The sequence below is a fragment of the Aquarana catesbeiana genome, linkage group LG10, assembly GCF_042186555.1.
Source record: "Aquarana catesbeiana isolate 2022-GZ linkage group LG10, ASM4218655v1, whole genome shotgun sequence".
Classification (NCBI taxonomy): domain Eukaryota; kingdom Metazoa; phylum Chordata; class Amphibia; order Anura; family Ranidae; genus Aquarana; species Aquarana catesbeiana.
The window spans coordinates 19,550,330-19,622,418 of record NC_133333.1 but is presented as its reverse complement, the minus strand read 5'-3'; the positions used below and the strand labels follow the sequence as shown (position 1 = coordinate 19,622,418).

General features: G+C 44.6%; 2 protein-coding genes across 2 annotated transcripts; one reads left to right on the top strand and one right to left on the bottom strand.

The window, feature by feature from the left end:
- Window positions 1–25,999: 25,999 nt before the first annotated feature.
- On the top strand, window positions 26,000–33,762 carry LOC141110416 (uncharacterized). The gene is made up of 2 exons (XM_073601754.1): window positions 26,000–26,169; window positions 27,016–33,762. Exons 1-2 carry the CDS (start codon window positions 26,086–26,088, stop codon window positions 28,822–28,824), a joined length of 1,893 nt encoding a protein of 630 aa, XP_073457855.1. The 5' UTR covers window positions 26,000–26,085; the 3' UTR covers window positions 28,825–33,762.
- A 5,038-nt stretch (window positions 33,763–38,800) lies between these two features.
- Window positions 38,801–52,735, bottom strand: LOC141110415 (uncharacterized). Its single transcript, XM_073601753.1, has 2 exons — window positions 51,889–52,735; window positions 38,801–39,240 (listed from the first exon to the last, which is right to left on the bottom strand). The coding sequence occupies exons 1-2, from the start codon at window positions 52,717–52,719 to the stop codon at window positions 38,914–38,916; spliced, it is 1,158 nt and encodes a 385-aa protein (XP_073457854.1). The 5' UTR covers window positions 52,720–52,735; the 3' UTR covers window positions 38,801–38,913.
- Between the last annotated feature and the right edge of the window lie 19,354 nt (window positions 52,736–72,089).

Here is a 72,089-nt window from a genome sequence, read left to right as displayed (position 1 = left end):
GTGCTGCAGAAGTAGTGGGTACCCAATTCGGATTGGCAAATGCAGTAGGAAGGGCACTATGGGTACGACGGTCCTGTGTTCGTCTTCTTGGTGGCAGCGGGACACTACTTGTGCTTGCCACCTCGCCAGCTTGAACTGCACGTATGGAACTCGCCACGTCACCAAGTGTTACTACAGTGCTGGATGTACGACCAGGGTGTACTAGGCCGCTGGTGCTTGCCAGTTCACCAGAAGGAATAGCGGCACTAGTACTTCTCTGCTCCATACGAGAGCCCTGCGGTTCTTGCACTTCAAGGACAGAAGAAGAAGTTTGGGGTCTGGTACGCCTGACCTTAGCAGGGACCACAACTCCGTCGTCAGAGCTATCTGTCATGGAGCCGCTGTCCTCTACAGGATCGTATTCTGAGCCTGAATCTGACAGATTCCTCTTCACTACCTGTCATGCTCAGAAACTTGTAGGCCTCTTCACTAGTGTACCTTCGATTTGCCATTTTGGGCTCTAAATTTAAGGGTACACTAGTGAGACTCACAGGTAAAAAAGCTCCTGACTGTTAGTGACTGATTCAAAACGCTACCAAAAAACTGTGATTGCGATCGCAGGGATCAGGCCTGACTCTACGAATGCTGCAGTTATGTGTGCTTAGTGTTTTGTAAGTGACAGTTATCGATCGATACTGCACTTAGGTGGGCTGGACTGGGCCGGGCCGAGGGGCAAAAGGCAGGTGCTAGCAGGTATCTGGGCTGATCCCGCTAACACTGTGTTTTTGGGAACCCTAAACTACTGGGGATGCTAGTATAGATCTGTTAGGATCAGATATCGATCCGTTCAGATACTATACCACTAAGGGAGGTGTACGGTGCGTGGGTGGGTGTTAGCAGTACTGGGGCGGCGCAGACCTTATCTGATCCTAAAAACGTAACTTATATCACCACCAGGTAATTAGGGGGTTAAACCTTTATAAGGTAATAAACGGCGGGTGCCCTAAAACTATAATAAACTATAATAAACTATAAAAAAAAAAAAACTAACCAGCGTCACCCGTAACACTTATACGGTGATCGCTGGTGAAAGGGTTAACTAGGGGGCAATCAGGGGGTTAAAACCTTTAGTAGGTAGTATATGGGGGTCCCTGTCGCTATAAAACACTGACAGCGAACCTATATACTTACCTCCCTAACTAACGTCACCTGTGTCACTAATACAGCGATCAGAAAAACGATTGCTAACGACACTGGCGACGGGGGGTGATCAAGGGGTTAACCTTTATTAGGGGGGGTTAGGGGGGTACCGTAGACCTAAAGGGGGGTACCCCAGACCTAAAGGGGGCTAACCTAACTGCCCTAACACTTATAACTGTCACAAACTGACACCAATGCAAAAAAAAAAAAAAAAACTGCTATTGGTGTCAGTGTGACAGGGGGTACAGGGGGGTGATCGGGGGTGAAGGGGGGTGAAAAGTGTGCCTAGTGTGTTCTACTGAACGTGTAGTGTTGGTGCACTTACTTGATGTCTTCTCTCCTCGGCACCGGAATGAAAAGACCGGCTCGAGGAGGGATGACATCACTTCCTCTCCCTCTGTTTACATTACAGAGGGAGAGGAAGGATTTTCATTCGCCGGGAGCGATCGGGAGGGGGTGGCCACGAATGGATGGCCTCAACCTCACCTCTAATCGCCCGCGAACTAAAGCCGACCGCCTCTGGCACCGGGGGGGTCCAATCGGACCCCCCGCCCGCGGGAAGGCAATCACGTACCAGGTACGTGATTTTGCCTGCCAGTGCCATTCTGCCACAGTATATCTGCGTGAGGCGGTCGGCAAGTGGTTAATGATGCTTAAAGTAAAAAAAAAAAAAAATGAAATATTCCTTTAAATATTGTACCTGGGGGGTGTCTATAGTATGCCTGTAAAGTGGCACGTGTTTCCCGTGCTTAGAACAGTCCCTGCACAAAATGTCATTTTTAAAGGAAAAAAGTCATTGAAAACTGCTTGCAGCTTTAATGTAATGTCGGGTCCTGGCAATATGGATGAAAATCAGTGAGACAAACGACATGGGTACCCCCCAGTCCATTACCAGGCCCTTTGGGTCTTGTATGGATATTAAGGGGAATCCCGCACCCAAATTAAAAAAGGAAACAGCAGTATACAGGCTCTGTACTCTGAATAGGGTTGCCACCTGTACGGGATTCACCCGGACAGTCCGGGTTCTGAATCATCTGTCCGGTTTTCAGACTGCCTGAAACCCGGACAGACTATTCTGGCAGAGGGGGAGCTTCATTAGCACACTTGCCACTGTTGAGACAGTCACAGTGGCAGTGTCATTTCTTCTCGCTAAATACACACACTGTTCTGATGTGTGTGTTGGGAATCTGAAGCTCCCTTCTATCTCCCCCCTCCAGGCTCCCGCAGTCTCTGTTATCTCTGATCCCCCCTCTCCAATCACTAGTGCCGTGTTCTGAGAGAAGTGGGGGGCGGAGCTGAGGAGATCACTGGAGCTGCTGTCGGGCTGGTCGCTGCTCCCTAGGAGGTGAGCTGACGTTTTTTGTTTAGTAAGGAAAGTTTCCTAGGGTGCAAAGTTCCAGGAGGATTTCTTTTGCATTGAAGATATAAAAAGATACTGAGAATCTGAAGAGACAGTGAGTGAGTGGGGGGGGGGGGGGGGGGTCTGCAGCCCGATGATCACAGCCCAGCCAACTCACAGTATCTCCCAAGCAGCAAACTTATCTATGTATACAAACTTCCCCCATCCTCTGTCCAGATTATGTGATGTCATTTAGTCACTTAACCCTGTGTGTATGTGGTGAGTCTACACCTCTGATTGTCCAGACTCAGAGTCTGGGTAATACGAGGTTATATGAATGGTCATCAATTACCTTTTCATCATCTGGACATGCAGAGTGCTAGGGGGGAGCATCTTATAACAGATTGTTTTCATTGAGTATTATTGTTGTATATTTTAGTAGATGACCACAATAGCTATTTTTATTATATACATTACTATCTGACCACTTCTCAGCCTCCAACTCCCCCCAGATTGTATCACCCCCAGACCACTTTATACAGACATCACTCAGAGCTGCTTCTTACAAACCCAGCTGAGGGACATCATTCCCTGGTCACCCCACAGACACTGCAAGTAATCCCTCCCCATACTGCCCCTGTCATACCCTCCGCACTCCTCTCCTGTACATCCTGCCCCTGTCATACCCTCCGCACTCCTCTCCTGTACATACTGCCCCTGTCATACCCTCCGCACTCCTCTCCTGTACATCCTGCCCCCGTCATACCCTCCGCACTCCTCTCCTGTACATACTGCCCCTGTCATACCTTCCGCACTCCTCTCCTGTACATACTGCCCCCGTCATACCCTCCGCACTCCTCTCCTGTACATACTGCCCCTGTCATACCCTCCGCACTCCTCTCCTGTACATACTGCCCCTGTCTTACCCTCCGCACTCCTCTCCTGTACATACTGCCCCTGTCATACCCTCCGCACTCCTCTCCTGTACATACTGCCCCTGTCATGCCCTCTGCACTCCTCTCCTGTACATACTGCCCCCGTCATACCCTCCGCACTCCTCTCCTGTATATACTGCCCCCATCATACCCTCCGCACTCCTCTCCCGTACATACTGCCCCATCATCCCCTCTGCACTCCTCTCCTGTACATACTGCCCCCGTCATACCCTCCGCACTCCTCTCCTGTACACACTGCCCCCGTCATACCCTCCGCACTCCTCTCCCATACATACTGCCCCATCATCCCCTCCGCACTCCTCTCCTGTACACACTGCCCCCGTCATACCCTCCGCACTCCTCTCCCGTACATACTGCCCCATCATCCCCTCCGCACTCCTCTCCTGTACATACTGCCCCCGTCATACCCTCCGCACTCCTCTCCTGTACACACTGCCCCCGTCATACCCTCCGCACTCCTCTCCCATACATACTGCCCCATCATCCCCTCCGCACTCCTCTCCCATACATACTGCCCCATCATCCCCTCCGCACTCCTCTCCTGTACATACTGCCCCATCATCACCTCCGCACTCCTCTCCTGTACATACTGCCCCATCATCCCCTCCGCACTCCTCTCCTGTACATACTGCCCTATCATACCCTCCGCACTCCTCTCCTGTACATACTGCCCCATCATCCCCTCCGCACTCCTCTCCTGTACATACTGCCCCATCATCCCCTCCACACTCCTCTCCTGTACATACTACCCCCATCATCCCCTCCACACTCCTCTCCTGTACATACTACCCCCATCATACCCACCACACTCCTCTCCTGTACATACTGCCCCCGTCATACCCTCCGCACTCCTCTCCTGTACACACTGCCCCCGTCATACCCTCCGCACTCCTCTCCCATACATACTGCCCCATCATCCCCTCTGCACTCCTCTCCTGTACATACTGCCCCCGTCATACCCTCCGCACTCCTCTCCTGTACATACTGCCCCATCATCCCCTCCGCACTCCTCTCCTGTACATACTGCCCCATCATCCCCTCCGCACTCCTCTCCTGTACATACTGCCCCATCATCCCCTCCGCACTCCTCTCCCGTACATACTGCCCCATCATCCCCTCTGCACTCCTCTCCCGTACACACTGCCCCATCATACCCTCCGCACTCCTCTCCCGTACACACTGCCCCATCATCCTCTCCGCACTCCTCTCCCGTACACACTGCCTATCATACCCTCCGCACTCCTCTCCTGTACATACTACCCCCATCATACCCTCCGCACTCCTCTCCTGTACATACTGCCCCATCATACCCTCCACACTCCTCTCCTGTACATACTACCCCCATCATACCCTCCAGAAATGTTATTTAATCACAAAACTATATGTATACGACATAAAAAAATGCCGTTCATTACATTGTACAGAGGTAATGAATTTAATGTACTACAAAAATTTTTTTTTTTTACCATGTGCTGCTAAAGTGTTCGGGTTTGGCAACCCTAAAAGGTGGCAACCCTAATGCCGCGTACACACGGTCGGACTTTCCGGCATACTTGGTCCGGCGGACCAGAGTGTGCCGGACAATCCGCCCGTGTGTGGGCGGCGGCGGACTTTTCCGGCGGGCTTCTTCCCAAAAGCCCGCCGGACCTAGATTTGAAACAAGTTTTAAATCTTTCCGTAGGACTCAGTTTCGGGCGGAAAGTCCGCTCGTGTGTGTGCTGGTCCGACGGAAAGCCCGCTCGTGTGTAGGCTGGTCCGACGGACCAGATACGACGCGAGGGCAGGGTATTGCATCTCGCGCTCTCTGCGATAGGAAAAACAAATCTTCCTATTGCGGTGAGCGCGGTGCATACCAGGCCCTTAGGTCTGGTATGGATTATAAAGGGAACCCCGCTACGCCGAAAAAACGGCGTGGGGTCCCCCCTAAAATCCATACCAGACCTAAGGGCCTGGTATGACCTGCGACGGGGCTCGCAAGGTGTCAATCTCGCCGATAAAAGCGGCAAGATTGACATCCTTTGCTAGTCCCGTCGCACCTGAGTCACGTTCAAAATGAACGGACTTGTCCGTGTGTGGGCAAGTCCGTTCATTCTGAAAGTCCGCCGGAACTCCGGCGAAAGTCCGTCGGAAAGACGGGCGGACTTAGCCCGCCGAAAAGTCCGGTCATGTGTGGGCAAGTCCGTCCGTTTTAAAGTCCGGCACACCTGGTGGACAAAGTCCGTCGGAAAGTGTGCCGGACCAAGTAGGATAGAAAGTCCGACCGTGTGTACGCGGCATAACTCTGAACAGCAGTATACAGGCGGTAAAAACAAGACAGGGACTGTAGGTTTGCTGTTAAGTAGAATCTGTTTGTAATTTTGAACTGGTACATTTTTAACGTGTTTAGCTCCAGCCAAAAAATCTATTTTAAGCTTTTTGGAAAACATAGGGAAGGGTTATCACCCCTGTGACATTTGTTTTGCTGTCTTTCCTCCTCTTCAGAAGATTTCACCTCACTTTTTGTCCCAATGACAAATGTTTTTTGAAAATTTGGGTTTTTTGTGAAACAAGGATTGGTGATAAAGCATCAGTGGAAAGGAGAAATGTTTTTCCCATATTAACTCTTACAGGAGAGAATTTCCCTTCCTAGGGGTAGATTTCATCTCACTTCCTGTTGTCTCCTTCCGTTTGCAAGTAGGAGTCGTTTGTAAGTTGGATGTTTGAAAGTAGGGGCCTGCCCTATATACTCAGCAGAAATTTGGGCCTTAGGTGTTGTTGTGGCCACAACACTGTAAGCCCTCACAGGGCCCTGCTGTGAAAATATTAGATCAAGAATTGTAATTACATGCCCCTGTTGAACAGGGTCAGAAAAATTGGGCTTTAGGCACTGGTGCCACAACACTGCAACCCCTCACAGATACTCTAGTTGGAACGCAGGAACGAGCCCTGATGCAAAGAATTGCATCAAAAATTGTAATTACACGCCAGGGGCTGAAAAATTAGGCCTTAGGCACTCCAACTTAGGAACTCTAGTTGGAATGCAGGAAAGAATTGCATCAAAAATTGTAATTACACGCCGCAGTTAAATAGGGGCTGAAAAGTTGGGCCTTAGGCAGGCCTTTCCTGGAACTTATTGTTCATGTTTAAATCTCTCTCTCTCTCTCTCTCTCTCTCTCTCTCTCTCTCATTTATTTACATCCTGTCACATAGCCAAACAGGAAGTGAGGGTAAAACCCTACCAATGTCTTTCCTTGGGGACACACAGGTCAAGCTAAATAGCTTCACCATTACGTAAATTGCACTCTAGCATTTTGCTGTGTACACCCCAAATTATTAGGTATCTTTGGGGTTTATTTACTAAAGGCAAATCCACTTTCCACTACAAGTGCACTTGCTGGAGATCCAAGAGGGACATGCAAGGAAAAGAAAAAAAACCACCATCTTTGCTTCTACATGATTGGATGTTAAAATTACCAGTGCTTCCCCTCAGATTCAGCGACTACACTTGTATTGCAGAGCGGATTTTCCTTTACTAAACCCCAAACTGCCTAATCATTTGGGGTGTACACAACAAAGTGCTAGAGTGCAATTTGCTTAATTAAGACACTAGTTAGATTGATCTGTGTGTATGCGAGAAAAGACATTGGTAGACATTGGACCTTCACTTCCTGTTTAGCTATGTGACAGAAAGTGAAGCCAATTTTAAGAAAAGGGACACAAAGCCCAACCTATAAAAAAGCAGGGGTTCTAACACTCACTTGGTTTCCCTCAAATGCCCACAATTAAAATAGGATTGCCTTGAGCTAGAGTTTAGTGCAGTGCTCTAAATCAGTGCTTATCAAGCCTGTCCTCAAGTACCCCCAACAGGCCATGTTTGCAGCTTTTCCTTCATCTTGCACAGATGCTTTAAATCACAGTCAATGGCTTGGTATTTTGGACAGCTATTCTAGAGAAGATAAATTCACAAAACATGTCCTGTTGGGGGTACTTGAGGACTGAGGCAGAGAACCACTGCAGTAAAAAGGAAAATTTAATACTTACCGCTCTATAATTTTCCTTTCCTGGTGACTATCCATGGCAGCATGCACACAATCCATACATATGCTACCATGAAGGCACCAGGAAAGTAACTTAGACAAATCACACCTGTTTTGTTTTGACATGCCAATCAGCCTAGTTAAGCTGCAGCTGTGAAATCTGTTGCATGAAAAACAAAAATCAAAATTTGCATCAAATTTTATTGGTCAACAAAACAGGACTTGGAGAAAAGAAAGCAAAAAGCAAAAAAAAAAAACGAAAAAACACACACGTATGTTAATTTGGGACACTAACAGAAAATGGTTTTTGAGGTGTGATCATTTTGCATTGGAAATTAACAGGAGATAAAAGGACATCTATTAATGATTTAAACATTAGTCATAACATCTTGAGAATGATTTTGCTAAATAATTCAGCACAGACAATTAAATCAAAGTGAACAACGTAGAAACGACACACATTTTCATCAAAAATATTTCATGGAGGGGGGGCGTGACCGGAAGCCGCTCTGCATGGACGCCTAACCTGTTAGCTCTCCTCCAGCCCGCAGCTTAAAGGCCTGAAAAGGGGGATTTTCAGCTCCAATATATGAGAGGAAACAGACGGACCAGATCCTCCAGGACCCGGGGTTCGTCCCAGCCACCATCCGGCTCCGCTGCGACCATCCGGACATATTTTAACCAGCCCTCCATGTCAGAGGACGAACGGGACAAGATGGCGCCGACAGCCTCCTCCTCCGCCACGAGACCGCAACGACAACAGCCCTCGGCGGCTCCATCCACACTCCACAACAATGAGGAACAGACTCGGGGGATAGATGGACTGTCCGGTCAAGGGACCACAGCGGTGAGTCCCCCCCCACCTCTCCCTGCACATGAGACGCCCCGGAGCACACCGCGGGACACCTTACCAGGCCGCCCTGCACCTTCCTATACACAGTGCTCAGAGGCCTTCCCGCAATTGCTGCGCTCATTGTCAGACCCCTACCTCCCTCAGGGAGGTACGATCTCCCCCACTCCCTCACTCCAACCAAGTGACTTTCCCCCGCTACCGGACCCGGAGGGTGACTGGAGCAGTGATCGGGGACAGGGAACTCATCATGGGAGATTTACCCCCCAACAAGTCCACGGCCCCCCCCCGAGCACCCCCCAGCCACAGAGGCGCGGACACCAAGGCGCCTCCAGATCAATGGGACAGGGGACAGACCACACTAAATCATACGCCCAGGTGGCCCGCTCACCAAATGGGACCCCCTTGGACAACCCGGTGGGAGCCCACCCCTCCTCTCCTAAGCAGAGGCCTACATGGGAAGACCCACGAGCACTTAAAATACCACATCAGCTGCCATCACAAGATCCATATGATCCCATGCTCCCCCCAGCATTACACAGGGAATCCTCCCCTCCAAGCTACCCCCAATCTCATATGGGCCACAGCTCACGTTTGCAGCAGCCCACTTCCTGGCAGGACTGTTTCCAAGCCATACCCACAAAAGAGGACTTCAAACTCCTCATCGAAGAGGTTAAATCCGCATGTCGGGCGGAAATCCAGATTATCCACACCAATCTCAAACATCTATCTGAGAGGATGGAAATGGCGGAGGAGGAAATCCAAGAGACTAGACTGGCAGTGCACCGTACCCAAATACAAGGGGCAGACCACCATTTAATGCTCCGGAATATGCAACGACACATCGAGGACCTTGACAATAGGGGGCGTCGAAATAATATCCGAATCAGAGGTCTACCTGAACCAAAGGGTCCTGAAGACCTCCACGAAACCTTGCAGCTTCTATTCAACGACCTCCTCGGGGACCCCCCAGATAAACCTCTAGAAATGGACCGAGCACACCGAGCCCTACGTCCCAAAGGACCACCCTCCAGACCCCGAGATGTTATCTGCAGGGTCCATTCCTTCCCCCTAAAGGAGGACATTATGCGCAAAGCACGCAGTGCAAAAAGAGTGGTCTTTGAAAATACACAAATCTAGCTCTTCCCAGATCTCTCCTGGATCACCCTGCAGAAGAGAAGATTACTCCAGCCTCTGCTTATCTTACTTCAAGAGAAAAACATCACATATCGATGGGGCTTCCCCTTCAGCCTTACAGCCCGCCATCAGGGTAAATCTGCAACACTACGCTTTCCGGAGGACTTGGAGAACTTTTGCGACATTCTAGAGATCCCCACCCCCCGGCTGCCCGACTGGGATCTCGTGGACTTGCCAACACCACCTCCTGTGGTATGGCAGAAGATCCCCCCGACTAAACGCCCCAGAGACCGGGACTCACCTCGAGGATCTACTAAACTCAAGCCTAAAAAAGGCTGATTGGCGAGACATTTGCCTCTGTCCTACCCATTTTTGCTACAACTGCTCCCCCTAAGGCCCCCTTTTTTCAGTCATTGTACTTCCAATGTCGGGTTTTTTTTCTGTTATAGGAGACTAGTTAGTGTTAGTTCTGGTTGTTTCCGGCCCACTAGGCCCCCTGGTGGTTTATCCTACTAAGGTTCCTCTCTAGTATTTAGTTCAGATAGCTTCATTTCAGTTGAACTTGTATTGAAGGGTTCTCTATGTCTCCCTGGACCGAGCCCTGGTTTGGGGTTCTGACCGGGGAGACTTATTGGAACTTACTGGGGCTTGGGTGGTCTATACTGTCCGAGCCCACAATGAATCGTTTACTCTTAAATGTGATGACAATAATCACTTTCTTCTTTTTTTCTTCCCTCTTTCTTTCTCTACCCTTTCTTCTTCTCCCTCCCCCCATCCTCTCCCCCCCACTGGTCTGTCGCGGATCTGAGACGGGCATCTGGTCGAGCCTCATCTATGGATCTCTCCATCCTTCGACTCTAGTAGAAGCGTCTCAGCAGGATAAGCTAAGTAAACATACCCCCACATATACCAAGAAACATGGTTAGATTTATCTCACTCAATGTTCACGGGCTGAACTCAAATAAAAAGAGGCATCTTACATTGAAAGAAATCAGGGGATCAGGGGCAGACATAGCACTACTACAGGAAACACATTTTAATAAGGGGGGTGCCTTCGCCTTCGCATCCAGACATTATCCTCAGGCCTTCCAAGCATTCAACCCTCGTAAACGTGCAGGTGTAGCGATCTTATTTAAACACGGATCCCCGTTCAAATGCTTAGAGTCCTTCATTGATCCAAGAGGACACTATATAATCTTGCGTGGCCAGTGGCAATCACAGGCGATAACCATTTGCAATATCTACGCCCCTAACGTACGTCAAATACACTTCCTATCCAAGGTCCTTGCACGCCTCTTTAAGTCCCCCAGCGAATGTCTGATCGTGGGAGGAGATTTCAACTTGGCCCACTCGGTGGGATTGGACCGCCACGTGATTAACCCCACAGCCCCACAGGACCGAGCTGCCCGTGACTCCAAGCTATTTCGACAATTAACTAGGCGTTATGCCTTATTTGATACATGGCGAGCACTACACGTAGGAGACAGACAATATACCTTTTTTTCGGCCCCCCACCGTATGCATTCCCGTCTAGATTACTTCTTTGTCAATAACGCCACCTTACGGATCACAAAGACGGCCCAGATCCTTCCCATTTCCTGGTCAGATCATGCCCCAATAACCTTATCACTTGAGATGGGAGTCGCGGTGCGTAAACCCAGCAATTGGCAGTTAAATAACTTTCTCCTCCAACACGTCCCGTCCAGATCGGAATTAGAGACGACTCTGAAAAACTACTTCTCAGATAACAATACTCCCGACATCTCCCTCACCACCCTCTGGGAGGCTCACAAGGCAGTCTTCAGGGGACGATGCATCGCGCTCTCCTCAGCCATGAAGAGAAACGCGATAGCAACCAAGCTCCAAACTGAGAAAGAACTCAAAATCCTAGAACTTCGCCTACAAACCTCACCATCTATATCTCTCCTTAAAAAAGTGGTATGTCTTAGAAATACCCTTCGAGATCTGGCACTAGGCCAGGTAGAGAAAGCACTCCTGCGACTAAAACAAACATACTATGATAAAGGCAATAAAGCCCACTCCCTTCTAGCGCGCAAACTGTCTGAACGCTCCCATATGTCCACCCCTCACCAAATTAAAGATAGGTCGGACACCCTACGTACACACCCTCAAGACATAGCCCAGACTTTTGGGGAATTCTACACCACCCTGTATAACAACCCTGAGATCCCTCATGACCCGTTACCTCCCGATCTTAAGGAACGAATGCGACACTACTTAGAGGACAGTGGCCTTCCCAGACTCCAAAGAACGGACCTTGACTCACTTAACGTCCCAATCACGGAGGAAGAAATAATAGCCACTATAAAAACTCTGCCCACACACAAATCCCCCGGTCCAGATGGGCTTCCCTACGAGTACTATAAGACATTCCTCCCAATTTTATTACCCTACATGTGTAAGACATTTAACGCCTTTTTTCAGAACACTACCATTCCCGCAGACATGCAGAGATCATTTCTCACGCTTATCCCCAAGCCTGACAAGGACCCCTCTGTATGTGCAAGTTACAGATCAATCGCACTTCTTAACTCCGATTTAAAAATCTTTACTAAGCTTCTCTCAATGCGATTGAACCTGATACTTCCTTCCTTGATACACAAGGACCAGGTGGGCTTTGTCCCCCTGCGTCAGGCGGGGGATAACACGAGACGAATTATTGACCTCATTGACGTGGCGAACAGGGAAGGAACAGATGCGTTGGTTCTGGGTCTCGACGCAGAAAAGGCTTTTGACCGCCTTAGTTGGCCTTTCCTGTTCGCCACACTGCACTATATGGGATTTCGGGGCCCTTTTCTGCAGGCTATTAGACATTTATACACCAACCCATCATCCCAGGTTAAAACTCCCTTTGCGCTGTCGCAGACCTTCCCGATTGCTAATGGAACTCGCCAGGGGTGCCCGTTATCACCGCTACTATTTGCGCTCTGTGTGGAGCCCCTGGCGGCGACCATCCGGAAAAATACAAACATACACGGGATTCAGGTGAGAGATAGGGAATTTAAGCTGGCATTATTTGCCGACGATATCATACTCACCTTGACCCAACCCAGGATTTCACTTCCCAATCTACAGGCCGAGCTCGACCTGTATAGATCCCTATCGGGATATAAAATAAACGCAACCAAATCCGAAGCCCTGCCTATTAATTATGGAAGAGCCCTGGGGCCATCATAAAAAAAAAAAAAACTGAATTCTGACTTTGAAACTCAGAATTCTGAGATTGAAATTCAGAATTGTAAGTTTAAAAAAAAAAACAGAATTCTGAGATTCAAAGTCAGAATTCTGAGTTTGAAAGTCAGAATTCTGAGATTCAAAGTCAGAATTCTGACTTTCAAACTCAGAATTCTGAGATTCAAAGTCAGAATCGTGAGTTTAAAAAAAAAAAAAAAAATCTAACGAATTCTGAGATTAAAAGTCAGAATTCTGAGATTTAAAGTCAGAATTCTGAGATTTAAAGTCAGAATTCTGAGTTTCAAAGTCAGAATTCTGAGTTTCAAAGTCAGAATTCTGAGTTTAAAAGTCAGAATTCTGAGATTAAAAGTCAGAATTCTGAGATTTAAAGTCAGAATTCTGAGATTAAAAGTCAGAATTCTGAGTTTCAAAGTCAGAATTCTGAGTTTCAAAGTCAGAATTCTGAGATTTAAAGTCAGAATTCTGAGATTAAAAGTCAGAATTCTGAGATTTAAAGTCAGAATTCTGAGATTAAAAGTCAGAATTCTGAGTTTCAAAGTCAGAATTCTGAGTTTCAAAGTCAGAATTCTGAGATTAAAAGTCAGAATTCTGAGATTAAAAGTCAGAATTCTGAGATTTAAAGTCAGAATTCTGAGTTTATAAATATAGTAGTCTCTATTAGGAAGATTTTAGGACCAATGAGCAATAATGTAGTAACACCCACAGATCATCATTCTGCAGACATACATGTCTTCTGCTCTGTATATGGATATATAAATCTATCTTATTAACAGCACACAGTACAGGGAAGCAGGCAGTGCTGGGTTCTCTGGTTCTATGACTGTACTAATAGTTCCTCTGTTTGCTGTCTTATCCTTCTTCTCTGTGATCTGCTCTAACATAAAGAGCCATGCTGAAAACGTGTATTGTGTGTGAGTGGGGGGGACACAGCTTCCATAGATAACAGAACACAATGGCCAGCACCCCTCTGCACCCCAACTTGTAGAAAACATTGCACTATTGCCCCTACATTGGGGAATTGTGAATCGCTAGAAGGCAGCAGGACAATGTGTGTCTATGGTTATAACAGATTAATCATAGCAATTACTTGTCTGGAATAATAGAGGTGTTTCACACACAATTAACCTCATGTTAAATGTAAAAGCATGCTCAAACAACTAATGAGAGTTAGTGTAGTGGTTAGAGCAGCAGGCTTACAGTGGTGAAGTTGTGGGTTCTAATCTGGGTGAGACTATGGTTTTTATCTAAATATATTTAAAATAAGAGATTTGCGAGGGCTTAAATTGTATTTGGGCTTAAATTGTATTTTATTAATATATCCAAACTGATCCCAATAGAACACAATGGCCAGCACAGCACAGCTCTGCACCCCAACTTGTAGGACACATTGCACTATTGCCCCTACATTGGGGAATTGTGAATGACTAGAAGGCAGCAGGACAATTACTCGTCTGGACTAATAGAGGTGTTTTACATACAATTAACCTCATATTAATCATAAAAGCAATTAAATCAACTAATAAGAGTTTAGTGTAGTGGTTAGAGCAGCAAGCTTATATTGTTAAAGTTTTGGGTTCTAATCCTGCTGAGAGTATGTTTTTTATATAAATATATTTTAAAATATGAGATAGCGAGGGCTTAAATTGTATTTTATTAATATATCCAAACTGATCCCAAGGTATATTAACAAAGACACACTGATATATTGAGCACACAAAACAAATATGCTGACTAGTATTAATTAGAGTAGGATTTTTTTATTACAAATATGTGTATATATTAGGGTGATTAGTGTGACATCTATAGTGTTCCCCAGAGGTAGTTACCAATTTCAGTAGACTGTCACTGGGTAAAAATGTCCCCATCCCCCCACAGGTCCCAAAAGACTACTACAAGCTGCAGGGCGATCTGGAAGCAGCACATGCACACAATGTTGAGGGGTGCTTATTTTCAACTGAGGCAGAATATCATTCTACAACAGCAGAGGCTAGGTGGTGCACCCCCTGGGACAGACAGATTGGTATGTCCTGCTGTGCAGAGGCACAAGTTTATAAAAGCAGCAGTGACATGTGGCTTCGCTGCGTGTGGCGGGAAGGAAGCTGGAAGAATACCGCGGAGGAGGGTCTGTCCTTATACACGCAGCCCCCCGCCTTTGTGGCTATCCCTCACCACCACAAATTCAGGTAGGCAGTGATGGCAGAGTTTGAGAAATCTTTTGTTTGCTTAGTTAGGACAAGAAGGGACTATTCAGTCGGGCACTGTGATATAGGAACATGTTAACGGGGACTTGAAGGAGGCACTGTTAGGGAGGCTCACTAGATAGGGGCAATGTGAATGGGGCCCCTGGATCGGGTCACTCTGAGAAATTCTGATCTATATGAGAACTGTGATATAGGGGTGCTCCTGATCTGGGTACTTTGTGAATGGAGGAATCCTGATCTATATGGATACTGTTTTAAGGGGGCATTCCTAATCTACACACTCTAAGGTGGCCAATCAACTGATGAAATCCTCCAGGATCCCCTCATTTATAAAATATATGTCTCTTAATATCCTATGTGAAAAAAATGATGTAGGTGTAAATGGTGTGGTAGAAATTACAGAACCTCCCTGATAAAAAAAAAAAATCATGGCTATGACTGCCAAACTCCATTAACATCTTAAAAATTTGATATGGGACACACCAAGCTGTATCAAAGCTATACATATATAAAAAAAAATATATGAGTGACATCGGAATAATTAAAACTTTTGGCCAAGAGGTATAGAATCAAACTAGTACTGCTACCACTGGTAAATGAAGGCACCTCTCTTCTAACATACAGTGCATCTTCAACATTATATTGCAGCCTGATACTACAGTTGTTTAACCCTTTTTCCTACCTGGCTCATATGCCATACAGACATGAATGGGGGGTGGTGGTTTACACACACATGTGTTTACCTGACAAGCAGACTGTCTCCTATCAGATTGAAGCATTTGGGCAGCTGTGCTGCCACCTGATTGATTTCACACATACCCGGGTTACCTGCACATGTCCCCACAATGTATCCCAAGTTTTGCTTGCCCATCTGCAGGCCTGGGACCAGCATAGCGGGTGATCCTGGGTAGGTGAGAAGTAGCAGAGGGGACACATGTCCACTCTCCTCCCCTTCTTGTTCCTAACTGCCATGTCAGTTTCCCTGGCCAATACATCCAAAAAAGCATGTGATATAATTCAATCTGCATTGCGTTACATTTAGCGGAGCACAGGGGAGACATTGGGGGGCCTTTTACCCCTTGAATGTCTCACTAAAGAGAACCGGTCACCAAAAAAATCATCACATGGTGGATAAAAAAACATTAAGTGAATGGAAATTTTTGTAAATTGTAAAAAAAAATTATGTTGCACCCAAGCCTATATAATCCTTTCTCAGAAAAATGTCAAGGCATCCCCCCCACCCCACATATATGCATGTACTAACGTAAAGTGGTGTTCCACCCAAAAAAAAAATGCATTAAAAAATCCTAAAAAAAAAAAATAAAAAAAAACATTTGGAATTTTTTTTTTTTTACTCACCTCTAAATGCCTGTTGCTAGGTGGTCCCTCGTAGTCTGCCTCTTTTAGTGCCTGGGCTGCTGATATCACTTCCCCCTCGACATAGGAAGGGCTCAGCTCTGCTCCCTCCCTCCTGTCAATCATCTGGGACCCATTACAGGTGACTGAGCGCAGCGCCGCATGCGCAGTGGGTGCCCAGCTGTGAAGCCACAGCCCGGCGTCCACAGTTGCAATGCCGGCACCGCCGAACGGAGGGGGAGACAAGCGGGTCTTCGATCACCCGCATCGCTGGACCCAGGGACAGGTAAGTGTCCAATTAAAAGTCAGCAGCTGCAGTATTTGTAGCTGCTGACTTTTAATTTTTTTTTTATTATTATTAATGGGCCCTCCTCTTTAACCACCTCAATACTGGGCATTTTCACCCCCTTCCTGCCCAAGCCATTTTTCAGCTTTCAGCGCTGTCGCACTTTGAATGACAATTGCGCGGTCATACAACTCTGTACCCAGATGAAATTGTTATCATTTTTTCCCCACAAATAGAACTTTCTTTTGGTGGTATTTGATCACCTCTGCAGTTTTTATTTTTTACGTTATAAACTAAAGAAGAGCGACAAGTTTGAAAAAAAACACAATATTTTTTACTTTTTGCGATAATAAATATCCAATTTTTTTTCTGTAAAACACATTTTTTCCTCAGTTTAGGCCGATATGTATTCTACATATTTTTGGTAAAAAAAATCGCAATAAGCGAATGATTGGTTTGCGCAAAAGTTATAGCGTCTACAAAATAGGGGATAGATTTATAACATTTTTATTTTTTTTTTATTTTTTTACTAGTAATGGCGGCGATCTGTGATTTTTATCGTGACTGCAATATTGCGGCGGACACATCGGACACTTTTGACACATTTTTGGGACCATTCATATTTATACAGCGATCCATGCTATAAAAATGCACTGATTACTGTATAAATGTGACAGGCAGTGAAGGGGTTAACACTAGGTGGTGATTGAGGGGTTAACTGTGTTGCTAGGGAGTGTTTCTAACTATAGGGGGTGGGGACTCACTAGGGGAGGAGACCGATCGGTGTTCCTGTGTACTGGGAACATACCATCGGTCTCCTCTCCTCTGACAGGACCGTGGATCTGTGTGTTTACACACACAGATCCACGGTCTTGCTGTGTTACCGGAAATCGCGGGTGCCCAGTGACACGGCGCGCACGAGCGCCCCCTGGTGGGCCGGGAAAGCAAGGCCGTCATAGGACGTCTGCCCGCAACGAGAGCTGCGCCGCCTGGCCGTCAATTGACAGCCGGCAGTCAGCAAGCAGTTAAACACACATGGGGATACCTACACTTGAAAATGTTGACTACACTACACATGTTACATATCACCACACATGCTGGAGTGAGAGCAATAATTCTAGCACCAGACGTCCTCTGTAACACCAAACTGCTCACCTGTAGGGGTTTTTTAAAGTGTCACCTATTAAAAAATATAGGCTACTGAAGTTTGTTTCCCTTTCACAGGCGCAGGCAAATTTAAGGTTTGACATGTTGGGTATCTATTTACTCGGTGCAACTTCAGCCTTTATATTTTACCCAACAATTGGGTCATTTATTGCGTTTGTGTTACTTAGTAACATAGTAACTTTGCTTTTGTTTTTTAATACTATGTGGTAATATTGTGTGCCATAAAAAATGGAACTACCACTATTTTTATTCTCCAGGGTGTCTGCTTTCCAAAAATGTTTGGGGTTTTATATAATCTTCATGCCTAAAATTGTGTGAAAAAAGGACACTGGCAGCTAAAGGGTTAAATTCATTTTTTTTTCTCAATCTAAACTCAGTACCCCAATGGCAAGGTGAAAACATAATTTTAAAAATGTTAGCAAATTCATGAGAAAGGAAAAATGGAAATATCACATTGGCAAAAGTATTCAGACCCTTGGAAGCAACACTTGAAATTTAGCTCAGGTGCCTTCCATTTTGCTTGATCGTTGCTGAGATGCTTCTATACCTTGATTGGAGTCCACCTGTGGTAAATTAGATTGATTGGACATGATTTGGAAAGGCACACACCTCTGTATAAGGCCCCTTTCACACGAGGCGGACTCCATTTCTACGGAGCCCGCCTCTGTCCGCCGGCTCAGTGGGAGATCTGTCCGTTCATCTCCGCTGAGCCGGCGGATGACAGGTCCCTCTCTGCTCACTAAGCGGGGAGGGGCTTGTCAGGCGCCGCTGTCGCCTATGGAGGGATCGGATGAAAACGGACGGCGTGTCCGTTTTCGTCAGATCTCACCCGATCCGATCCGCCAGCGATGGACCTGGACGTAGGGCCATCCGTCTGCTTTTAGTGGATCGGACGGGGTCGGATGTCAGCGGACATGTCTCCGCTGACATCCGACGCTCCATAGACTAACATGGAGCGCCCGTTCAGATCCGCTGTCAAAACTGACAGGTGGACCTGAACGGTCCGATCATGTGAAAGGGGCCTAAAAGGCCTCACAGCTGACAGTGCACACTGTTATGGAACAAAAACCATGAGGTCAAAGAAACTGTCTGCAGAGCTTAGAGACATTATTGCAAGGCATAGCTCTGGGGAAGGTTGCAAAACCTTTCTGCTGCAAGAGCAGTGGTTCTCAACCCTGCCCTCAAGTACCCCCAACAGGCCATGTTTTGGGAATTTCTCTTAAAATAGCTGTACAAAATACCAAACATTGACTCTGATTTAAAGCACCTGTGCAAGATAAAGGAAAACCTGCAAACATTCCCTGTTGGGGGTACTTGAGGACAGGGTTGAGAACCACTGCCCAAGTGCATAGTGGCCTCCATATTTCCTAAATGGAAGTTGTTTGGCACAACCAGGACTCTACCAAGAGCTGGTCACCAAGCCAAACTGAGCAATAAGGTAGAAGGGCCTCAGTAAGAGCCCTTTCACACTGAGGCGTCGGCGGTAAAACGCCGCTATTATTAGCGGCGTTTTACCGTCGGTATGCGGCCACTAGTGGGGCAGCTTAACCCCCTGCTAGTGGTCGAGAAAGGGTTAAATACCACCGCAAAGCACCTCTGCAGAGGCGCTTTGCCGGCGGTATAGCCGCGCCGTCCCATTGATTTCAATGGGCAGGAGCGGTATACACTCCGCTCCGAAGATGCTACTAGCAGGACCTTTTTTTACTGTCCTGCCAGCGCATCGCTCCAGTGTGAAAGCAGCGGCACTTTCGGGTCGGTTTGCAGGCGCTATTATTAGCGCAATAGCGCCTGCAAACCGCCCCAGTGTGAAAGGGCTCTAAGAGAAGTGACTATGAACCTGATGGTCACGCTGACTGACTTCCAGAGTTTCTGTGTGGAGATGGACAAGGTTCTAAACCAGTGGTTCTCAACTCCTGTCCTCTGGACCCATTAACAGACCAGATTTTAAAGGGGTTGTAAAGGAAAATTTTTTTTTTTTTTTTAAAATAACACATGTTATACTTACCTTCACTGTGCAGCTCGTTCTGCACAGAGTGGCCCCGAACCTGGTCTTCTGGGGTCCCTCGGCGGCTGTTTCAGCTCCTCCCCGCAAGCATTAACCACCTTAATGCGAGCTCCCTCGCATGGTGGTGAGTGCTTGCGGGCGCGCTCCCGTGATACAGCCGGCGGCTATAGCCGCTCACTGTATCACTCGGCCCCGCCCCCCAGCACGCTGCGTCATTGGATGTGATTGACAGCAGCGCAAGCCAATGGCTGCGCTGCTTCCAATCCATCCACTGTAGCCAATCAGCGGCCAGGGTGAGCGGAGGAATAGCTGTCGGGAACGCAAAGCTGACTTTCGAAGCGTCAGGTAAGTAAAACGGGGGGGCTGGGGGCGGCGGTATTGTCAGAAGTTTTTTCACCTTAATGCATAGAATGTCTGAATAGGGGTCTGAATACTTTATGAATCCACTGTATGCACCTTCAACTGTATAATTCAAAAGGGCAAAAGTCCATAGGCATGAAGTGTCCAATCCAAATTTGGTATATAGAAAACACTCAAATATTGCTGTGTGGATGCATCAGCCAATTAACATCACCAACCACCATACTTTTCAGATGAATGGTTGTCCTTGGACACATTGGCTATAGAGTGTCTCCCATGTAAATATACAGCAATAATATATGGTGAAATAGCACTATTGTAGTAGAATAGTTCTTCAAGATGCCAAATTCCAGTCACTGAAATCTAAGGGACCACTCCTAATATGTATGGGCACTTTGGTCTAAGGGTGTACTATTGATTTATATGGCATTGTGATCTAATTGGACACTCCTGATCTTATACGGTAGTATGTGATCTTAGAGGATAATTATAATCTATATGGGCCCTCTAAAGGTGGATTTTTATTTGGGGGAAGATTCTAAACCGCATGCAGTAATGTTTATAGTAGTGTATACTGTAATGTTTGTGGTAGAGCACCATACTGTAAATTTTTTTGTGGAGCAAACTGCCCATCAATAAAAAGGGACATACCAACTACCAGTATAAGGGGGTAGGGGGGCACAATGCACAACCACTGTGCTACAACCGCAAATGCACACATTTGGAAGGAGGTTGTGATATGACCCCCTTCACTTAAATTGGTTGCGTTCAACAGCGGTACCACCCACCAAATGCAATATGCCATTAAATATTAGCGGTGGATGCAAAGCAAACATCACAGCCGAAGCAGGTGTACAGTATTGAGGGGCAGTAAAACCATGGCTCAACTGCTTGGCACAGTGGTGTAGTGGATAGCACTCTCGCTTAGCAGTAAAAAGGGTCACTGGTTTGAATCCCAACCACAACACTACCTGCCTGGAGTTTGCATGTTCTCCCTGTGCCTGCGTGGGTTTCCTCCAGGTACTCCGGTTTCCTCCCACACTCCAAAGACATGCTGGTAGATTAATTAGATCCTGTCTAAATTGTCCCTAGTATGTATGAATGGGAGTTAGGGACCTTAGATTGTAAGCTCCTTGAGGGTAGGGACTGATGTCAGTGTATAATTGACAGTGCTATTATAAGTAACTGAAATAATAATAATCCTTTTACTGCCCTCCAGCCACCTGTGTCTGCAAGCCCCTAGAAGCCCACTGTCCACCAATGTAAAGGGGCACATTAGGTATGGATTACCAACATGAGTGGTTATGCTGAGCACCAATGTAAGAGGAAGCACTGGGCAGCTAATGTTGTACATAGTCCTAATGCCAAAATTCAATATGCTACCTCAGTCCTGCAACGGATCAAAAAACTCACGGATCGGATCGATCCTCGGATCAGAGTCACGGATCGGATCATTTTCGGATCAGCAAAAAAAACGAAAAAAAAAGACAAATCTTGTTACACCCACCGGAGTTTTAGATTTAAAAGCTATTTTCCACACAAAACGGAGTTTATATGCATAAATACAGTATTTGTAGATCGGACGGACTGTTTAGATGTTAGATTTTAAAAGCAACAGCAAACCTGCTGACCTTACATGGTTGCTAATGTGACAGAACACCTCTGATTTTCACATTTAATGTTAAATGTGAAAATCAGAGGTGTTCTGTCACATTAGCAAATACTGTATTTATGCATATAAGCTCCGTTTTGTGTGGAAAATAGCTTTAAAATCTAAAACTCTGGTGGGTGTAAGATGTCCGCTTGCCCCCTTCTAACTCTATCATTACAGTACTGTGCAAAGGAGTGTGGGGTGTAGCAAGATGGCGACGACGAAACGTCACTTCCTGACGATACAGCGGCTGCCGCCGGGTGTACCAAGATGGCCGCCGCTCCGGAGCTAGGCCGAAGCCGCGGCCTTTCCTATGGCCGAGGCAGGCGAGCTCTCCGCGGATCGGCACATCCGCGGAACGCTCGCCTGCCTCGAACGGATCATGGATCAGTGACGATCCGTTGCACCCCTAGTCCTGACCTTCATCATTGCATATGCTATGTTATGTGACTTAATGAAGAGGGCACACAGCATAGTCCTCGCTGCTCTACTCCTAATGCTCTGTTGTATGTTAAGTAGTCCTGAATACTGCACCATATATATTTTGTACATTATCATGTTCTGACATGTACATTATTTACACTGTTGTATATTGCATAGTATTGATCACTCCATATTCTATTTTGTTTGTTATAGTCCAAACAGCCATGCTGTTTATTCAAACATAGACGGAGAAACACATTTGGCAGAACTAACTCTGTGACGTCATCACGCTGAGGTTCACTGGATGACATTGCGGCCAATCTGCAACAGTGTTTGTGAAATGGCTGTTTCCGAATCTGTGTAAGTGCAATATCTTATGGAATAAATTGAGTATTTTTGTTGCGCTATGAGACTTCTCCCTTTTTAAATTTGATGCATCTGTGTGTTGGAGCTTGTTGCTGGAGTGCTTGCTAATATTTTTCATTAAATTCGGTGGACTTTGCTGCTAATTCTGTTCATTGGGGTCATTGAGCTGTGTGGAGATTCAAGGAAACGTTGGCTCCTCCAAGCCAAACAGAGTTATTACAATTATGCAGCGTACACGCGGCTGGACTTCCCGACAGAAAAAGACTTTTTCTGTCTGCATTTCCGACGGACTCAGATATAGGACATGTTCTAAATCTTTCCGTCGGAAATGCCGACGGAGTTTAGCCCATTGGCAAGTCCGGCCGTGTGTACCGCGGCATTAATCTCTATAATTTGAGATAAGGTCTGGTAAGAGGCCCCATTATCTTACTAGCACTCTGTGCGCTAGAGCACTTTGTATACTGGAACACAGAGCACTTTGTTTTGCACGTGGATGCACTCCATCTCCATAAGACTTTTGATTTATAAGTATGAGTGGTTTATGAATGATTTGTTTTATACCAATACATTTTCATTTTTGACACGTTGGTAATGAATTGCATTTTTCACTGATTTCACGTTTTTAATTATTTTGCTTGATTTGCGCACTTTTGGGTTATTTTTTTTTTTTTTTTAAATAATGTCTTTTTTTATATGCATGAAAGTTCAGTTTGATTTTTTTTTTTTTTTTTATCACTTAGGGACAGGGTGGATATAAATCAATGATTTTTCAAAAAAAATCTATAAAATCTGATTTTTTTTTATTTAAATGTTTTTTTTTTTATATCAAATTTATTTAAATAAAATTCTTTTGAAATAAAATCGATCTAAAAAATGTTTTCTATTTAAGATACATGAATAATTTTGTTTAATCAGCATGAAATGGAACTTAGTTATGTAGCATACGGCTGCATATTCTGCAATATTTAACCACTTTACAACCGGCCCTTAGCCGAATGACGGCTTGCAGGGCGGTTGCTTAACTCTGGGATCACGTCATATGACGTCTTCCCAGAGTTCCCCTCTTGCGCGCCCCCTGGGGCGCGCACCTGAACATATCCGTGACCGCCGGGTCTAGAGGACCCGGCGCATCACGGATCCCGGTAAATGGCCGCTGATCGCGGCCGTTTACCATGTGATCGCTCCGTCAAATGAGATGACGCCGGTTTGTTTACATGTGATCGCTTCGTCATTTGACGGAGCGATCACATGGTAAACGGCCGCGATCAGCGGCCATTTACCGGGATCCGTGATGCGCCGGGTCCTCTAGACCCGGCGGTCACGGATATGTTCCTCTCCTCCCCTCCTGTGTACCGATTGGTACACTGTGAGCGGAGAGGGGGATGGATGGCTGCAGCGCTGTGGGCTGGTTGTGTAGTGCCCAAAGCGCTGCACAGTGACATCCAACCATCCATCCATCCATGCTCAGCCATCCCTAACGCTCTGCAATGCCCTGCAATACTCTGCAATGCCCCAGAATAATGTGCAATACTCTGCAATACCCCGCAGTACTCTGCAATACCCCGCAGTACTCTGCAATACCCCGCAATACTCTGCAATACCCCGCAATACTCTGCAATACCCCGCAATACTCGGCAATACCCCCGCAATACTCGGCAATACCCCGCAGTACTCTGCAATACCCCACAACACTGTGCAATACGCTGCAATACTCTGCAATACCCCACACCACTGTGCAATACTCTGCAATACCCAGCCATACCCAGTCATACTCTGTGATACCCAGCCATACTCGGCAATACCCCACAATACTCTGCAATACTTGGTGAAACCCAGCCATACTCTGCCATACCCTGCCATGCTTGGCCATGCTCAGCCATACTCGGCCCCTGTATGTGGCCAGGCTGTGGAAGTCTCACACATGTGGTATCGCCGTACTCAGGAGGAGGAGGAGAATCTATTTTGGAGTGTCATTTTTGGTATGTACATGCTATGTGTTAGAAATATTGTATAAATGGACAACTTTGTGTAAAAAAAAAAAAAAATTCATTTTCTTTACACATTTTCCAAAAACTTGTAGAAAAAAATGACAAGTTCAAAAGACTCATTATGCCTCATAGATTATACGTTGGGTTGTTTTCTATCCAAAATAGGGTCATTTTGGGGGCGTTTCCATTGTCCTGGTGCTCCAGGACCTTCAAAAGTGTAAGAGGTAGTCAAGAAATTTGATGTGTAGTTTATGCTCCTAGAACGCCTGATGGGGCTTCCTGCATGTTGGTCCTCTGTATGTGGCCACGCTGTGTAAAAGTCTCACATGTGGTATTGCCATATTCAGAAGGAGTAGTAGAATGTATTTTGGGGTGTAACTTGTGGTATGCATATGCTGTGTGCGAGAAATAACCTGATAATATGACACTTTTGTGAATAAAAAAAAATCCTGCTTTTTCAAAGAATTGTGGGGAAAAAATTACAACTTCAAAAAACTCACCATGCCTCTTACTAAATACCTTGGAATGTCAACCTTCCAAAAAGGGGTCATGGGAGGGGGGGGGGTATTTGTATTGTCCTGGCTTGTTAGGGTCTCAAGAAAGGAGATAGGCCGTCAGTACTTCAGGTGTGATCAATTTTCAGTGATTGGCACCACAGCTTGTAGACTCTATAACTTTCACACAGACCAAATAATATACACCGATTTGGGTTATTTTTTACCAAAGATATGTAGCAGTATAAAATTTGGCCAAAATGTATGAAGAAAAATTCTTAATTTGCAAAATTTTATAACAGAAGCAAAGAAAAATTTATTTTTTACGGAATTTTTGGTCTTTTTTCGTTTATAGCACAAAAAATAAAAAACCCAGTGGTGATTAAATGCCACCAAAAGAAAGCTCTATTTGTGTGAAGAAAGGACAACCATTTCATATGGGTACAGTGTTGCATGACTGAGTAATTGTCATTCAAAGTGTAAGAGCTCTGAAAGCATAAAATTGGTCTGGTTAGGAAGGGGGTTAAAGTGTCCAGTTGTCAAGTGGTTAACTTGGTTTCTTGCCCTGACACCTTGCTAGGGGTTATCGATGCTGGCTCTGACACATGCTGGGCGTTATTACTAGCCCCTCTCACTTGCTGGGGACTCTCATTGCTGGCCCCAGTAAAGCATGTTTTACTTCCACAATCTCTTTAGTATACCTGAAGGCCCTGTTCAATCTATACAAAGTGGAATTGACTATACCAACGGGGTAAACATGGCACACTATGAGATATAGACTGGGAAGAAACACACTTTTTGGAGCACACCCACATGCAAAAAGTGGGTGGCATCTTGTGCGCATTGCATCAGTTCACCCTCTCATGCTTCTGTGAGTGCAGGTGCATAGCACCCTCAAACGATTTGGTCTGGAGCAACTGTACCTTCTAAAGTGCATTTGGTAGTGCCAGGCCTTCATGGTATGTTGGAAAAACACTTCACTTTCTTCTGGGTTATGTTGCACAAGCCAGAAAATCTCTTGTAAAATGAAACTTTTGGATTCTAGTAATTATAATAAATTTGTAATATTTGTTTTTTAGATTAAAAAAGTTGAACATGTCTGAGGAAAATTCTGTAATAGAATTTCTCCGAGATCGTGGACTTCCGGAAGAAACTTTGCAAGTCCTTCAAAACGAAAAGGTTATTTTTGTATTTTATTTTTTAGCTGAACAATAAAAATATTAAAGGGGAAGTCCACCTTAATACTAAAATCTCTACATCTACAGTCTACCACGATCTAAGACTAACCTATCTAGCCCTGTAAAGAGGAAATCACTATACATAAATCTTTTCTGAAGATGATCCAGTCCCACGCTTAGCTGTCAACGGCGGCTTTTCTGCGTAGGCGGGTGCAGATGAGGCAGCCCCATAGTCTATGAGTGACGTCACTCCCCATTCATTTTACAGCAGTTGTCGACTGTGTCCTCTGCAGAGTTTCCGCCTCTGGAGAATGGACCGCATCAGCTTCAAAAAGGTCTGTATAGCAGTTTCTTCCTTATAGGGTTAGATAGGTTAGTCTTAGATCGTCGTTGTCTGTAGATGTAAAGATTTTAGTGTTAGGCTTGACTTCACCCTTAATGTGTGTTGTTTATTTTGAGCTATTGCTAAATGTTGGACGGAAGTTTGCCATAATCTTTGCAGCTATTACCATTTCTAAGGGTCACAAATTATCTTTGTAAGTTAGCTCCAGGTTTTTTTATTTTGGACGAGTATGCCAGATGTATGTGTTTCATTGTAGCACAGAATTTTAGAAACCTTGGTAAAACTAGCTGGCAGTAATTGTCATTTAAAAGTGGAAGAGTGTTTGCTAGTTATGTAAAGAAAAAACAAGCTTGTGTAATATTTTTCACCATAGATAATTTGTCTGTTGCAGGGAGGTTTGATAAATGATTGTCAAATTATACTTGCTAGTTTTATATGTAGGTGGATATAACTTTATATATTGACTTTTTTATTTTATTTGCTAAATATATTCTTTCATTTTAGATTGACAGAGATATTATACTTCTCATGGAAGACCATTCGCTTTCAAAGTATATTCCATCATATGGAGACAGAATAGCTCTGTTCAACTTCTGTAGGCGATCAGAGCCACTGTCAAAGCGCAAAATGGGCCTTTTTGAAAAATTACGTAACAAAATGAAACTTAGAAAAACCCAACCTGAAAAAAGTCTTCTAAGTAAAGACCATGATGAAGCAGAGATTGAGCCTAAAAAAAAATTGTCTGTAACTCGGATGATTGAAGTAGGTTGGATTAATGAAGTGAAAGGGACACTTAAACAAGTCAGAACTAAACAAGGTGGCGGAACCAGAAAGGTTAAAATGTCTAAGGAGGCTGGAAAGACTGAAATACTACATGAAGCAAAAAAACTTTTTTTTCCTAATGGAAATTCACCAAGAGGAAAAGAATCCCTTTTTACATTTGATGTCTGTGACTTCCAGCAAAATCCTCTTTCTGATGACATTACAATAGGCAAAATGTATGAGCTTGTAAAACTTTCTGTTCTGCGTTTTTACCTGAAAACTGTTATTAAAGCTGATACTGAAGGAGGAGACTCTACCTACTTTCCTTCATTACCCACATCAGTTTGTGTTGGGGCGACTCAAAGTGAGCATTATTCCACAAATAACACACCAGTTTTGATTGAAAATATACTGATGGAAGAAGGTGATATAGCTGTGCAAGCTTCTGCCCTTGGAGAGCTAACCAACAGTGATAATGAAATTAATTTTGGTCCACTAGACACCTCTGATGAAATATTAGAAAGCACTCTTCTATGGTTATCTCCGAGTCCTGCTGAAAATGAAGAGGAATACACGTTAACTATTCACCATGCTAACTGTCTGACCGATATGATCACTGCTTTTAGTAATCCCGAAATTTTAAGGCAAAACATTCATGTAAGACGTCTGTTTCCAGACGGCTCAGAAGAACCTGCATGTGGGTCAGGTGTCATGAGAGATACATTGTGTCATTTTTGGGAGGAATTTTATGAGCGGTGTACTTTAGGAAACAGTTGTAAAGTACCATTCATAAGGCACGACTTTACATATGAAACATGGAAAGCAATTGCCAGAATCATCCTGAAAGGTTACAAAGATTGTGGGTACCTTCCTATAAAACTTGCGCTTCCGTTCATGCATGAAGTCTTATTTGGAAGTATTTATGCTGACATAATTGAATATTTCTTTGAGTATGTCAGCTATTCCGAAAAAGAAACCCTCGCCACGGCTCTGGACACGTTTTCAGCAGTTGATGAAGCAGAACTTATGGATGTTCTTGATGATTATGGATGTCGACGTAAAGTAACATCGACCAGTTACAGAGCTACACTGTTTGAGATAGCACACAAAGAATTAATACAAAAACCAATGTTTGTCATTGATGCCTGGAAAGAGATATTACAGGAAATGCAGTTTATTACAGTCGACCTATTATCACAACAATACACAGAACTCCAGCCAACATGTCAAAAAGTTCTGAAGCAGTTAGAATTCCCTATTGCCATGTCGCCAAAGGAAAATGAGGTATCAAAATATCTTAAAAAATACATTAGAGAACTCACTAAAAGCAATTTGTGTAAGTTTCTGAGGTACTGCACTGGCAGTGATTTAAATATGCCTGGGATCATCTACGTGCAATTTGAAGAAATGCCTAGTTTTTCCAGAAGGCCTATTGCCCGTACATGTGGTAGGGTCCTGCATCTTTCTGAAAACTATGAAAATTACCCTGATTTTCGATCAGAATTTAATGGCATACTGGATTGCAATATTTGGGTAATGGAAATTGTCTGAATGCTTTCCATTATGTCTTTCATTTTTTTTGGTCGTATACATCTAATTTCTGCCTTTTTTTTTTTTTTCGTGATTTTTTTTTTTTTTGGGAGGACTACTTTATTTTAATTGCCTAGCTACTTCGGTCCAGTTTGGCACAATGTAAATATGTATATCTGAGGGACTGCAGGGGAAGAAGACATTCACTGTAGTAGTTGGTGCTACTACAATGCTTGCCACTTCTGAATCCTGTGCCAAATGGCTTTTCAGTTGAATAGTGAACTCAGGGGGGTGCTTGCTAGGAAACAAGCTGCCGTTCACAGAGCACCTTGCTTTTTTTTATAACATGGCATTCTCTGATTGGATTAAGTGCATATTGTGATGTCCAAGACCCAATTCTTCATCTACTCCAATCAGAGAATGCTATGAATTGATAAAAATACTAGCCATTTTATAAATGGCAGCAGTGCCAGTGAGCAACCCCTTGTGTTTACCATGTAGAAGGTAAGCTGCTTGGTACAGGTCTCAAAAGATAAAAAGCAGTGCTTGCTTCCACAGCAGTCCCTCAGATATGAAATATGCATACTTATGTTGGTTCAAGTTGGACCAATGTAATAATGAAAATAAAATCATACCTTGTAGGTGTGTCTGAGCAGTTATGGACCTTTATTTAAGATGAGTGCCAACTCCACTGTTTCAGTTTTCACACTTGAGCTTATTCCTGCAGAAAAATATCCAAATGGCAGTATTCTGCCACCGGATCCAGAATGCACAATTGCTTCAAGATGACTTATTAGTTGGTGGACAGTGAGGACAGGCATGTAATTGCATTGATATGTGCTCAGACAATTCCTGCTTCCTCCTAAACCTCAAGAACCATGGCTGTTTTCCTCGTCCCCTGATTCTGAGTCCAGTGGATTTGATGTGAACAACTTCCACCTGGAATTGCCAATTGGGCAGTTTGAGTAGAACCTGACCCAGCCTTTGTCTTGTGTAAAATAGGTGAGGTGCTTAAGTGCACCAATTATAGAATTACAAAGGCAGATGTTGAGGCCCTGATTCATCAAGTGCATGATTCTTAACAAAAAGGCTCTAATGTAAATCTACAGTGACTTTTTCCAAGTTACTGAAAGACTAGATATGGGAGAGTCTACAACTTCAACGATGAAGTCCAGGATTGTCCCACTAGAACAATTTCAGAGTTCACAAACCGTATATTTGTGCACTCTCCTGCTGCACACTAAGGACTTAGAGGACATAAGTCACTGGAAAAAAATACAACTATGTTCACTTGCTGGAGGCAACTGAAGCTGAACATTTCCAAAACACTACAAAATTCATACTATTTTAACTACTGGACAACACTACAGACACCTTTTAATGATTGACTTGCTCCACAGAAGTCTGTACTCACGGTCACCTGACCCTGCCAGAACATGTGATGTTCTTGGTTGTATCCATTATTAATCTCAGAAAAATGAGATCTTATGTCAGGCATGGATTAAGGGTCTGGGAGAGTTTGATGGTGCACAAACAAATCTTGAGGATACTGATCCTTTAAATCTGACTGACTGAAACCTCTGTTAAATGTTCTAGTTCACCCGAAGCTCTCTGAACCCTGCAATCTTTTAGTTCCCACCTTCTCTTGTTCTGCATACATGTGAACTTTATCCTCTTTAGACTACCATTCCCATCTCACTCCTGAGAGAGATGTAAACCCACCTTTGCCCCTTGTTAACACCTGTAACCCACTCAGAAAAACATGGATGTCCTACATGGAGCTTGTATCGTCTATCCCCCTTTGACATTTTCAGCTTGCCTATACAGACTATAGTGTATAGGGGGAGGCAATCTTTTATTGGAACCCCCAGGATCTGTCAGGTTACCACTTTTACAACCTATTGGTGTTCTTCAAAGATTTTGGTGATGTTGCTATCATTCCTCTTTGGACTAGATTGTGGCTAACATGGTATGTCTTTTACAGTGCTTTCAGATGTATTTTTGTAATACTCTTAACATCTGATAGAAACCTTTGATGATCAATGCTTTAATCACATTAAACAATACACATTGGATTTCCAGGGGTTAAGGAGGGTACTTATGTTCATGCTTTGTGTTATGTGGCTATTTTCCGCCATACATTCAATGTTGGGCTCATAGATGTGAATGTGATCTTTTTGGGGAGATGTACTGATGTTTGTGTCTGGCCTGCTCTGATTTCATGCACACGAGTACTTTGCAGTGGGCCTGGCCTTTTGCCTTGACTGTTTTGGGTAGCATTATGCTGGAAATATGGAGAGTTGTAATTTTTGTTTTGTCCTCTGCAATGTCCTTTTATATGCTTATTTTCTAGCATCAGCAGGCAAAGGTGAAGACTTATGTGTGGTGAATGAGTTTAGGGAGATGTCTTTGCATTTGCAAGGTGTGTTTTGGGCTTTTGGACTGATATTCCTAAGACCGTGGTGCTTCAACAAGCAGGTTCCATCTTTATACCTCAGGGGACCCTTTAATTGCCCACGGCTTCTACCTTTGTTCTTTTCATTGTCAGTTATAAATGTTGTCAGTTGATTTGTTGTTCCTAAGTGTGCTTTAGACACTAGTGACCCTTAGACCCCATACACACCATTAGATTTTCTTGAGGTCAAACATTAAGAGTTTCAATTTGTATGCAGTCAGGCAGGCCCTTGCACTACGGGGTCTTAAGTTGACCATAGTTGATTAGAACCATCTGTTAGCGAGCTGATTGTACCCAAGTTGATCCAGCAATCATCTTGTGTACAACCAGCATGTTTACATCCAGTTATTGCCAGCGGCTATAGCCACTAGCAATAATTACTGTGTATTACCAGCACTGACTGTGTTGGAGGAAGTGAGCGTTTTAATTTACTGCAACCCATGGTTTCAGGAAAGAAAATTGCATAATCTTTGGCTTGCCTTAGTTTAAATGTTTCATTAAAGTTGTATTCTGATAAGATGTCTTGTTCTGTTTTGTTCAGATATTGCTTAAGGTCATTTGTACCTATGATCCTGTATGGAATACTGGGAGGGGGGGAATGGAGAAGGCTAGTACTTGCTGAGCTCCAAAGCACCCTCACCATAGGTCGTCACCCACAGGGTAGTCCTTTTAAATTTAGTGAAGTGGGAGTAGATTCCCACTTATACCCTGCCCACGTTCCACAGCATTATCCTCTGTTTGAACCCCACCTTTCCTAGATCCCCACTTAACTTTTAGATCATTGCTGTCACTGTTCTGTCCCCCCGCCCCCCAAATCTTACTTTCCCTAACCTTTCACCTTTTCTTCTTTTTAACACATTTCCACCAGGCTTCAGCTCACGTTATTTGCCACTTTAAGTTGGAATTTAAAATCAATTATGCATCATTTTGGTAAAATCTTCTCAATCTGTGTGAAAACAGACTACACTTGAAAAGATGGGGGGGTTGAGAGTTAGAGAAAGGTGTTAGCAAGTTATTTAATAGATCCAAAAGGTTATCTGCAAGGTTCTGTGAGGTAAGCATTTTATCACTGTAACTTGTAGTCACTTTAGAGATATCGGAATGCTATTGCTGAGCGCAAATTGCTTCATCCAGAGCAATACCACACTTGTTACCATGCTACCTGTATTTATAGGTACCATCTTTCTCTGACTGTGCTCCTGTATCTCTTTAGTTGGACCTTACCAACCAACCCATGAGATCATGGAACTGGTGACTTAATTTTTCACTTGTTCAGGATCCTGTAAGTTGAGGATCAAGAGGATTTTCATTAAATGTGGCCCTCTACTTAAAAAAAAAAAAAAAAAGAAAAAAAAAGGACATTCCAAATAGAAAAACACTTGGGGGATATCCATAACTTAGAGTCTACCCATAAGAAAACATTAGCCCTATCCATTCTTGGTAAAGTAACCATGTTGCAGAAAAGCTTTAGATCGCTTGATTTATATAGTACCAAAGCAAAACAAACAAAATGTAAAGTACTACTAGGAGCATGGTAACAACTGTGGTAAAATGACTACAAGATGGAGGGGATAAAGAGCCTACCTCACAAGATATTGAGGAAACCTTTTGAGTATAATATATGCAGTAACTTGCTAACACTTTTCTCTGACTCTCAGGCATTTCATAACATGTATGTTCTAAACAGTTTTGGACATCTGTTAGAGATATGGTTCTTCTGGTACGGTCTGATTAGGTCCTTTTGAAAGCAGGTAAGGCATATTTTAGGCATATTCATGTTCCAAATGACCCTGCCTTCTTTCTTTAGAATAATACTTATGTAAGGAAAACATATGTAAAGTCAATACTTTCCTCACAGAAAGCAACTAAGAGTTATACTCAAGATTTATAGAAACAACCTTGTCCTCTTTCCATTGCTGTGTGGTTAAAAAAAAATAAACAACCTTTAACAAATGGAAGACTTTATCTCCTATAGCAAAGATAATAAAGAACATTTTGATAGGTGTGGTTCTATTGGTGAAAATTCTGTACTGCCCAGAATACAAATTGCTTCTATAAGACAGTATTCTATATTACTAAATAAATATCCGTTATTGGGCCTTGTCCTACATGCGAGTTGGAGCCTGTCGGAGGAGATCAACCTTCAGCTGTGTGGACCATATTTTTCCCTTGCATTCCTTGTGTTTTTCTTCTCTCTCCTACCTGCCTCTACATTTAGATCCTTTTACCCCCTCCCACATCTTGTTGGGTTCCACCTTGCTTCTTCCTCCCATATGTTGTTTATTTAAAAAAACTATACTGGATTGACATGGTTCATAGAACATTTGCATTTCATGCTTTCCTGTTTGATGGACTAGCAAATACATGTTTTTATGGACTATGATTTATAACTTACTGATCTCAATGTTGTCTGAAAACTATTATTTTTGATTTTGTCTCATTTATCTTGTGAATGTTGTATAACTTTGATTATAAAAAAATTAAAAACATACCTCGAGTTGTAATCTAATGTGTAGACTTTTTTTTTTTTTTTTATTAATTATTTTAAATTATTAAAATTCATTTGACTTAGTTGACATTTTTCATTGTAAATGGGAATCAGCTAAACTGCCCTGGGTTCATTTGAAACAGTTTGACTTTAAAATGATTTAGGTTGAGCAACTGAACTCCTTTGAAGTTGCCCAATGTTAGGGATTTATCAAAACTGAAGCAGACAGAATCTTGAGCAGTCATGCATAACAACCTATCATCTCCAGCTTGTTAATTTTTGGAAATAAAATAAAAGATGATTGGTTGCCATGCACAACTGTTTTATATTCTGATTACGCCTGTATTGATAAATTCTCCTCAATCCTAGCTGAATCTATCAAATCCGAAATGCCCATTTTTTTAGGCAAATAGGTAAAGGGCTGTCTAAAAAATAACGTGGTGTGTTGGTAATGCCCTGGAGAACTTGTAGCAATGCAGAATTTTAAAAATACATTGGGCCATTGAGAAGTGTTTTTTTTTTTTTTTTTTTTTCAATGCGCCAACATTTACATTTTTTATGTAATTTGCCAGCAAATGACATTTCCCTCCTGGCGTCTTTATTCACTTCCCTACTGGCCTATTGCAGAATGACGTCCACAAGGTGGCTCAGTTATCCAAACTGGGCATCAGATGACATCTAGCAGGATAAGCTGCTCCTGGTCCCCCTCGGGGCATGCAGAGCAGCGATTGGTGTTGCAGTGTATCGATCTGACACACCGCATCTCCGAACTTGGTAAAGAGCATATGACATACAGTAGGCTCTTTATCATGTGATCAGCTGTGACCAATCACAGTGGTAACCAGGAAGTGCCGGTAATCAGCTTTCCTCAGTTCACACTAACAAGACGCGAGCCCAGCCAAACGGCAGCTCTCCTGACGGGGGGTCTGCGCTGATAATCACTGCATTGATTATCAGCGCAGCCCCATCAGTAATGCCTATCAGTAATTCAATACCAGCCATTTAATCTGAGCATGCAGTCAAGTTAGCCAGAAAAGAGGTTGACATGCATGCACCCTACCCACCCTGAACCATACTGGGCCACATGCCCTCAACATGGGGAGAGTATCTTGCCAGGGGGAACCCTTGGTAAAGCTCTATGTCCTCATTTTAATGAGGACAAGGGCCTTTTCCCACAGCCCTGGCTAAGTGATGTTGGGGGCTTTTGGCTTCTGGAAAACTTTAACAATAAGAGGGCACCCAGATACTAACCCCATTCACCTATGTGTATATATTATCTCTAATCATAAGGAAAAAAATGAAAAAAGTCTCACAATGTACATTAACAATGACCGAAGAGCTTAACTCCATGACATCACTTGCCAAATAACATCTCCCTGATCGTTAATATACGGGGAAGGCCGTTGCCATATTCAGGCAATGATGTAACACCTCGCATTCCCTGCCCATTTAGTTACTTGGCTGGGGATTCCTGCCCATGTAAGTGAAATGGGCTGAGTAACATCAGTGGTTGGTAAAGATTTGATGGGTGCTAGCCTCTGCTGCTTCCTTAGTAATCATTGACAGCCAGAAGCTGCCACCTTTGTTCAAACTGCCTTAAAGTGGTTGTAAAGTCAAGGTATTTTTTTTTTTTTAATGCATTCTATGCATTAAGATAAAAACCTGTGTGCAACAGCCCCCCTAAAACTTGCCTGATCTTCCAGCGATGTACACAAGCTCTTTGGCTGTCCAAGACTCTCCCTCCTGATTGGCTGAGACACAGCAGTGGTGCCATTGGCTCCCGTTGCTGTCCATAAATTCAGTTAGCCAATCATGAGAGGGGGTGGGGCAGAACTGCAACCCCATGTCTGAATGGACACAAAGAGCTTCAGCTCAGGTGCCCCCATAGTAAGCTGCTTGCTGTGGGGGCATGTCACAGTAGGGAGAGGCCAAGAGCCTGTGAGGGATCTGAGAAGAGGATCTCTGCTGCTCTGTGCAAAACCACTGCACAGAGCAGGTAAGTATAACATGTTTGATATTTTTCAAGAAAATAAAAGGAAACTTTACAATCACGTTTTAATTTGTGAAAACATCTGAACACTGAGCTCATCCCTAATTGTGAACAGGTTTCACGTTCAGATCACCGTAACTCATCCACTAATCAATTACCTCTGAGCAAATGTGTTCTTGGACACTATTTAAATAATCCTGATTTGAACTGGTAAAGTTATGAAGCACCAAATTGAAACCTGACACAGTCCTGGATTGAACGTAGCTCACAGGTCATCTCTAAAGCTGCGCATAGACTAACCATAAATTGAAATGATTCTGAAGGGACTGACTATATTTTGATTCAGGTGTCGCCTTCCCCTGTTTGACTGAGGTCGATTGTTAGGTCAAGTTCTGTTGAATCATGTGCAAGCAAAAATGCTGTTTTTATTTTTCCTTGCACGTGATTGGGTACTCTGCAAAGTGAAGCTTTACCTCATTTACTAAGCGCTTGAGCAACTGCATTTTGCAAAGTGCACAGTCCATTTGCCTTCATTAAATCAACCCTGTTGTCTGACCGAATTTCTAAATGTAGTGGTATTGTAAACCATTTAACCCTGTCCATTACCTAATATGCTTGCACAATGAAAACATACCATGAGAACAGGCCATGATTGTCAGGTGACTGCAATGAGGCCCATTAACTTGAATGGGTTGTGTCCTGCACTAGTGTATGTCAAATATTACAGGGGCTATAATTGCTGCTGTGGAGCAGATCATCAAGGATTTTGCATGTGTACTCATTCCTAGCTGCTGCGTTGTCAGCTAAAGAGGGAGCAGTTTGGGAGCCCTTATAACACAGCTCAACCATGTGGTTAAACAGCCCCCCCCACCCCCCAAGTGTGAATGAGCCCTTAGCGTTCAGATAATACTTGCTACAGTTTTTTTTTTAACCAGTTCCTGACCATGCTATTGCCAAAAGATGGCTACAGCATGGTCGGCTAGTTCTGGGAGGGCATCCATGGACATCTGCTGCACTCTGTGATCGCAGTAAAGGGCCAATCACAGTGGCCTTTTACCATGCGATTGGCTGTGTCCAAACATAGCTGATCACAATGTAAACAAAGTTATCAGTTATCAGCATTTCTTTCCTCACGTGATTTTACAGGGTCAGGCGTGAAGAGCCGTTAACCGGCAATTCTGACAGGGCACATATACCGTATTTTCCAGTGTATATGACAACCTTTTACACCAAAAAAATGGCCAAAAAGCGGGGGTTGTCTTATACGCAAGCCGCCTGCTCGATGACAGCCCTCCAGATGCTTGCTGAATGTGCGGTAATACTGTATACATTATACACCGCTGAGCTAATCCCGGCAAGAGATGTATTCTATTAATGAATACAAAGTCTGCTCGGATTGGAGTAACAACCTCTGCCAATCCGAGCAGACTACATACAGTAGTCTGCTCCGATTGGCTTTGAGAGTCAGAGGCGCGGGCTGATGATGTTACAGCCTCTGCCAATCTGAGCAGTCTTTGTATTCATTAATAGAATACATTGCTCGCCGTGATTGGCTCAGCGCAGTAGACTTTGAGACAGTATGTTACCTGTTACCAAAGCTACTGAACATACGGCATTACTGCACATCCAGCAGGCTGACAGACTGGTCGGGAGGGGGTCGTCTTATACGGCGAGTACAGCAAAAAGACAATTTTAAATGGAAGATTGGGGGGGGCGTCTTATACGCCTACCCGCCTTATACGCCGGCAATTACGCTACGTTGATAATCAGGATACCGGTTGTAAGTGCAGCCTCAACAGTACACATCAGTGAAGGAGAAAAATTGCTTGTTTGCAAAAAATTTTAACATAAACTGAGAAAAAAATAAATAAAAATTTTACATTTTTGGTCTTCTTTTGTTTATCAAAAAAAATGGTGATTAACTACCATCAAAAGAAAGATCTATCTGTCTAAAAAAAATAAAATAAATATGAGTACAGTATTGCATGACCGCACAATTGTCATTCAAAGTGCAACAACGCTGAAAGCCCAAAATTGGACTGGGCAGAAAGGGGGTGAAGATGACCAGTATTGAAGTGGTTAAATGTGCTGCCCTCAATGAATGTGGAAAACCAGCAGATGCTGCCCACTGAAGTAACAAAGACGGCTGCCCTGTGTGTTAAATCGTACACCCGCTGCCTGTTGAGTGCAGGCTCCATGCCACTGAGCTTAGCTCCTTGCCGGACCTCTGCGACAGGCAGCTGTGGCTGCACTGTACCTGCCATGAATGCTGTCACAGAGACCACTCCAAGCAGTTGGACAGGGGACTCAGCTCAGTGACATGGAGCCTTAACTAAAGCATTGCCCTGATTCACCATGTGAAGCCGGTGTTCTGTCGAGATGTGCCTACCCATCGAATAGTGCCCGGGACGAACTGCGCATGCGTTGTACGTCGAAGCACAACAGCTGTTTTGCCTATCAGCTGGGCTGACGTAACCATGGCGCATGCGCACATCGTAGGAGGTATTTCTCGATGGGAGATACCACAATTTAAACCTATACAAACAGCAGGGGTAGACAGAGGTTCTCAGATTGTGCATCGCTGCTGCTGGAGGGTGGCATGTGGCTGTGTTGAAGAGCTGGTTTTGTCTGTGTTGCAAACCACCGTTTCACACAGGCAAAACCGGCTGTTCAACACATGCAAACCCACCCTGCAACATAGACAAAACCAGACCATCAGCACACTGTAAAGCCGCCCCGCGAGGCACAATGTGAGAACTACGGTCTCCCCCCCCCACTGTTTGTATAGGTTTCAATCAAGGCAGTGAAATGGTATCTCCCATCGAGAGAGACCTCCTAAGATGTGCACTTGCACCCTGGTCACGTCACTCCAGCTGATCGGCAACTCAGTTGGAGTGCGGCTCTGTCCTGCGCATGCGCGGGCACTATTTGATGGAGGCCACTTCTTGACAGAACACCGACACTTGAAGTCACCTTATGGGAATTAGGCACCCCTGACTTTCACAGAAGTTGGTTGAGTCTAGATATACAGCTCTCTGCATGACAGGAACACCACTGACACAGATGATTTCAAAATAATAACTATATTATCTCCACATTTTTCAAATCTTGAAAAAGTGACATATTTATATACCAGTATTTGATTTGGGTAACAAATCCAAATTCTAATTGTATTATTCAAAGGTTTTGAAGAATGTTATTCCTCAACTGAAGGTATAGATCAACAGCTGAATATGGGTCTTCTGGTGCATTCCAGGAATTCTCTTCCATAATGAGACAACACAACTCAAAAACAGTTTCATCACATGAGTATCGACCTTTTGGGAGGCATTCCTCCTTGCATATGGCTACTTCATCTGCATCAACAGGCATTATTCTATTCACTGTGCCACGAGTTTCTGGATACAGATATAGTAAAATGGGCCTTCCACCTGAGCTGTCCTGTCTTTTGCATTTTCGCATATTGTGAGAATTCCAAATGTATACAACTTCATCAAGTTCAGCCTGAAATAACAATACTGAGAATTAGGGTCTACGAGGGAAATAAGAAATATTAAACAAAATGTTCCCATACTTCTTCATTGAAGAAAATTACATTGCTAGCTTGTCAAAGAGATCTATACCTAATTGTGATGGAGCAGTAATTCAAAGGTCCTGTATATATTTTAATTTAAAGGATAAGTTCACATCACATTAAAAAATCAATAAATACATTTTTTGGCAGTTAAAAAAGTGTATTTAATGTGTTTTCCATAGGAGCCTGAAAACATTGCACCCGGAATCAACAGATCAAGGGTGCAGTGTCAGGCTCCTGCAGACTGTGTAACTATCTGCCCATGTCTTTAATATGGACAGGCATACTCAGTCCAAGAAGAATCAATAAACTCCAAGGATGCTCACCAGCTCCCTCATTGTGCACTAAAAGCTATCAGCTGCAAAGGCTGTTGGTGTTTGGAGTTTATTTGTTCACAAAATGAATGATGTGACCGTGTGGGCGGAGCCCTGCATGGCTAGGTTCTTTTCAAATTGTAAAATTAAAAAAGCTGCGCTAAAAAAAGGTTTCAATCAGTGAGTCCAATTAAACTTTAAAAGACAGGAAAGTCAATATAAGCCACTTGGAATTCTTGATATCACCGCAATGTGCACACACAAACAAGAAAGTGCCCGATCACCGTATTTATATAGTCTGCTTACCAGATGGCAAGCATAAACGGCAGGTGGCTATAACCCAGCCATGGCCTTTAGCTTGTAGATGATAACAATGGTAGAGGTAAACCGGATCATGCAGATCACTCCCTCTATTCAACTATGATGTCCGTTATGGCTCAATGGATAGCGTAATTTAGTCTAGATAACAGTTTATTAAAATGAGGTATTGCACAGTTAGGAAGAAATGGATATGCATATAAAAGAAATGCCGGCCAGCACAAACACATGAAGCCCGTCCTCCTAGTTCAATCGTGTGGTGACGCCACTACGATGTCACGCTTTAAAATTGCTCACACTTGTGGTATGACGCAAAAGTTCAGTACTCAAAAATCTTCATAGGTGACGCTTTACATTTTTTTACAGGTTACATTTTTATAGTTGCAGAGGAGGTCTAGTACTAGAATTGTTACTATCGCTCTAACGTTCATGCTGATACCTCACATGTGTGTTTTGAACATTGGTTACATATGCGGGCGCGACCTACGTATGCATTCGCCTCTGCGTTCAGGGACAGGTGCGCTTTAATTTTATTTTTATTTTTTTACACTTTCCCTTTCAAAAAAATGGTTTTGATCACTTTTATTCCTATAATGTAAACATGCCTTGTAATAGGAATGGTGCGTGATCCGTCCTCTTAATGGAGAGATGTGGGGTCTATAAGGCTGGAAAGCATCAGATCAACAAAAAAACATGAACGATCTAATGCTTTTCTGCCGTGTCCCAGGCTTTTACTTACGCCGGACTGGACATGACGTCATAATGTCACGCCCGGGCCCCCGAGAGTCATAGAGATTGCCTGGGACCATCTATCCCTCAGCGCCAAATTCTTTCTCCGCGACGCCGATCGTACGGGTGACCCGGGAGAAGCACCGGAGGGCGACGGGAGGGGGGGTCATCCCCTCTCGCCAGCTGTAAGAATGATCAAGTGGCTGAATAGCCGCTATGATTTTGCTTACGGTGAAGGGAATCACCGGCAGGAAAAACAACATCTGAATGATGGTTGCAGCTGCAGGTATCATTCAGATATAGGGTTGCCACCTGTCCAGGATTCACCTGGACAGTTCGGCTTTGGAATCATGCGTTCGGGTTTCAGACTGCCTGAAACCAGGACACATTATTTAGACTGGACTATTACTTCCCAGCAGCTTCCACCCCCCCCCCCCCCCAAACACTCCTACCCCTCTGTGTCTGCCCACACTCCAATCCCCAGCGCTGTGCCTCAGAAAAGGAAAGTGGGGGCTGGAAATTTGAAGTCCAGCAGCCTCAGATACATCTGGATGAGAGGTGCCGACTGCGAAGGGGTGAGTGAACTCACCATCCATCCCTGTCTGTGTCTGAAGTCTCCCCCCTTCTCTCTCCTGCCTCTGAGTGAGTACACTAAGGCAAATCAGGGTTCTCAGAGCACCCCTTACATCAGAGTTCCCCTTTACACCAGAGGCCACAGTGTTTCCCCTTACATCAGAGTCCTCTCTGTACATCAGAGTTCTCAGTGTTCCCCCTTACATCAGGGTTCCCAGAGCATCCCTTATGTTAGAGTCCCCAGAGTTCTCCCTTACATCAGAGTCTGGACAGTTCCCCCTTAAAGTGAAAGGGGACTCTGCGAGTTCAGATGTAAAAGGGGAACTCTGTGGATTCCGATGAAAAGGGAAACTCTGTGGATTCAGATTTAAAAGGGGTACTCTGTGGACTCTGATGTAAAGGGGGACTCTTGTTATTAACTTCATATGAATAGAAATATTTAATAGCAAAATATATGTATAGTTTATACTATAAAAAAAATTGCTGTGCGGTGCTAAAGTGTTTGGGTTTGAAAAGGTGGCAACCCTATTCAGATATCACCACTGAAAGACCAGGACGTCATATGATGGCCAGCCGTCGTCAAGTGGTTATAGACAGCTTACACATTTAATTGCATGTATGACATCCTGTGTCACTAAAATGTAACCAAAGAAGTATGTTTGGATAAATATGCTAGCTATTTTACATTAGGAATGAGACAAACATACCCGGGTTGGATTCGATGGCCATTTGGGGAGCATGTCATACATTCTGCTGAAAAATCCGAACCCCTTTTGAGTTGATGGGAGTCAAATCTGTCAAACCAAGTATCGCCATTTTAAAAGCTAATGGCAAAAAGGGCATGGGGGCTGGACTCTGCCCTGGGGGACATGAACCAATGGAAATGTATTTAAAAAAAATTAAGAGTTTATTGGGAAAATTGATTTTAAGGCCTTGTTTACAAGGGCTCTGTTTGCCTGCACAGGGATGCACAAATGTTCCATGCACAGCCACTGCTCCCAATGTCACAGCCGTTTAGGTGCGGGTGTGTGTCCCTGAAGAAACACACACACAATGTCAAAATGGAAGCAGCAGCTGTATCCATGCCGCTAATGTGTCCCAATTGACATGAACAGAACTGCCTGCATAGGAATGCACAGTACGCCTGTACATCCCTGTGTGGGCAAACACGCCCTCACACAGGAATATACTTAAGTACACCCGTGTGAACAAGGACTAATAATGCATAAAGCAAAAATAAATAAATTTAAATAACATGACTGTGGGTGGCCTTAAAGCGGTAGTAAATGTAATTAAATAATTAAAAATCCAGGCCCCCTGCATGCTAATGTCATAATGTGCTAGTTTGCATCACACACTAGCACATTATGAAATACTTATCTTAAAGCGAAGCCCTCCTGGTTTGCGGTCTCTGACCATTTGGCTGAGCCGCTATGATGTCACTCCTGTGCGTGCGCACGGGAGTCATAGCCGTGACACAGAGCTCTAAAGGGACGGCATGAGCATGCTGTCCCATCAGAGCGCATGTACCGGTGATGTCATCAGCCGCAGAAACAGTGAATATCTCCAAAACAGTGCACATTTAGGCGATATTACTTGTATCTACAGGTAATCTTTATAATAAGCTTAACTGTAAGTACAAGTATCCCAGTGTTTACTATCAGTTTAGCCTGCCTGTGAGCAGTGTTAATTTTGTCGACTAAAACGACTAAAACCTTTTAGCCGACTAAATGAATACTATTTTAGTCTACTAAAATACGACCAAAACTAAAACAACTGAGATGACTAAAATACGGCTAAAACTAAAATGGCATTTTAGTCCTAAGACTAAGACTAAAACTAAATTGAAATTTGCTTCCAAAATTAACACTGCCTGTGAGGTGTTGCATCTGTATGATGTATAGAACCTCCTGCAGCAAAACTAATATTTGCAGCATTGCTGTATGGTGGTTTAAATTGCAAGTAATTTACTTTTTAATGCCAGTTACCTTTATTTTAAAACAAAATGCATAGATACCCCACTAAAATACATTTCAAACTGTCAAGAGACATAAGGGTCTAGTATGCATTTTGGGGGGTTCCTGTGCACCTTTTTTGGGTACGAAATAAAAGAGGTTTACTGTGAAAAGTAAATTACCCACTGATGTATTTTTATATCTAAAAGGGGGGGGGGTTGTCGCAGAAAATCTATACTAGACCTCTCAGAACAGATTTTAAGGGGGTAGCCTGTGCAAAGTACAAGAAAAGAAAAATGACATAGGGTTCCCCCAACTCTATACAACACCCTTGATCCTAGCACACAGCCTGGCAGGCCAGGAAAGGGGGGATGAGTGTGCGTTCCCCCTTCTGAGTGTGCGTTCCCCCTTCTGAATCCTAACAGGCACCTGCCTTCAACATAGCAAGATTATGTTGCCAGGGCTATAATTGACCAATGCAATGATGGTTCTAGACATGCATTTTTGGGACAAGTTATTCCCCCAAATGTCCCTAAGGTTCGGATCAGTATCAAAATTCCAAACAGACAATGTTCATCTCATCCCCATTACACATTACTGAGGTTTTTTATTATCAGCTACTGCAGTCAAATTTAACATGTACCTGTTTTGTAATTCTCAAGAATAAGCCAAAAAACCAAGCATGCATGTGACAATCATGAATTTAATTGGCTGTAAATACTTGTAGAATATATGTAGTCAATGAGCAACTCTTCAATGGTAATTTTATAGTCCTGCCCTGCTTCCAGTGGTGTACCTAGCACACCTGACACCCGGGCTAGACATTTTTTTTCACCCCCCCAAGAAAAATGGTATGTGGCAATATAACCAAAACTGTGGGTGTGGTCAGATTGCATCAACAGTGGGAAGGGTTTAAAGGGCCATATGCTTTAAGACTGTGCCACAAGCGAGTATGTATCAGACAGTACAAACCTCAGTATACTCATTTTAATAAAAGAAAACTGTTCTATTGCATATCCTTTACTACACACAGCTAACCATAAAGTGATATTATAGTCTTGATTTTTGTTTGTTTTTTCTAAATAATAAACATGTTATACTTACCTGCTCTGTGTAATGGTTTTGCACAGAGCAGCTTGGATCCTCCTCTTCCTGGCCCCTGCCTCTTTCTGGGTGCCCCCACAGCAAGCACCTTGTGTCTATTCACACACAGAGCCATGGCTCGACTCCACTCCCTCCGTCTTCTGATTGGCTCACTGGCTGTGATTGACAGCAGTGTGAGCCAATGGCTCCCGCTGCTGCCAACAGCCAATTAGGAGTGTGAGTCCCCAGACAGCCAAGGCTCTCGTAGACATCGCTGGATTGAGAGGGTTGGGGAGGCTGCTGCACACAGAAGGTTTTTTACCTTTGTGCATAGAATGTTGCACCTTTACAACCACTTTAATAAAGAATGCGCTGTACTTAGAATGCTGTAGTCAGGATAGGGTTGCCACCTTTTCTTCAAGCCAAACCCGAACACTTTTGCGACGCACGGCAATTTTTTTGTAGTACATGCTATATGATTGTAAAATACCTTCTGTTACCCAAAGAGAGTAGTAATGAGGTGTGCTACAGTGAACAGTGGCTGTGGCCCAATTGCATTAACAGTGGGGGGGGGGGGACTTAAAGGGGCATGGTTAAATAAAACAAAAGCATTAGTGTACCCATAAAATATGATTCGATTAATAATTAATAATATCACTATGGCAGAGGACGGTGTCAGTATGGCAGAGGACAGTGTCAGTATGGCAGAGGACGGTGTCAGTATGGCAGAGGACGGTGTCAGTATGGCAGAGGACGGTGTCAGTATGGCAGAGGACGGTGTCAGTATGGCAGAGGACAGTGTCAGTATGGCAGAGGACGGTGTCAGTAAAGCAGAGGACGGTGTCAGTAGAGCAGTGGACGGTGTCAGTAGAGCAGTGGACGGTGTCAGTAGAGCAGTGGACGGTGTCAGTATGGCAGAGGACGGTGTCAGTATGGCAGAGGACGGTGTCAGTATGGCAGAGGACGGTGTCAGTAGAGCAGTGGACGGTGTCAGTATGGCAGAGGACGGTGTCAGTATGGCAGGGGACGGTGTCAGTAGGGCAGGGGACGGTGTCAGTATGGCAGAGGACGGTGTCAGTATGGCAGAGGACAGTGTCAGTATGGCAGAGGACGGTGTCAGTATGGCAGAGGATGGTGTCAGTAGCACAGTGGACGGTGTCAGTAGAGCAGTGGACGGTGTCAGTATGGCAGAGGACGGTGTCAGTATGGCAGAGGACGGTGTCAGTAGGGCAGGGGACAGTGTCAGTAGGGCAGGGGACGGTGTCAGCAGGGCAGTGGACGGTGTCAGCAGGGCAGTGGACGGTGTCAGCAGGGCAGTGGACGGTGTCAGCAGGGCAGTGGACGGTGTCAGCAGAGCAGTGGACGGTGTCAGCAGGGCAGTGGACGGTGTCAGCAGGGCAGTGGACGGTGTCAGCAGGGCAGAGGACGGTGTCAGCAGGGCAGAGGACGGTGTCAGTAGGGCAGAGGACGGTGTCAGTAGAGTGGATGGGGTCAGTAGAGTGGATGGGGTCAGTAGAGTGGATGGGGTCAGTGGGGCAGAGGACGGTGTCAGTAGAGCAGAGGACGGTGTCAGTAGGGCAGAGGACGGTGTCAGTAGGGCAGAGGACGGTGTCAGTAGGGCAGAGGACGGTGTCAGTAGAGCAGTGGACGGTGTCAGTAGAGCAGTGGACGGTGTCAGTAGAGCAGTGGACGGTGTCAGTAGGGCAGTGGACGGTGGCAGTAGGGCAGTGGACGGTGGCAGTAGGGCAGAGGACGGTATCAATAGAGCAGAGGACGGTGTCAGTAGGGCAGAGGATGGTGTCAGTAGGGCAGTGGACGGTGTCAGTAGAGTGGATGGGGTCAGTAGGGCACTGGACGGTGTCAGTAGGGCACTGGACGGTGTCAGTAGAGCACTGGACGGTGTCAGTAGGGCAGAGGACAGTGTCAGTAGGGCAGAGGACGGTGTCAGTAGGGCAGTGCACGGGGTCAGTAGAGTGGATGGGGTCAGTAGGGCAGTGGACGGTGTCAGTATGGCAGAGGACTGTGTCCGTATGGCAGAGGACGGTGTCCGTATGGCAGAGGACGGTGTCCGTATGGCAGAGGACGGTGTCAGTAGGGCAGTGGACGGTGTCAGTAGGGCAGTGGACGGTGTCAGTAGGGCAGTGGACGGTGTCAGTAGGGCAGTGGACGGTGTCAGTAGGGCAGTGGACGGTGTCAGTAGGGCAGTGGACGGTGTCAGTAGGGCAGTGGACGGTGTCAGTAGGGCAGTGGACGGTGTCAGTAGGGCAGTGGACGGTGTCAGTAGAGCAGTGGACGGTGTCAGTAGGGCAGAGATTAGTGTCAGTAGGGCAGTGGACGGTGTCAGTAGGGCAGTGGATGGTGTCAGTAGAGCAGAGGACGGTGTCAGTAGAGCAGAGGACGGTGTCAGTAGAGCAGTGGACGGTGTCAGTAGGGCAGTGGACGGTGTCAGTAGGGCAGTGGACGGTGTCAGTAGGGCAGTGGACGGTGTCAGTAGGGCAGTGGACGGTGTCAGTAGAGCAGTGGACGGTGTCAGTAGGGCAGAGATTAGTGTCAGTAGGGCAGTGGACGGTGTCAGTAGGGCAGTGGATGGTGTCAGTAGAGCAGAGGACGGTGTCAGTAGAGCAGAGGACGGTGTCAGTAGAGCAGTGGACGGTGTCAGTAGGGCAGTGGACGGTGTCAGTAGAGCAGTGGATGGTGTCAGTAGGGCAGTGGACGGTGTCAGTAGGGCAGTGGACGGTGTCAGTAGAGCAGTGGATGGTGTCAGTAGGGCAGAGGACGGTGTCAGTAGAGCAGTGGCCTGTGTCACCCGGTGAGAACTGTATATATGGATGGTGTATGGGGGGGGTGGAGTACTGTATATATGGGGGGGGACTGTATATATGGAGAGGACTGTATATATAGATTGTGTATGGGGAGAGGACTGTGTATATGGGGGGACTGTATAGGGAGAGGACTGTATATATGGGGACTGTGTATATGGGGGGGACTGTATATATGGATGGTGTATGGGGGGGAGAACTGTATATATGGGGGGAACTGTATATATGGATGGTGTATGAGGAGGAGAGAGAGAACTATATGGATGGATGGATGGTATATGGGAGGGGGCCGGCAGAACTGTATATATAGTGTATGGTGGGGGGAGGGGGGTGTACGTATATATGTATAGTGTATAGTGGGGGGAGGGGGGGTGTACGTATATATGTATGTATATTGTATGGTGGGGGGAGGGGGGTGTATGTATATATGTATGTATATTGTATGGTGGGGGGAGGGGGGTGTATGTATATATGTATGTATAGTGTATGGTGGGGGGAGGGGGGTGTATGTATAGTGTATGGTGGGGGGAGGGGGTGTATGTATATATGTTTGTATAGTGTATGGTGGGGGGTGTATTTATATATGTTTGTATAGTGTATGGTGGGGGGAGGGGGGTGTATGTATGTTTGTATAGTGTATGGTGGGGGGTGTATTTATATATGTATGTATAGTGTATGGTGGGGGGGAGGGGGGGGTGTATGTATATATGTTTGTATAGTGTATGGTGGGGGGAGGGGGGTGTATGTATATATGTTTGTATAGTGTATGGTGGGGGGAGGGGGGGTGTATGTATGTATGTATGTTTGTATAGTGTATGGTGGGGGTGTATTTATATATGTATGTATAGTGTATGGTGGGGGGGAGGGGGGGTGTATGTATATATGTATGTATAGTGTATGGTGGGGGGAGGGGGTGTATGTATGTATGTATAGTGTATGGTGGGGGGAGGGGTGTATGTATAGTGTATGGTGGGGGGAGGGGGTGTATGTATGTATGTATAGTGTATGGTGGGGGGAGGGGTGTATGTATAGTGTATGGTGGGGGGAGGGGGTGTATGTATGTATGTATAGTGTATGGTGGGGGGGGGGGTGTATGTATAGTGTATGGTGGGGGGAGGGGGTGTATGTATGTATGTATAGTGTATGGTGGGGGGGAGGGGTGTATGTATAGTGTAAGGTGGGGGGAGGGGGTGTATGTATGTATGTATAGTGTATGGTGGGGGGAGGGGGTGTATGTATATATGTTTGTATAGTGTATGGTGGGGGGGGAAAGGTGAGAGTACTTTGAAATCCTGACATGGATGGTAAAAACTTACCTTACAAGCTGGGCTCCAGTCCCAGCGTGATCTGTGCACACATTCCAGCAGGGAATGGGGAGGCTCCGCCCACCTCCTTGTCCCTTCTGCTGTCAGCCAGAGGATTGGAGGAGAGCACCCGGCCGGTAACATGGAGGCTCTGCCTCTGTGTCCCGACTCCGTCCTGCACTCAGAGTCAGACAGCTGAGCACTGCAGGAGCAGAAATCAAGCAGCGCTAAGGCGGCGCTACGGAACGGAACTCCACGGCCGCACTGATGACACAGCTTCGGCACAGGGAGCCACGGGTCTGAGATGAATAATGTGTCCGGGTCTCAGGCGGGCAGAGACCTGGGCACATGTTTCAAAACCCGTACTGTCCGGGTGAATCCCGGACAGGTGGCAACTCTAAGTCAGGAGTAAGAAATGTAAAACACAGTGAGGGGAATTCATCAAAACTGGTGCAGTCAGAATCTGGAACTACTGTGCATGGCAACCAATTAGCTTTTATCTTCAGCTTGTTCAGTTTTAAAAATGAAAGTTATGAGCTGATTGGTTGCTATGCACAGCTGTTCCAAATTCTGTCTGCTCTAGTTTTGATAAATTCTCCTAAGGCCTAATCAGACTGGTCCTGTATGCTGAGCCACTTTTTGATGCATCTGCGTCTACCAGAGAGCTTCACCTATTGAAGTGGGTGCACAGATCCGAATTCAGACACTGTGCGTTTGGATACATGCATCCCTTCCTATCTGCATGTCAAATTTTGATACTCGACTGTCCATGCAGTTGCTGCATCCCGATTGACTTTGACAGGAACTGCCTACACAGGAATGCACAGAACACCATGCATCCCCATGCGTTACACAAGGCCATCACACTGGGCATGGATGCATATGCTCCATGTAAATGAGGCCCAATTGCCATGTGGGCCAGATAGCAGGAAAGATGATATGTTGGGTAATTAAAAGAGAAGTACAGGCAGTCCCCGGGTTACAAACAAGACAGGGACTGTAGGTTTGTTCTTAAGTAGAATCTGTTTGTAATTTTGAACTGGTACAGTTTTTTTTTTAAAGTGTAGCTCCAGCCAAAAAATCTATTTTTAAGCTTTTTGGAAAACATAGGGAAGGGTTATCACCCCTGTAACATTTGTTTTGCTGTCTGTGCTCCTCTTCAGAAGATTTCACCTCACCTAGGTGGATGCTGCATCTGTCCCCCACTGGCTCTAAGGCTGAGAAACAAGTAACCAAACAACCGATCACTCAGTTCTCAGAGCTACCTAAGCAGAGAGCTGGGGGCTGCCAGTCTCTGGCTCTGCTCTGCCACCCCCGGTGCTCACTGAAACACTGGGTTGTGGAGGGGGCTGGAGTGGCCAGCTCAGGCTCTCAGCAGCTTGCTGAGAGCCAGAGCTGGGTGCCGGTCCAGGCATGTGAGCAGATCACAAACATATGGTTGCGATCTTTCCCCAGCACCAATTCTGTGACATCATCCGACAGCAGGCTTAAGCCAGATGAAAATGGGTCACAGGAGTGCAAAACAATCTGCACTGCTGTGATCGACAGAAGAAGTACAACCAAACAGGCTTTGGCTGTACTTCTCCTTTAATAAATCTATCACACGACCTGTCTCTCTGGTCCTGTTTGGCATTACTTAAAACAATTGATACATTTTGCCATTTATGTTGTGAACTCACCCTCCAGGGCCCAGACAGGCTTTTCCTCAGCCCAGGCTTTAAGGCCCCATTCACACCTGAGCTTGGTGTTTTCAGGCAGAAAATCGCGCAACTTTACAGCGCTTTTACGGCGTTTTTTGCAGCGTTTTTATACAGCGATTTGCGGCGTTTTTTACCGCGATTTTCCAGCGATTTTGTGCAGGGCAAAAGGTCACCAATGTAAAAAGCAGAAAAACGCCTAAATCTGCCCAATTTGCGCGACAAAAAAGGGTCCAGAACTTGTTTGAGCTTCAGTCGTAGGGCTTCAGGCATTTTGGAGTGGAGATGTGAACTATCTCCATAGAGAATAATTGATTTTTTCCCCTCCAGCGTTTTGTAGCTTCAGGCTTCAAGCTACAAAACGCTCAGGTGTGAATGGAGCCTAAATCCAGTCCTCTCTCTCCCTGAAGCTGGAAGGTCCTTCAGGCACCCTCTTTCCTAGTCCAGAGGTCCTCCACGATCCCTCTCTCATAGTCCAGGGCCTCCATATACCCTCTCTCCTAATCCGGGACCTCTAGGCACCCGCTCACCTAGTCCAGTATCTCCCTTGTCCTCCACCTAGCCAAGGGCTTTTGCCACACCACCCCCTTCCTAGTCGGGGGGCCTCCTCTGCTAGTCCAAGGCCTCCTTTACAGCCTACCCCAAAATAGGAGCCGCCTCTGCACCCTGCTCTCCGAATCCAGGTCCTTTATCAACCCCACTTTTCAAGTCCAGGGCCTCCATTGTACTCCCCTCCTAGTCCAGGGCCTCCTCTGCTAGTCCAAGGCCTCCTTTACAGCCTACCCCAAAATTGGAGCTGCCTCTGCGCCCTGCTCTCCGAATCGAGGTGCTTTATCAACCCCACTTTTCAAGTCCAGGGCCTCCTCTATACCCCCCAGTCCAGGGCCCCCATTGTACTCCCCTCCTAGTCAAGGGCCTCCTCTTTATCCTCCGGTCCAGGGCCTACTCTGCACCCCTCAGTCAAGGGCCTCCTGTGTACTCCCCTCCTAGTCCAGGGCCTCCTCTACACCCCCCACACTCCTGCACCTCCCTCCTATTCCAGCACCTCCTCTGCACAACCCCAGTCCAGGGCCCCCTCTGCACCCCCCAGCCAAAAAGCTCCTCTGCATCCCCCAAGTCCAGGGCCTCCTCTGCACCCCTCAGCCCAGGGCCTCCTCCGCACTCCCCAACCCAAGGCCTCCTCCGCACCCCCCATCAGCCCAAGGCCTCCTCCTCACCCTCCATCAGTCCAGGGCCTCCTTAACCCCCCCAGCCAAGAAGCTCCTCTGCATCCCCCAAGTTCAGGGCCTCCTCTGCACCCCCCATCCCACAAGGAACTCCTCTGCACCTCCTCTAACCCCCCCAGTGTGGGGTCTTCTCTGCACCCCCTCAGCCCAGGGCCTTCACTGCACCCCCCAGCCTGGGGCTTCCTCTGCACCCCCCCAGTCCAGGGCCTTCCTTGAAGCCCCCCCTTCTCTGGGATACATCACGCAGAAAAGACATAGGCTGTTTGGGGACTGGGCAGGAATAGGAGGGAAACCGGCCTGTCCATTACACTTGATCGGGTGGCAGTGACACCCTTAGAGCAGCGGTTACCAGTGTGGGTGGGGGCAGCACCCCCCTAGATGTGTCACCCGGGGCAGGCGCCAACCCTGCACCCTCTAGTTTTGGCCCTGCCTGCTTCTGACATGTTTTGGAAGTAGAGTGGGAAGAACATTTTGTTAAATAGCAGTAAATGTATTCTATTAAAATTGCATTTTACAAGAGCTTATAAGGTAATCACTCTCATATATTTAAAAACACTTACCTGTATGATGTTTAAGAAGCAAAACTGGATGAGGTTTTTATCGATAAAGTCTCCAGTAAAATAGCCATCATTCTGAATATTTCTTAAAAGGTTAATCCAGAACTGCACATTCTGTTTCCTCAGTACACCCCACCATCTTTCAATTCTTTGATTTGCTGTACTTCTTCCATACAAAAAACTTTTCTCTGCAGCCCAATTGTCTGAGTGTGAGCGCCTTAGAAATTTCTGCATTTGTTCCATATGTCCATTCTCTGTGCCAAGATCAGCACGTATCCTTTCTGGGCAACCTCCAATCATAGATACAGCATCAATAAAATAATTAGCAACTATTTTGGGGTTGCTATTAGTAGTAAAGGCTTCCATCCATACAATATAACGACTGTAACCATCAATGCAGCCATTAATTGCAATGCCATAGGGTTTTAATTTGTCATAAGAATCTACATGCCAAACTGCATTTGGACCTTCAGTATGGTAGCGCCGTCTATGCAAGCGTCGAGCTGTTCTTAATTGAACTCCTTCTGGGTCAAGGTATTTTACCATTTGCCTTATCGTTTTCTGTGTAACAACAAATCCTTTTTGAAGTGCCCTTAGATGTAGCCATCTATATCCCTGCATTTGCCCAGATTTGAAAATTTCAGCTTGTAGAAAGCTAAAAACTTCAGGCAAGTTGGAAAAGTTCTTCTTTCTGTAAAGACTAAATTTGCTGCAGATTCTCTTCAGTGTTCGATAACTAATAACTATGTTATGACTGGCTAAAACTGCAAGTATTTCCTTATTATTAAATCCAAGTCTAAAATAGAATTGAACAAGTTCTTCTCTATTTGCCATGCTTCACTGACAGCCACTGAAGCTAAAGAAACCTCTACTGGGCTGAGTCTCCTGTAACATTCCTTTTATACTGTGTAATCTCAGAATTCTGACTTTTAATCTCAGAATTTTGTTTAATACATTTTAGGATGGATAAAATTTTAAACAAAAAAGTTACTTCTGTTGTTTGCAGCCTCCTCCAAATCTACGGCCCTGCCCTTATACACTGCTCACTGCAAATGAAATACTGTTCCTTGTCACCAAACACTGCTCACTGGTAGATATTAGGTAATGCCATTTTATAAAGCTTCCTTCACTGACACAATATAAAGTTGCATTGCCAGACATCCCAACCTGCAAAAACTCATTTCAGGGAGGTGGCAAACCCATTTCATTCTCACTCGCTCCTGGACTCACTCCTCCCTCTGTTTGAATCCGACACAAGCTCCCTCCACACAGCTGCTGCTCACCTCCCATTGGCTGCCCTGGCTAACTCTCTCTGAGCTGGATTGGCAGAGGGCAGGCACTCAGTGATTGGGGGAGCTGGAGGGTTATAAGAGGAGGGCGGAGTAACAGTCTGGGACACATAGGAAGTCCTATACTGCACCCGCTTTCATACAATTGATCCCCATAGCGATGCCACTGCCACCCCTGGCCCGGAGGAGGGGGTGACTCGGGCTGTTGTGGTTGACAATCGGAAGATGATGCTGCACTCGCAGGTGTCTGTGAGCCCGCCGTCAATTATGGGAGACTTGGGATGTCGGCATTGCCATCATATACTGCTGATTGAACAGAACTGCTATTACACTCTGCTCACTGCCCTGACACTACATTGTGTTTAATCATCACCCTGACACTGCCAGTACATACAGCTCATGGCCTGCACTGCACTGCCACTATATACACTGGTTACTGTGCCTCCTCCCCCCTCTCAGGTGGGGATTCTGGGAAAATAGTGGCATGCAGAGCAAAATACTGTATCTGTGTATATATATATATATATATATATATATATATATATATATATATATATATATATTTGTAGTATGTTAGACCCCTTTCACACCGAGGACGATTTGCAGGCGCTATAGCGTTAAAAATAGCGCCTGCAATCTGCCCTCAAACAGCTGCAGCATTGTCTCCAGTGTGAAAGCCCGAGGACTTCACATTACTCTACCTGAGGACTTTCACACCGGAGCGCTGCGCTGGCAGGACATCAGGAAAAGTCTGCGCTATTGCGGCGCATTGCGGGCGGTTTTAACACTTTCTTGGCCGCAGGCGGGGGGGGGGGGGGTAAAAGCACACCGCCAGCGGCCGAAATGTGCCACTAATCCGATGGTAAAGCACCACTAAAAATAGTGGCGTTTTACCGCCGACGCTATGGGCGGCTCGGTGTGAAAGGGGTCTAAGAGTTTAAAACTGGTGCACACATAAGGGACTAACAGTAGTGAAGAAGAAAAATGACCCTGCATCGGTGGTGTCACTGGATGAAAACAAAATGACCCTGCATCGGTGGTGTCACTGGATGAAAACAAAATGACCCTGCATCGGTGGTGTCACTGGATGGAAAAACGACCCTGCATCGGTGGTGTCACTGGATGGAAAAACGACCCTGCATCGGTGGTGTCACTGGATGGAAAAAAATGACCCTGCATCTGTGGTGTCACTGGATGGAAAAAAATGACCCTGCATCAGTAGTGTCACTGGATGGAAAAAAATGACCCTGCATCTGTGGTGTCACTGGATGGAAAAATGACCCTGCATCGATGATGTCATTTGATGGAAAAAAATGACCCTGAATCGGTGGTGTCACTAGATGGAAAAAAATGACCCTGCATCGGTGGTGTCACTAGATGGAAAAATGATCCTGCATCGGTGGTTAAGTTATAAGACGTGATGGTTATCATGCAGCTTCCAGGGACAATCTCCTGAAATTTAGAACTGGCCCCATGTCACCAAAATCATCCCAATATATACACAGATTTGTAAAAAAATCCCTACTCTCTAATTTATAGTAGTCAGCTTATATAACAATTTTATCAATATGTCTTTGTTAATATGCCTTGAAATCAATTTGGATATATCAATAAAATACAATTTAAGTTCTCAGTAACGTATAGTTTAAAATATGTTTAATATAAAATCAATATATTGAAAATACATATATAATTAAAAACGTGCTCTGAACTGGATAAGAACCAGAACTTTCAACACCATAAGCCTGGTATTCTACCCATTGTACTATCACTTAAGGGTTTCTAATAGTTTCTTTCTATGTTTAATATGAGGTTAATTCTCTGTGAAACTACTGTTTTAATCCAGACAAGTGATTTATGATCGATTCGTTATGACCAGTCTCCTAAATTATGAACTGCCCCCGGGGAAACTGAAGATGACACCCTAATGATCCTATCTGATCACCCTAATAATATATACACAGTTTTTTCTTTGAAATCTCTACTCTCTATTTTATAGTAGCCAGCATATACTACAACTTTGTGTGCTCAATATATCAGTGTATCTTTGTTAATATACCTTGAAATAAATTTTGGATATATTGATAAAATAAAATTTAAGCCCTCACTATCTCATATTTTAAAATATATATATATATATATATATAAAAAAAATTCCCACACCTGGATTAGAACCCACAACTTCACCAATACAAGTCTACTGCTTTAACCACTAAGCTATCTTTCGTTAGTGGTCAAGTGCTGCTTTTATGATTAATATGAGGTTAATTGTATGTAAAACACCTCTATTAGTCCAGACGAGTAATTGCTATGATCAATCCGTTATGACCATAGACACACATTGTCCTGCTGCCTTCTAGTCATTCACAATTCCCCAATGTAGGGGCAATAGTGCAATGTGTCCTACAAGTTGGGGTGCAGAGCTGTGCTGTGCTGGCCATTGTGTTCTATTGGGATCAGTTTGGATATATTAATAAAATACAATTTAAGCCCAAATACAATTTAAGCCCTCGCAAATCTCTTATTTTAAAATATATTTAGATAAAAAACATAGTCTCACCCAGATTAGAACCCACAACTTCCCCACTGTAAGCCTGCTGCTCTAACCACTACACTAACTCTCATTAGTTGTTTGGGCATGCTTTTACGTTTAATATGAGGTTAATTGTGTGTGAAACACCTCTATTATTCCAGACAAGTAATTGCTATGATTAATCCGTTATAACCATAGACACACATTGTCCTGCTACCTTCTAGCGATTCACAATTCCCCAATGTAGGGGCAATAGTGCAATGTTTTCTACAAGTTGGGGTGCAGAGGGGTGCTGGCCATTGTGTTCTGTTATCTATGGAAGCTGTGTCCCCCCCACTCACACACAATACACGTTTTCAGCATGGCTCTTTATGTTAGAGCAGATCACAGAGAAGAAGGATAAGACAGCAAACAGAGGAACTATTAGTACAGTCATAGAACCAGAGAACCCAGCACTGCCTGCTTCCCTGTACTGTGTGCTGTTAATAAGATAGATTTACATATCCATATACAGAGCAGAAGACATGTATGTCTGCAGAATGATGATCTGTGGGTGTTACTACATTATTGCTCATTGGTCCTAAAATCTTCCTAATAGAGACTACTATATTTATAAACTCAGAATTCTGACTTTAAATCTCAGAATTCTGACTTTTAATCTCAGAATTCTGACTTTTAATCTCAGAATTCTGACTTTTAATCTCAGAATTCTGACTTTTAATCTCAGAATTCTGACTTTTAATCTCAGAATTCTGACTTTAAATCTCAGAATTCTGACTTTTAATCTCAGAATTCTGACTTTAAATCTCAGAATTCTGACTTTAAATCTCAGAATTCTGACTTTAAATCTCAGAATTCTGACTTTAAATCTCAGAATTCTGACTTTGAAACTCAGAATTCTGACTTTGAAACTCAGAATTCTGACTTTTAATCTCAGAATTCTGACTTTTAATCTCAGAATTCTGACTTTGAATCTCAGAATTCTGACTTTGAAACTCAGAATTCTGACTTTGAAACTCAGAATTCTGACTTTTAATCTCAGAATTCTGACTTTTAATCTCAGAATTCTGACTTTAAATCTCAGAATTCTGACTTTAAATCTCAGAATTCTGACTTTTAATCTCAGAATTCTGACTTTTAATCTCAGAATTCTGACTTTGAAACTCAGAATTCTGACTTTGAAACTCAGAATTCTGACTTTGAAACTCAGAATTCTGACTTTAAATCTCAGAATTCTGACTTTAAATCTCAGAATTCTGACTTTTAATCTCAGAATTCTGACTTTTAATCTCAGAATTCGTTAGATTTTTTTTTTTTTTTTTTAAACTCACGATTCTGACTTTGAATCTCAGAATTCTGAGTTTGAAAGTCAGAATTCTGACTTTGAATCTCAGAATTCTGACTTTCAAACTCAGAATTCTGACTTTGAATCTCAGAATTCTGTTTTTTTTTTAAACTTACAATTCTGAATTTCAATCTCAGAATTCTGAGTTTCAAAGTCAGAATTCAGTTTTTTTTTTTTTATGATGGCCCCAGGGCTCTTCCATAATTAATATACCGGCTCAGGAGATTCAACACTTACAACAATGCTTCCCTTACCATTGGAATGACTTATCCTTAAAATACCTAGGAATCCAGATTACCTCCTCCTACTCTACCCTGTATAGAGCCAACTACCCCCCCCTCCTAAAAAACATCAGGGACCTACTAAGAAAATGGAAGACACATCATATCTCCCTCTTAGGGAGAATAGCCTCGGTTAAGATGGTAATTCTGCCAAAACTGCTCTACCTATTCCAAACTCTCCCCATTCCAGTCCCATCAGCGGAACTGCGGAAAATACAGGCGGACATGATACGTTATATATGGAACTATAATGCCGCGTACACACGAGCGGACATTACGGCGGACTTTGCCCGGCGGACTTTTCGATGTACTTTCCGACGGACTTTCTGAATGAACGGACTTGCCTACACACAATCCACCAAAGTCCGTCGAATTCGTACGTGATGACGTACGACCGGACTAAAACAAGGAAGTTCATAGCCAGTAGCCAATAGCTGCCCTAGCATGGCTTTTTGTCCGTCGAACTAGCATACAGACGGCGGACTTTTCGACCGGACTCGATTTCAACGGATAAATTTTAAACAAGTTTCAAATCTAAGTCCGTCCAACTTTTGAGAAAACAAAGTCCGCTGGAGCCCACACACATCGAATTGTCCGACGAAATCCAGTCCGCCGGGCAAAGTCCGCCGTAATGTCCGCTCGTGTGTACGCGGCATAAGAGACACAGAATACCACGATCGGTCCTGCTGGCGTCGCGAACGGACGGCGGGCTATCCTTTCCATGACCAAATATTACCAGGCAGCCCAACTACGAGCCCTGGCCTCATGGTTTACCCAACGCTCCTACAACAAGTGGACAGAAATCGAAAAATTGTGGATGGCACCGGTCCACCCAAACAGTATGCTATGGAATGCGAAGGCGAAGGTAGATCCCTCACAGCTTCTGGGCCCCATGCTGCACCTCAGCACACTCTGGCGTAGATTGTCACGAGCCCACACACTATGCTCCGAGAGATCACTCCTCACGTCCTTTCTATACAACCCCAAAATGCCCACAGGCCTCACGCATCAGATGTCCTCCCCGTGGGCGACCAGAAACTTGTTCCACTTCGGCCACCTAGTCCACCCATGCAATCGCAGGCTACTCTCCTTTGCGGAGCTTCAAAAAAAATTTGGCATCCCAAAGCAAGCATTCTATGGTTACCTGCAACTCCGACATTATGCCCAATCTATCGCCCCAGATCTACAATTCTCAACCCCAACTACATTTGAGGGCCTGATACTAGAAGGCTCGACTAGACGTGGGCTAATTTCTGACATATACCGAATATTGAACTCCTACAGTTTCCCGGATCAGGGCAAGCACACATACATGCTCCGCTGGGAGAAGTATCTAGGCGAGGAGATACCAGAAAACACATGGCAGGTGATCTGGTCCCAGGCAGCCAAAAGTTCACTCTGTACTTTGTACAAGGAGAACGCATATAAAATTCTCTATTTCTGGTACATGACGCCTGACGTACTCCGAGCCATATACCCCTCCAGTTCGGACAGATGTTGGCGATGTTGCAAAGATAGAGGGACCTTATTTCATATTTACTGGTCATGCCCTAAAATTGCCCCGTTCTGGACGGAAGTTCAATCGCTACTGATTCGCTTGCTGGGGGTACAGGTGCCCTGGTCCCCGAAATTATTTCTCCTTGGGATATCCGGGTTGAACATACCCCGCCACTCTAGGAAATTGATGGGCCACGTAATCACAGCAGCAAGGTGCCTGGTCGCACTGCGTTGGAAAAAACAGACCCCTCCCACTCCAACAGATCTATACACCAGAATAAAGGACATAGAGCTCATGGAAAAAATGACAGCCCGCTTACAAGATAGACTGGAAACACATGACAAAGTCTGGGAAGATTGGCATAGACGGGAGGACCCACCCTAGATCGGCGGCAGAACCTCCCTCCCCCCCTTCTCCCCCCCCCTTTGTTTTTCCTATATTCTCTTCTCTCCTCCTTTCTCTCTCTACTATCTCTTTCCTTATTTTTGGATTATGTCCAGTATAAAATATATATCTGTTGGTTGACGAATTTTCCAGATGAAGAAGGTACTTCATTTTTATTTTCTCTAGATGAAAATATTCTATCGCCTATTGAATGTCAGGTTGAATGTCTACCAATGATAATCTGTATTGAGCAAATTTCAACTCTTTTGTACTTTTATATTTCTGTGACCAATAAAAACTGTTATTTGAAAAAAAAAAAAAAAAAAAAAAATATTTCATGGAAAAATATCCCCCACCCAAAAAAAACCGCACCAAAGTAAAAACAAACTTGCTTGAAAACACATCTGTTTTGCAAAGACATAAACAAAATACAAGGAGAAAATACATGCGTTACAAACTCGACAACCAAATGTACTCTTTTTTTTTTTTTTAATTCCACTTCAGAAAACTCTTGAGAGACTATTCAGCTTGACGCTCATCCACTGTCTCCAACAAGGTCTTGCATCATCGTGGTAGAGACTTCATTTTTAATCAACATTCTCCATTTTCTAAACTTCCAGATGCCTTCGGCATCCACACCCTTCTTTTTATCCAAAACAAAAAAAAAGTATAGCTTGCTTAGCCATAACCCTTTACATTGTTTACTGTCTAAGGAAACATTTTTATATACATACAAGTTGCGTGCATTCCACAACACATCCTTTAATGCACATAACACCAACCACAATACTGTTTATTTTTCTCCAGTTTCCCCAAGCCATACATCATCATTTTCCACTCACCTTCACTCCCGTTATTTCTTTCACCAGATCTCGACTCTTATTGATCACATCTTTCTCTACACCACACCCCCAGAACACATGTCCACTGTCTTCTACACCCCCACAATTTACTCTCGGACAAATATCAGACACACACGAATCCCTCCTTTTCATAAATAGCCTTGTAGCTAGACATTCACGCAAACTCACCCATACTATCTGTCATTGCACATTTGTCACCCCATATATACTCATTTTCTGCCATACTTCCCCAGCCACTGACACATCAACTCCCCTAAGGTTACACACATACTCCTTCTCTATCAACCACTTTCTCACCTTCACTTTATCCCTCTCCCCTTCTCCTACATCTGCCAACTTAAACTCTACCGTAAACTTTTCCAATACCCAGTAGTCGCGTGCCACCACGTAAGCCACCGGTATCCTTGAATCCCTTCCCAACCACCCCCATCTCCTAAACAACCACCCACCTGAAAAAGCTATCATCCTAGCACACACTCCACCATTCCTCAAAACTTTCACCACACAAAACCAATAATGCATTAACAAAAACACTCACATTCGGAAAACTCAACCCACCATTACATTCACGTCTACACACATATTCTCTCTTGACTCTTTCCATTTTCGACCCCCCCAAAAAGGTAAACAATAACTTATTCATTTTCCTCAATCTTACCTCCCCAGGAGGGAAGATATTACTTGCATACAAAATTAAAGGTAAGATTACTCCCTTGACTACCAAAACCTTCCCATAAATCGACAATTTTCTTAGACACCAAAACCTCAACTTTTCTCCCACTTCATTCCAGCACACTTCCCCTTTCATTCCATAGTCAAACACAATACCCAAAATCCTCTCTCCATCCTCAACCTTCCCAATCTGATCATCCACACATTCCCCTTGTCTTCCATACACACCCAAACTACATTTATTCCAATTCACACTCATTCCCGCACATACACAAAAAAATAGACGAAAGTAACTTCACCCTTCTTATGCCCACCACCGACTGACACACTGCCACCACGTCATCCATATAACCTAAACATTTCACAATTTTCCCCCCACTCCCAGGCATCAAAAAGCCCCTCACCACCTTATCCCTCTGTATCATCCTTAACAGTGGATCAATCATAGGCGTGCGCACGGGGTGTGCCGGGTGTGCCTGGGCACACCCTAATCGCCCCGTGCTGTCTCCAGAAATTTGCCCCATGCTGCATCCAAGAGAGTGTTTTGCCCACGCTGCCTGTAAAACAGTTTCACAGGCAGCAGATCGTGAGAATTGCCAGAGCTGTTCAGTGTATGAAACTTCAGATAATGACACTGCATGCAGGGAGAGCGACCAGCTGTCAAAATGTCGGGGTGATACAGGGAGACCGAACAGCCATCAAACACCAGCCAATGGGATGGGGTCTGGGCGGGCCGCTACATTTATGTGGCCCCGCCCCCTCTCTGAAGCAGCTCAAACATTGTCTGGTGTTTATAGCGGTTGGTCCCGTCCACCCCTGACATCGTGGCTGAGTTGTAAGTCATCACAACTCAGCTGCGATGTCGGGGGTGGGCGGGACCAAGCGCCAACACCAGCCAATGATTGGGCTACTTCAGAGAGGGGGCGGGGCCAGAGAAATGTAGCAGCCCGCCCAGACCCATTCTATTGGCTGAAGTTTGGTAACTGTTCAGTCCTGCCAACCACCAACATCACCGTGACTTTTAACAGATGATCTCTCTCCCTGCATGCAATGTCCTTATCATACACTGAAGAGCTCTGGCAATTCTCACAATCTCCTGAATGTGAAACTCCCCCTCACCCCTATCTGTGCCACCCAATGCTGCCTATCAGTGACAACCAATGCTGCCTATCTGTGCCAGTGCTGCTTATCAGTGCCAACCAATTCTGCCTATCAGTGCCAACCAGTGCAAGCCAGTGCTGCCTATCAGTGCCAACCAGTGCTGCCTATCAGTGCCAACCAGTGCTGCCTATCAGTGCCAACCAATTCTGCCTATCAGTGTCAACCAATGCTGCCTATCAGTGCTAACCAGTGCCAGTAAGTGCTGCCTATCAGTGCCAACCAATGCTGTAAATCAGTGCCAACCAGTGCTGTCAATCACTGTCAACCAATGCTGCCTATCAGTGCCAACCAATGCTGCCTATCAGTGCTGCATATCAGTACACATCAGTGCTGCCTATCAGTGGCAATCAGTACCCATCAGTGCTGCCCATCAGTGCTGCATATCAGTGCCCATCAGTGCTGCCTATCAGTGCCCATCAGTGCCAATCAGTGCTGCCTATCAGTGCCAATCAGTGCTGACAATTAGTACCTATCAGTGCTGCCTAGCAGTGCCACCTATCAGGGCCCATCAGTGCTGCCTATCAGTGCCCATCAGTGCAGCCTATCAGTGCCCATCAGTGCAGCCTATCAGTGTCCATCAGTGCTTCCACTCAGTGCTGCCTATCAGTGCCAATCAGTGTCCATCAGTGCTGCGAATCAGAGCCTATCAGTGCCCACGAGTGCTACCAATCAGAGCCCATCAGTGATGCATATCAGTGCCTATCAGTGCTAATCAGTGCTGACAATCAGTACCCATCAGTGCCACCTATCAGTGCCAATCAGTGCTTCCTATCAGTGCCACCTATCAGTGCACATCAGTGCTACCAATTAGTGCCCATCAACGCTGCCAAATACCTTCAAGTGCAACAACTTTTTAGTTGGGAGGTTCACAGCAACTACGGTTATAATGTGCATTATTGCACTTGAAGTTAATTTCCCACCACCCCTGCTAAGTCCATGTCTTTATAGACTTTGCTTTGTGCACTGGTGTGCAGTCATGTTGGAACAGGAAGGGGCCATCCCCAAACTGTTCCCACAAAGTTGGGAGCATGAAATTGTCCAAAATGTCTTGGTATGCTGATGTCTTAAGAGTTCCCTTTACTGAAACTAAGGGGCCAAGCAACCCCTGAAATACAACCCCACACCATAATCCCCCCTCCACCAAATGATTTGGACCAGCACAAAGCAAGGTCTATAAAGACACGGATGAGTGAGTTTGGGGTGGAGGAACTTGACTGACCTGCACAGAGTCCTGACCTCAACCCGATAGAACACCTTTGGGATGAATTAGAGTGCAGACTGTGAGCCAGGCCTTCTCACCCAACATCAGTGCCTGACCTCATAAATGCCCTTCTGGAAGAATGGTCAAACATTCCCATAGACACACTCCTAAACCTTGTGGACAGCCTTCCCAGAAGAGTTGAAGCTTTCAAAGCTGCAAAGGGCGGCCAACTCAATATTGAACCCTACGGACTAAAAGTTCATGTGTGTAAAGGCAGGTGCCCCATTACTTTTGAATATATATATATATATATATATATATATATATATATATAACACATACATACATATACACACGTATGTGTGCTTGAGCTTTCGAGTACACACCCTAATGCAATAGGCTGCGCACGCCTATGGGATCAATAAAACAAATAAAGAGAATAGGGGACAGGGGGCACCCCTGTCTCACCCCAGATTTAACCAAAAAAGCCCGCCCCAAACTCCCATTAACCAGAACCCGACTACTGATCCCCCAATATAACCCTTTTATTACATTAATGAGCAGCTGTGGTATACCCATCTGCTTCAAAACCTCCCACAAATACCCATGATTCGCTTTATCGTATGCCTTCTCAAGGTCAAATGATGTCAGAATAATCAAATTATTCCTATCTGTACAAAAATTAATTATATCCCTAACTAAAATGACATTCTCCGAGATCATTCGACTTGCACAGGCCCGCGTTTTGCTAACCATCCTACTAATGACCTTAGATAATCTCCTCGCCACCATTTTTGCAAAGACCTTGTAGTCTAAATTTAGTAAGGAGATAGGCCTCCAATTTCGAATATCCATCTTATCCCCCTTATTATAAATTAATACAACTACCCCCTCTCTCATAGATTCGGATATAATGCCTTCCCTCATCATGTAACGAAATACCTCAACCACATCCCGCTTAATAATTTCCCAAAACTATTTAAAAAACTCACTTGGTAAGCCATCCCCTCCTGGGGTTTTATTAGCCCCCATGCTTGTCACAGCTTCCCACACCTCCTCCTCGTTCACTGCTTTCTGCAAAAAACCTTATCATCCTCATCTAAATAATCCTCTACCATATAAATCATTCTAGTATCTGACTCATTAACACACACTCCCTCATACAATCGTTCATAAAATTTAGTCACGCATTCCAGCACATTCTCTCCCTTACATTCCCTCCCTTCTTCATCATCATACACACCCTCAAACACTCCTTTTTTCTTACAAACTTTCTTGAAAAAAAAATCTAGAACATTTTTCATACTGCTCCAGGTGTTTAACTCTCGCTTGAAAAATAATTTGTTTACCTCTTTAATCCTCTTCCTAACATGGTCTATTTCATTGGCCATGTCATAGCCCATATTTCTAAATGAATCTATTGTAGCCAACTTGACCTGTGACCGAGAATATCTCCTTTTCTCACTGCTACTTTTATCCCTACTCTTTTTTTGAAAAAAGAATTTAATTTTCCTTTTGACCCAATCCCACCACCCCAAAATATTACTAAAATCTTTTTTCCTATTAACCCATCTACTATATACATTACTAAAATAGGCTTTGACATGCTCGTCCTGCAACAATAAACTATTTAACGTCCATACCCCTAAACCAAACTTAATACTATCTCCCATACTCAAATCAACATACACTGCCACATGGTCTGAAAAAATTACTGGCCTGTGTTTAACATTAGCACATTTGAACGCATCAGAAAACAAACATAAATCAATTCTGGATTTGGTGCGCCCACACTCCAAAAAAAAAAATGAAATATGGATCCACCAAACCCAGAACAGTATGAGCATCATTGAGATGCAAGTCCTGAATTACCCCATTCAGCATAGTGCTACCTACATCTAACTTAGTCTCTGCTACTCCAATCCGATCTTTTACAAATCAGATCGTATTAAAATCACCCATGATCACACTAGGTCTCCTTCCCACTGCATGTAACTTCAAAACTTCAAAAAACTCAAGACGTTTCTGGCTATTCACAGGAGCATATAAATTAAAAAGCCTAAACGTCTGGTTAAACAAAACTAAATCTGCCATAATTAATCTTCCTGGCACTAACACAACATGAGACATAATGCAAATATTTCTATTTGTAATGATAATGCCTACCCCAGCATTCCTATTTTCCCCAACTGCTGACCATATGTAATCCACCACCCACTTTGGAGGCTTGGGCGGTCGATTAAAAAACGGCACACTGTCTAGCAGGAGACCCAAAACCCCTCACATTGAGGGACACCAGCTTGATGCTCCTTCACATGAAGATGTGCATCATTCACCCCCAGACCTATCACTTAAGCCAGAAAACTGGCATACATTCCTCAGGGCCATAACACTTTCATCATCCAAAAACTCCTGACTAGGCGACAATGTGGCCGGCTGAAAAATTTCTGGAGTCCCTAGACTTAGTGCTGGTGATTCTACCTCCACTCCAACATCCCCCAGGACCTCAAAGAGGTTCCTTGTTTCAATTCCAGCTGTCTCTAGTTTCAATTTCTTAGCCCTTCTCTTCTTAGGGCTCTCCAAAGCTTCCACCTTGGTCTTGGCACCCAGTGTCTCCATCTTTTCCACCTCCTCTTCTTGGGCTTTCTGCACCTCCGGCTCCAACTGTAAGGCTGCTGCCAACTCCTCCATAGCCACCTTGACCGCCCTCTCCACGTCTGCTCCACACTGGTGGGTGGCACTTCTACTCTTTCCTTCACTCTCTCCTCCACACCCTGGTGCCCACTTTCTTCCTCTTCCACCACCACCTCCTCCTCCTCCTCTTCCTGTCTTTCAGGAGAGTCAGACAGCACCTGTGTGGACACTGGTTGTCCACTCTCAGCGGTGCGCCTGACAGCTTCAGCATAAGAGACATAGGCACTTCTTTCTTTTGGACAATTCTTCACTGTATGATCACGCTGTCCACATATATCACAGGCCTGCTTAATCAAGCAAGCCCCAGCCTCATGTCCCTCCTCCCCACAGTTCCGGCAGTGCATCTCCACATTACATTCATCTCTGGTATGCCCAAACTTATGACATCTAAGTATGTCGGTTGACCAGGGTAATAGAGAAACCCTCTATTTCCTGCTATTGAAAAAGTAGCTGGTGGATGCCGCATTTCCACCAATCCCTTCAGAATCCACCTTCAGCTTGACAAGAAACTTTAATTTGCCATTAAAGATCCCCAGACAATTAGTCAGCCTGAAGCCTCCCTTCACTGCAGAGCAGTATCTCTTCAAAAAGGCCACTACCAAGGCAATGTCCGTGAAGGTGTTAAACAGGTGAACAACTAATGGTTTCTCCTCCATAGCATACAAGGGTTCCACTATGAAAGGCGTTATAGACTCATGGTTAGCTTTCTCCAATTCCTTACACTTCTCAATAACTCCCATGCAAAAATTGCTATGCACAAAAGAAACATCATAATACCTTGGTGCTGCATGGTCCTGGATACAATAGATGTGACGTGGTTCCACTCCAACTGATTTCTCCAGCAAATCCTAAACCAGGAACTCCAATCTCACTTTATGCAAATGACCAGGCATAACCTGAAACCGCAGGGTGTTCTGAATCCCCTTTCGCTCCATTGAGCTCAGCAAAGAAAAATTCAGAACATCACACAATCTTGCCTCTTTTCAGGACAAGGTAAAGAATGCTATCTGCAAGGTTTATATAACATAGGTTTGTGTGCTAATGAGGCAATTGAAAACACATGGACAGTCCACGAAATCTACAAAATGCAAGTTCACCCAATGTAGAGACTGAACTTCAAAGTGGGTACACCTGTTAAGGATGTCCTTAAATTACTAACCCAAAAAACACACTCTCTGAGCATGCCCAGAAACATCCAAGAAACACACAAAAAGCACCCAAAAAAAAACAAAGTCCATGAGCATGCCCAGACCAACCCAAATGCAGCTAGGAGAAAATAAGCCACCCCCCTGTCCAAAATGAAGCACATCATCCAGCATGCTACAGGATTAGAGATGGGACAAACACCCCCAGTCCGGGGGGGGGGGGGGGCAAACAAAGTGCCTAGCATGTACAAAAGTTATACAACAAATACCATTGCAGTCTATGGGAACTGACTTGTTAATTTTGCTAGTCCCCACTTGGCTGACCTATCTTTTAGTTATGGGCCTTAAAATGGGTATGGGGTCCCAGGTCTCACCCTGAGGGACATATATCAATTGTCAACAATTTGGAGAACCCCAAAACGTAACAAGGAGAAATGCCTTTAAATATGCAAAATTACTTAAGGGCCAGTTCAAACCCCATGCAGTCCAGTGCGTTTTTTTGCATCAAAAATGCATGGAAAGTAGGTTATATGTTTTTCAATGGCATAGTTCACACCATTGCTTGCAGTTCCAGTGCGTTCCAGTTCCAGAAAATAAAGTAGAACATGCTGCATTTTTCCTGCACTGGACTGTACTGGAACGCTGTAAAACGCAAAAAAAAGCATCAGAAACGCACAGGAACGCATCAAAAATGAGAAGCATCTGGACTGCATTTATATAGAGTGAACTTGCCCTAAAGCTATTAACTTGGGGGGGGGGGACTCTTCCTGTAAAGTGGTGCATCTGTAGCATGTATCCAAAATGTTGCAATGCTGCTTCAAAGATGTACGGCATCTGGAAAGGCTTAAAATGACAACCCCCACGTTAAAAATTCCACCCCAAAATCAAATAATATCGTGCCCCTCCCACACACTAACAAACCCCTAGCCAAACAGAGCAAGCCAGCTAATGAAAGGGGGTGGATGTTTGGGGGCAGGAGGGGCTCGAGCACTCCAAAAGTGGTTTGGATTGGTGAAGGCAGCTCACAGCCTTTGGAGAATGGAGTGGAGTGTTCCCCTTTAAAGGCAAAAACTAGCCCAAAGAAATCATATATGCATTAGAGGGGGAAGGTTAAATGCCCTTTTAGGAGGAGAGTCTTTTTACATAATTTTAACAAGGGACATGTCACATGTTGGCAACGTAACACGCTAACATGACCTGTGTGCAAATATCCTTAAAAAACACATAAAAGGGAACCAGCGTTAAAAAAAAAAAAGAAAAAAAAAAGTTTAGTGGTGCGCCCGTTCAACCCACGCAAATGCATTTACGTTGCTTGACATTTACTAAGATTTTGCCGGCGCACTGAACCAACGCATTTGAACGTGCGCAAATGCCGCTTGCGCATGTGCAGTGCATAAATTGACCTCACGCAGTTCTAAACGTATTTGCAGGCGCAGCAGGCTTGTTCAGAAAACATTCTATTTTGGGCATATTTGTTACTTGGGCAGTTATTACTATACTTCCTCACATCACCCCACATCACCCCCATAATATTGGCACTTCCAGCTTCTTTTAATTTTGAGGTGAAGATGTCGAGCGCCATGTCCATAGTGGCGCACTGATCGCCTCCTCCCATGCGCCGAGATTACTTTAGTAAATAGGGAATAGCGCTGTGTTACCGGCGCAACTGTTTTGTAAATACCAAAACATACGTTGCGCCTCGGCTTGCACTTCAACTCATGGCGCAAATGGTTCATAAATCACCCCCTATATCTTTTATGCAAACCAATCAATATACGCCTATTGGGATTTTTTTTTTACCAAAAATATTTTTTTTGTTTACAAACTGTTGTATTGTAAAATAGTAAACATTACAATATATAAACACTTTAGCATTCAGCAAATATATATATATATATATATATATATATATATATATATGACTTTTTCTTGCATACCAAAAAAAAACAGTATACGGTAGTATTTATATATAATATAGCAAAGGCAAAAAAATAAATAAACAGCAAAAATAAAACAAAATAAAACACATATAAAATTTTAATTTTTACCACAAATATGTAGCATAATATATATTGGCCTAAATTGATGAAGAAATTAGATTTTCTACATTTTTTTATCGGATGTGATTTAGGGCAGAAAGTATTTTTTTTTTTTTAATTGTCTGTCGTTTTTATTTATAACGCAAAAAATAAAAAACACAGAGGTTATCAAATACCACCAAAAGAAAGCTCTATTTGTGGGAAAAAAAGGACAAACTTTTTTTGGGGTACAGCGTTGCATGACCGCGTGATTGTCAGTTAAAATAAGACAGTGCCGTATCTCAAAAAATGGCCTGGTCATGAAGGGGGGAAATCTTCTGGAGCTTAAAGCGGAGTTCCACCCAAAAATGGAACTTCCGCTTTAAGTGCTGGTGACCCCCTGACATGCCACATTTGGCATGTAATTTTTTTGGGGGGTACCCTGTTTTTAGAGGCACCCAGCTCCCACTTCCTCCCCTGGCACTGCGGCGCCAGAAGGAAGATCACCTCTCCACACTCCCTCCCTGCAATCTTCTTGGACACGTCACAGGTCCGAGAAAATTGCCTGGCCATAGCGCGTCGCGTGGCTTGTGCATCCGCAGTGTGTGGATGCTCCCACAGTTAGAATTCCAGCGCCGTGGAGAGGAGGGGGAGAGGAGCGAAGCTTCCTGCACCCGCTTTGCTGGACCGTGGGACAGGTGAGTGTCTGATAATTAAAAGTCAGTAGCTACACTTTTTGTAGCTGGCTGCAACTGCCTCCTTCACCAGCCCTCCTGGCTGCCTTTCTACTCCAGTCCACCCAACTGATTCTTCACCAGCCCACCCGGCTGACTCTCAGGAGATCCCTAAGGGAAGGATAGAAAACTTAAAGCACACCGCTGTCTTTAAGGGTGACTGGCTACATGTGGCAGTCCCCCCCTTGTTAGTCCACAACAGTGTTGCACTACTCAATCTGTCCTCTCTCTTGCTCCTGTGCCTCCAGGAAAGCCTCTTCCTGTGTATTTTAGCAGGATCCTTCCAGCACCCGAGCTCTGGCCCAAGGCAGGACACCCCCCTCCCCCAAGACTAGGGGGTACCCCTGAGGGTCACAGACAGCCTCCTCAAAACTGTATCTCCATCTTCCACCCGACTGCCCCTACTGGCATGGCTCATGTTTATTTATAGATTTCTATATTAGTCTCAGTCCCCTGCCAGTCCACTGCTGAGGATTGGCCGAGGCCCCATAAATATTCAAGGCAGCTCCTTCAAATCCCTGTCCACTAGTTCTATAAGTTTCTCTAACCTTCCAGACCAGGGAAGGCACCAAGGAGAGCTGTCAGGAAGAGTCACCCAGCCCTGAACTCTAGTAAACTCTTGACCCAGAATCAAAGACTCATCTTACCATGAGCCAGGAAATTTGCCTGCACTGTTCTAACAGACATTAGAGGGTGCTACACTTTTCTATTTTAAACTGAATGGGTTGTTTTGCAAGATGAGGGTTCACATATACTTTAATCACAGATTCTCCGGGACTGTCCCGCAATTTGATCTAAGTCCCGCTGTAGCGGCAAATCAAGGTTTTGTCTTGGAGTGGAGCCAAGTGCTGGAACGAGTTCCAGCACTTGGCTCCAGTGGCTTGCCGCAAGTAGCGATGGGCGAACGATTCGGCCCGAGCATGAGTTCGGGCTGAACATTGGCTGTTCGTCGAACACCTGAATTATCGGGGGGGGTTTGACCGTTTGCTCGTCCCTCCGAACTACCACAATGCACTGCGCCGCCGCACAGTGCATTGAAAGCCCTGATTGGCTGAAGCAATGAAAGCTTTGCCCAATCAGGGCACAGAGCACTTTTAAAGCCATGATTGGATGCTGTCATGATGACTATATCCAATCATGGCTCATTGCTCTTAGTCCCGCCCCACACTATAAAAGTATTCTTTCAATAGCGACCATTTTTAGTGTGATATCTGCATGGAGAGAGATAGAACGGGGCTCTGTTCAGTGCTACTAGATAGTTAGTGTGCTATTCTGATTCTATTGTCAAGTTTAACGCCGTATATTTCAGTGCGTTTAATGCTGTATAGTTCAGTACGTTATTGCAAGTTTACCAAAGTATATTTCAGTGTGTTACTGCAAGTTTAACGCTGTATATTTCAGTGCATTACATCCCGTTTAACACAGTACATTTCTGTGCATTAGTGCACACTTAACGCAGTATATTTCAATTAGTTAATGCAAGTTAAATGCCGTATATTTCAGTGCATTACCTTCCGTTTAATGCCATATATTTCAGTGTATTACTGCAAGTTTAACATCATATATTTCCATGCGTTACCTTCCGTTTAACGTAGTATATTTCAGTGCGTTACTTTCCGTTTAACGCAGTACATTTCTGTGCGTTAGTGCATGCTTAATGCAGTATATTTCAGTGCATTACCTTCCATTTAACGCAGAATAGTTCAGTGCATTACTGCAAGTTTAACGCCCTATATTTTAGTGCATTACGTGCCATTTAAGGCAGTATATTTCTGTGTGTTAGTGCACATTTAACACAGTTTATTTCTATTACTGCAAGTTTAACGCCATATATTTCAGTGCGGTAACATCCTTTTAACGCAGTATAGTTCAGTCCGTTACTGCACATTCAACGCAGTATATTTATGTGTGTTACTGCACGTTTGATGCAGTATATTGCAGTGCGTCAGTGCAGTTTTACTGCAGTATACTATAGTGTATCTGTGAAGTGTGTAGTTAGTACTCAATTAAAGTGACCAAACACCACTTTTCATTGATTAAAGTGCATCCACTTACACATTTCCACATCTTTTTTACATTTTGTTATTAAGTACCCCCCACCTCCACATGTCTGGGAGGACAACTATCAGAGGCAAACATTCCCATGGCCTCTGTTTAGTGATGTTGCCCGTGCTATCCAGCCACAGCATACAAAGGAGGTGGTGGACTGGCTTACTAAACCATCCTCATCCTCCTCATCCTCTGTCAACCAAGCAGAGACTTGTGCACAGTCCACTGCAGCTACAGCTGCCAGAGTGGCTAAACCTGTCTCCTTGTCCACAGCTATTCCTGCCATAGCCCCAGCATCAGGCATGGAGGATTTAGCTGAGTTATTTGAACACAGCAT

What these genes read in the sequence shown, in the direction of transcription:
- LOC141110415 (XM_073601753.1), bottom strand. Translation starts at nt 52,719, where the DNA reads ATGGCAAATAGAGAAGAACTTGTTCAATTCTATTTTAGACTTGGATTT. An exon ending in GCTTCTTAAACATCATACAG is followed by an intron (nt 39,241 to 51,888) that starts GTAAGTGTTTTT and finishes TTGTTATTTCAG; the next exon opens with GCTGAACTTGATGAAGTTGT.
- LOC141110416 (XM_073601754.1), top strand. Translation starts at nt 26,086, where the DNA reads ATGTCTGAGGAAAATTCTGTAATAGAATTTCTCCGAGATCGTGGACTT. An exon ending in AAGTCCTTCAAAACGAAAAG is followed by an intron (nt 26,170 to 27,015) that starts GTTATTTTTGTA and finishes CTTTCATTTTAG; the next exon opens with ATTGACAGAGATATTATACT.